Here is a 60,948-nt window from a genome sequence, read left to right on the forward strand (position 1 = left end):
AAAAAAATAAACTGCTGACCAATTCCTTAATGAACATAAATGCAAAAATTCTTTTAAAAAGTATTTGCAAAGAAAATACAATCAATCACTAAAAAGTTCATATATTATGACCATGTTGGTTTTATCCTAAGGATTCAAGAATGGCTCAACATGCATAAATCAAAAATTTTAATATACCACATAAACAGAAGTAAAAATAAAAATCACACAACTCAATAGATGTATAAAAATCCTTTGATAAAACCCAATGTCCATTCTTGATAAAAACTACTTCAAAAATTACTCTAGAAGGACCTTCCCTTAAAATGTTGAAAGCTACTCATGACAAACCCACTGCCAACATTATCCCAGGTGGGGAAAAACGGAAAGCACCCCTACTAAAATCAGGAACAAGTAAGGGCGTCCAGTCTCACCACTCCTGTTCAATACTGTGATAGTTCACTGCTGTGTCAGCTTGAGCAAGAAACACCCAACAGATTGTCTTAGCATAGTCTGGGATGTGACCGGATGGGTTTACTTAAGATAGAAGACCCACCTTGGACGTGGCACCAACCAGTGGGTTTGCAGCCTGAATAGAACAGAAAAAGGAAAGAAGGAAGGTTCATTTCAGTTTCCTTGGAGGACATCCTGTCTTCACCTTTACCTGAATGTCTGTCTCCTGGCTTCCGTCGTGGACTCTTTAACCTCCCAGTGTAGGTCCTTTAGCTTCCAGCTTAGACCTTTTGGCTTCCTGAAATGGACTCCTGCAGGAGCCCTAGACATTCAGCTTTCGACTGGTGCACTACAGTTCCTGTGCCACACTTGATTCTACAAATGGTTGTTGTAAGTCTACCTAGTAAACTCATATTTATTACAAAGATACGTTAAGTACTTTCTATGTTATTTTGTATAACTAAATTTCTTGGTATAAATCTGTATAAACTTAGATTTCCATCCTTTTAAGAGTTTTAGAGATTAACTCTCCTAAGGGATCTTCAACTTTCATATCTTGGAAAGACAGCAGTCTTATAAAAAGGTTGAAATCTAAATTATACTTTCAGTGAGAAATGTTCTTATTCTCTTTGACATTTGTTAAATGCCAAGAGTACAACTAGTGGTTGGCATATTAGATTTTTCTTTTCTAAAATTTCTAGGGTTATGTAGACCACATATTGAGTCTGTTACTTCCAACAGGCACAGGACTGAAGTATACTACCTAATTCTATGCTGAAAAGATCTGTTAGCATTTTAACTAAATCCCAGGAAAACTGCTAAAAGCAGTTAAGTAGCTTGCATTAACAACAGCTTCTTAATGCCCATACTTATCATTTTTAGACCAATTCTCTAAAAATAAACTGACATGACATTATAATAGAATTACATATTCACAAATATATCTCAAAGAATTCCTTGAAAGTAGGATTCTCATCTACGGAAAACAAGAGTGCTGTAAGGCCAAGATGTGATCACAAACAACAAGCTGGGGTGGAGAATGGAAGAAACCACTCTGCTAACAACAGGAACAAAAATGATCAAACACCTAGGAGCTGATTTAACAATAAATAAGCACAAATTTAACAGTGCTGCTGCACTTTATATGGTGCAGGTGAACAATTGGAATGCAGCCTCAGGATCTTGACTAGGAATGACCTATGACAAAATGTCACTTAGCTCTATGTTATCGGTACATTTTATATGAAACCAATAAAAATTTTTAACAAAAAAAAGATTGCACATTTCTAGGATCACATGGAAATTAAACAAGAATAAGTGGGAAGATTCTGAGGAGGAATAAGAATAGCATTCAAAGATGAGCTGTGCTGAGCAGTAAGATGCACATGAAAGCAACAGCAATTAAAACGGTGCCATCTGGCACATGAAAAGACAAATCAATAGAACAAAAATAAATCTCCTACTGTATAATTAGAGCTTAAGTGTGCATTATCTCAAGTGCATATATACACATGTGGTAAGTTAACATTTCAAATCATTGAAGAGCAACTGAATTGTTTAAGAAGTGGTATCTGAATAACAGATTAACCACCTGGAAAAGTGAATTGATCATTATTTCACACCTTAAACCAAAATAAATTCTACATGATTTGAAGTTTAAATGCAAAAAAAGAAACTAGAATCATGCTGAGAAAAACATATGAGTTTAAAAAATATTCTCACAGTTGGTAAGATATTTCTGAGTATAAAACAGAAACCAGAAGTTGTAACAAAAGACTAAAATATGCAGCTACATTAATTTAAAATAATTCTGTATGGCAAAAAGGGAAAGAAATAGGCAAATATCAAAGACAAATTTCTTAGGACTATAAAGAGTGTCCAGAAATCCATATAGGAAAATCTGAAAAATTGTTAGAGAAATAAGAAAACATATAACCAGATACTCATAAGCAAAGAGATATGAATAGTTTACAAACTCATAAAAATATATTCAATTCCAAATTTATTCTTAAGAAATGCAAACTAAAAATTTAATGAGGTAATATTAAGGAAGAAAAAAATGGATAATCAAAAGTGTTGGTGAAGCTGGGTATAGTGGAGTGTACTTGAAATTTCAGCACTCAGGAGGCTGAGGCAAGAGATTTGCCATGAGTACGAGGTCTGCCTGGTTGGCATAGGGAGTTCAAATCCAGCCTGATCTATACAAAATCCCATTACTAAGTATATGCCCAAAAAGGGAGAGAATCCATGAAATCAGCATGTGTAGGGGTTATATGTTTTCATGTGTTTATTACAGCACTATTCACAACAGATAAGAAGTGCAATTAACATTACTGTTCATCAGCTGAAACATGGAACAAGGAAGTCACACACACACACACACACACACACACACACACACACACACACGCACACACGCACACACGATAAAATACTATTTGGCCATAAAAAGAAAGGAATCCTGTCACCTGTTACATCAGGAATGAACCTGGAACATGTAATTGTATTAGTTACTTTTCTCTCATTGCTGAGACAAAACACTCAATAGCCAAAATGAAGGAAGGAAAGATTTATTTAGCTTATAGTTTGTGGAGGTAGTCCATAATCAGCTGGCTCCACGGCAGGTGGCATGGCACAGGGACAACAGTTCAAGGTGGTAGAAGATTGCAAAAGCAATGAAAACAAAAGAGGGAAGAGGAGTAAGGCTCTTTTCCTTCCTTTTATTATGTGCAAGCTATCTCCTCCCAGGCCAGGTGCATGTAAGACTCACACTATCTCTGTGCACTTCTCTCCCACAGGACGAGGATGTATACAAAATGAGGGCCTTAGCCCCCTGCATAATTGCTTAAACTTCTCAAGTTGATACAGTGTATTGTATTGTAATCCACCCCTTGTCTACATGGCAACCAGACACACTTCTTTCAACTTGTCTCCAGATGCAAAGACATACTTGCAAAGACCATTTCATAACTTGAACATTTAAAAACCTGTATCAAGTCTATCAATATGTCATAACATTCCACAAATGACCTGCCTAACTCATGTGCATCCCTTTATGTGAAAGGCAATTAGTCTGTCTCCAAAAATTGCCACAATCCTAATAGTTTCAGATGAAAAGTCCAGGTTCCAAGTCTCCTTTGAGATATAAGGTAAAGTCTTAGCTGCCGTGAAAAATTAAACACAGCACTCAATGGCAGAAGATAAACATTTTCATTCCAAAAGTTACAAATAGGACAATATAAAGGATTTGGACCAAAGCAAGTCCAAAATCCAGCAGGGCAAATGTTAAGTCCTATGGAAAATTGTGAGCACCAAAGGACTTGGATAGTTCCACTCCTAAGGCATTTCCAGTGGTAGTAGCTCCTATTGTTTTTCTCTTGGTCTGGCTTTGCTCCCTTCTTGCAAGCTTTTCTCTGATGATTCACAGTCCTGGCTTTTCCAAACTTCTGGGGTCTCCTCTGTACCTTTGGCTTCACCCTCACAGCTTCACACACTTCCCTCTCAGGGTCATACAGCCTGCTCCTCAGGCCTTCCTAAATTGAGCTGGAAGCCTTCTGAATCTCATAACTTTTGCATTCTACATGCACCTAAAACCAAGGACACATGGATGCTGCTAGAGTCTGCTGCCAGCTGGAAAGGTAACTATGCTTCCTTCTCTCTTGGTTGTAGGGGTCCAGTGCCTGTTTCCTGGGAACTCTGAAACAAATTCTGAACAGTAACTTTCTATACTGCCTCCATTCTGGAACATGGTATGGCTGTTGCTATTCTGAAATACGGTGCTCTGTGGCTTTCTCCTCAAAGCGAAGTCTTTCACTTTTGCAGTTTTGAGGCTGCAGAGGATGGAGCCTTGCTGTTTCCTGGGATTCTCTCAGGCTATACTTTATGTTCTCCTGTTCCTTCTCAACAATCAAGGTCTCAGCTTTACTGAAGCTTCCTTTCTGGCCAAACTCACAACATTCTCAATGCTAAATATTTGTTCTTAAAGGAAAGCATTGGTCTCAAGTCCCCAAGGGAGATGCTAGCATTGAGAATGACTAGAGTTGGTGTTGTAGTCAGGGGTTGTACAGAGAACATTTAGAATCAGGACATGGAGTTTATAATATTATTTTTATAATGATTCTTGTGTTATAGTATAACACAAGAAAAATGCAGGAAATCTATCCACAACACCAAGGACATGGAATATTGAGTCAAGGGCCTGAATCCCACAACAGTGTTCCATATGAGTTCAGATGAAAACCTAGAGTACATGAAAATGTCTCCCACAAGTCCAACTGGAGGTCTAGAGCCCACAAGAAGGACTCACGCCAGTCTCTTTTATGGATCCATGCTGGGAAGACCCAAAGGTCAGTGATGGAAGCCAGAAAGTCCATGCCAGTGGGATGAAGGAGCTGTGCTGATAGGATGAGGGTTCTATGCTGGAGCCGAGAAGTCACACTCATAACAAAGACCAGGGCTGTCCTGAAAGCACCACAGCCATCCTCAGCAACACAGAGGCCCCAAGCTCCTCCGATGATAAGCACAGTTGAGAACATGCCAGGAAGTCAGCATGACGAGTTCATTCTGGAGACCAAGCAAAGCATGTCTTCTCCTCTGGAGCCAGGAAGCAATGCTTGTTGTGGAGACCAAAGCTTCTCCAGGAGAAGAAACGGCTCAAACAGCAACCGGGAGGAGAACCCACAATTTCTCAATACCTCAAGGCAATAATACATTAATGCTTTCCTTCTCCTTCTCCACCTATTTACACTGGCAACTTTTCTCAGGTGGAACATCTACACTCAGTGCCTTGCTGACATAATGCAACTGGCGTTAAGTTGATCACCAGTTCTTAATCTGTAACAGTTGGAAAATGAAACACAGAAAAAATATTCAGAGCTTTGGAGTTACTGTGTCTGGAGAAGGGAATTCTGAAGCAGTTGTTCTGGACTGCAGGGTGAGGGATGCTGGCTAGAGTCATAGTGCCCAGCTGTGGTTCGCTGCTGCTAATCCTGCAGTAAAGAGGAATTAGAGCAAAAGCTCAAAGTTATGAAAAGTAAACTTGTTAAATATTCCATGCTCTCAGTCAGAGCTCACAAACTAGGTCACTGGACCATTCTCTTCTTGCAAGGAAGTTGCTTTATGATGTCTTCCTTATCTTATCTGTGTATTGTCTTCACCAAACATTCCAGAAATGGTGGTGTCACTGATAGTGGCCCTGTCTGAAGATACTGCAGGGCATGAAGAGGAGAGGCTTAAGGTCACTGTGGAGCGACAGCCCTGCAGGCTGCTCTCATGACTGGGTGAACTGGGACCTAGAACAGGGTTTCCACATGGAGCCAGTGTGGATAGGATAGGATGCACAAGGCTCAGCCTGGGAAGCTGCCCTGGCTGCCCTTCTGGGGACCGCAGAGACTCTCTGCAGAGATGTTTGAGAGGTAGACCCCATGCCACTGGGGATGAGTAGGAGCACTCTCAATGTCAGGAAAGGGAGGGAAGGGAGAGTACACCAACTTCTTTCTGATACATGGAATTGTTTAAATTTCCCTCTCCAAATACTGAAAAGGCAAAGACTTCTATTTACCTTTAAGTTCTGTGAAGTTCTCTGAAGGACTGGTTTCTTACTTCCTTGGCTCTGGGCTTCAGTTTCTCTAAACTTACTACTGCATGAATCATCTGTTTGTTTTATTCTTTATTTAGCACTTAGAGTGGAGGGTTTGTAGAGCTCCTTTTGGAGCTCTATTGGGAGGGTATTTGTAGGGAGCCTCTATTTTCCTGGGAATAGTGCATGGTTCAAGAGGTGAAAGTACCTTAGGGAAAAAACCATTTCTTTTTCTCTTAGGACACTGTTATTTCACTCTAACAAATTACACTTTGCCTAGTAACAGCACAGGTTTTGAGGTACCTTAAGATACAAATGCTTGCTGCAGTTGCAAAGGCCTATGATTTGCTCAGCTGTTAAGGAGGTTGACAGAGGAGGGTCACAAGCTCAAGGCCAGCTTGAGCAACTTAGTGAGGCTTTGTCTCAAATTAAGCAAGAGGGGTTGCAAATGAAGTTCAGTAGCAGAGTGCTTGCCTAGCATGTGGGAGGCTCTGATTCAATCCCCAGTGCTCCAAAAAGTGCATGTGAATGGAAGTGTAATAAAGAGATTAGTGGAAAGGAAAGAAAACAGGCGCCAAATTTTATCATAACAACAGAGGAGTGTGTGTGAACAGAAAGTCCTGACTTGAGTTCCTGTATAATAAATAAGCAAGCCAAAAATCAGCCCGATTTTCTTGCAGCCAAAAGAAGACAGATGAAATTTAAAGGCGACTGAGGGAGGTCACTTACTGGCTTGCATTGTGCAACCAAGGGCAAATCCCTTGCAGGGAACTGGATTTGACTCATAGTGAGAAAAAGTATGTTTCCCAAAGATAATTGAATTTATCTCTAACCTTCTGTCCTTTTTGCCTCCCACCGTCCAAAATCTTATCACAGAAGACTATTCTGACACCTCCACTCTAAACCCCACCTAGAATGTAGCCTGAGAGTTGAGTTGGCCCGAGATCACATGGTGTAGTTTCAGGGCTTGGTTTTTGTTGGTGTGTGTTTGTGTGCTTCTTTACTCAGAGTCTGCTTTGCTCTCCTCCTTGCATAGACTTCCTTATTTTCTCCTTTTTTTTTCCTCCAGAGTCAGTTCTAAGGGTGACTGGTATACAAACATCTCCCAGCAAAATGGGATAACTTCATCCTGTGATTTCCTACCAGCAACCTTAGCTTGCAACATGTCAGAGAATGAATGACATCAAAAGCTCGGAGGGGAAAATGGCGTACAGCACTCAGGACATAGAGATTCCAGACTTGGGCCCTCCACTACTTCCAGCGCTGCACCACTGGGAAAGTCGTTCCAGCTAGCTGGGACTCATATTGTGAAACTGCCAATAATCAACTCACTAAGGCCCTGGGCAGCATCCAATTTCCTTGGGCTATTAAGATCTAATTTTGTGGGGAAAGGAAAGCATTAGCTCGGGGAGACTGGGCCCCAGGAGCACCACCTCTTAGGCACAAGGGGACCTGCACTATTTTTACATCAATACGCACAGTTCTGAGAGAGTCTCAGCACTCCTATTTGTGAAAATCCTACCTCAATCACATCATAACCCATCCACATTAAGTATATTTTTTTAAATTGAATTATTATAATATTTTATTTGGTTATTTCTAGCACTTTATAATCAATTCTAAAATTTTGCTATCCATTAAGTATTATTAGGAATTCTTATACAGTTAAAAAACTGTTTTGTACAATTTTAAAAAACAGGTTTGGTACAGTTAAAAAAACTTGTTTGTTTGCATGTAACTAAATTTTAATATAAGTATTAAATTCAGCATTTAGTGAAGTCACCTATATTGTCATTTAATTATTTTTGATTTTGTAGCATTGGTGGCATATTTTAAGCCAACTATTACAGTTTTAAGTCTCTATATTAATAAGATCTTGGTGCTGTAAGCTCTGCAGCTGTCTGATGCTACGGGAGCAGTGGTCAGGAACTGAGAAAAGTCTGTCTGTTCAGGGAAATCCTCTCACATTGGAGAATCCTACCTGTCACATTAGCCTGTAGCCTTCCCTGTTTCCTATTGCTGTGGCTTCAGATCATGACAGGGGGGTGCAGAATCCAAGCAGATGTCATTTGAAATCTCTGAAAATTTTAGCCCAAACTTAAAAGCAAAATACAAAACAGATGCAATCAAACTGGGAAGGAAATTGTTATAACCTTTGAGCTGGGGCCAGCTGACAGAAGTCAAAGGAAAGATTTAGGGAGTGGTAGAAGCCAGGATAATAGGGTGTCAATGGAAAGAGTGGACCTGGAATAGTGTGGTATTAGTGGCCCAGGAGAGGAATCCTTTTGTAGATCCTTCAGTTAGTTATTGTTATATAACAGACTCTCCTAGAACTTGGTAGCTTTAAACAACGCTGACTATTTTTACATTTCATAGTTTTGTAGACCAGCATGAAGATGCAATGCTGCTAGGATGGTTTCATTTGGAAGCACATTGTCTGGAGCTCCAGCTGGGAGAATGTAAATGGCTGAGGGTTGGCACAGCAGGGCTGGCCACCACCAGGCAACTCCCTCCAATACAGCATCTCTACACGGCTAACTTGGGGTTCTTCATGGCTTGGTGGACTCAGGGTTGGCAAAATTCTCAGATAGCAGCTGTCTTCCCTTCCTGGAGAATGCAGCACCCCCCCCACACACACACACAATTCTATGGGATTGAAGCACAATCAGTTAGGAGTCAAGACCCAGCCTGGACTCTGAGAAGAGGCACAACACAAAGGTGTGGGTTCTGAGGAGCGTGGTTCATGAAAAGGACATCTTTGGAAGCTCTGTGCCTCGCCAGGTTTCTTCACTACATGTCTCTGATTAGCTAGCAACTTGAATTCCCATGGATGGTGACCCCAGTTTGCCTGAGTCAGTAAAATTTTTGACATTGCAAAGGCTTAAAATTCTGTGTAGAGAGTTAATAAAATCAACCAAGCACTCAGGAAAGATTTGGGACTAAGTGCAGGAACAAGCCATGAATTTGGTACTTGAAGTGTTAGGTTTAGAAAAGTTTGTCGTATTTGTGTATCTGAAAGATTAGCTTTGTGATTCCAGTGTAAAACTGTGTGCTTAGCCAAGCATGGGGGTGCACCATGTGAGTCCCAGCTACTTGGGAGGCTGAGGCAGGAGGAACATGAATTTAAGACCATCCTGGGAAACTTATAGCCCTTCAATAGAAAGGGTTGAAGCTGTATCTCAGTAGGAAGGTCTTAGGTTCAAGAAATAGATACATAGTACTTAATTTATTTTATGTCTTCATATTTTGTAGTTTAAAAGACAAGGGCACAATACTAAACATTGTGAACAGTATTGAAATATTTACAGAAATAGTATTCATGAGGTTTTTAAGACTAATTTATTTAAATTTAGTAAAGTGGCTAGGTAGAAAAGGTTTTACTATGAGGCTTACCTTCTAAGTGCTTTGAAAGAAATCAAGTATTTTGTATTTACAAAAGCAGCTTAAAATATTTGTTAAGTGATAAAAGGTTGACTATTTGGGATGACGGTTTGGTTCATTATGAATTATTAAATAGTAATCAAAAGCTGCCTTAAAATTCATATATTTAAAGCTGGGCATGATGACACAAGCCTATAATTCCAGGACTTGAGAAGCTGAGGCAGGAGGCTCACTGTGAGTTTGAGGCCAGCCTGGTCTACATTATGAGTTCAAGGCCACCCTGATCTATATACTGAGACCCTGTGTCAAAAAAAATTTATGTATTTAGAAATAGAATAATGAAAATAAACTCAAATCTTTATTTCAACTAATGTTGAAGATAACTAGGATTTTTAGGATTTATATTACAACAATAAAGTAATAATTAATTTAGTTCAAAGGGGTTCCAAATAGCCCTTGATGTGCCCAAGGCCAACACGTGTAGTAAACAAGGGTACATTCCTGCTTCACCTCGCTTCCTCACTCTTCTAAAACCCAGTGCTCTCTGTCACAACATCTGAGGATCATTAACTCTAGAGCAAAACCTGTTAATCTGTGGAAAGCAAACCTATCAACTTTGGGCTAAACTTGCTCTGAACGCAGACATGATATCAGAGACAAATGACCGGAAAACACACGAAAGAGACTGAATTTGTCCACATGAGGATCTCCTGCAGCTTGATGATTAGTTAGACAGGGGGGGAGAAGAGGATCCTTAAGACACATAGTGTAAAATCTGCATATAGAGTGAGTGATAAAAGTCAACAAACTTATTTACAAATTAAAAAGTCACAATAAATTGCGAATTAAAAATATTACAAATTTCACAAAATTCAGAGGAATCAACAAATTGCCTGGTAGACATCTTTAAGAGCTGTTTGTTTGTCTGCTTGTTTTGTAGCGCAGGGAATCACACCCAGGGCTTTGTGCATGCTGCGCAAGTGCTCTAGCAAAGAACTACATTTCCAGACCCCTGAATAACTATAGAAACTTGATTTCATGATACACTGCAGAGATACAGACATGCAGGTAAGCAGAATAGAAGAGAAACCAGCAGTTCAAGGCGGCAAACTGACCTTCAACAGATACTCTGAGATAAGTCAGTAAGATTCAGTTTATTCAACAAGCTGTGAGTACGGAACAAGCAGCACAAAATTAATCATTTATTTATGATACATGCAAAACTCAAAGTAAAATATAAGTAAAAACAAGATCATAAAACTTCTAGAAACCAACAATATTTCATATAGGAAATAAATATTTTTGTTTGCTTATTTGTTTTTTGTTTTTTGAGAAAGGATCTCCTTATGTAGTGCAGGCTGGCGTCGAACTCACTATGTAGCCCAGGCTGGCCTCAAACTCATGGAAATCCTCCTACCTCAGCCTCCCAAGTGCTCAGATTCCAGGCTTGCATCACTATGCCTGGCCAAATATTTTATATATAGAATATAAGTATATGCTCCATAATACAATAATACAAAACAATAAGTATATGATCCATAATACAAAACAATAATAAGTATCAATAAATATTAAAATGTTTTCTTTTCAAGAAAAATTATTGAAAAATAAGAATTAATTACAGTCTAGAAAAACACATACATGCTAATGATATATAAATCACTTTTACAAACAAAAATATAAATGTGTATAAGAAAGATGACCAATGGCAAAAATAAACATCAAATTATCCCCCAAATCATGAATCAATCATTATTAAAATGAAAATAAAAATCCCATCAAGATATCACTGTAAACTGCCATAATGATAAAAACTGGAAAAAGAACAAAAACACACAAAACAAAGTGCTAACAGTCTGTGGAAGATCCAGAACTCTCACATAATGCTCATGGGGGTACAGTAGGATAAACACCCCTGAAAATAGCCTGAATTTGCTTTTGTATTTCAACATAAATTTACCAAATAGCCTGCCCATCTCACTTCTTGGGTTTACTTAGGATCAGACATTTGGTGCCCATTACATAATAAAGAGATAAACCGTGATACGTACTCAGAGTAATACTGCTCCACAGTCAAGAGGGACAGAGCATCTGTACAAGCAGTGACATAGGTGACTCTCACAAACATTATGGTAAGTAAAAGAAGTCATGCACAGAAGATATGTAATGTATGTTTTCATTGAATGATGTTTGAAAAGAATCAACAAAACAGGGTGGTCACGTACCACCTTGGTTAGGTATCAGTGTTATCTGTTGGCAGAAGGGTATTGACTTCAGTGATGTAAGGGAATTTCTTCAGATGATGGAAATGTCTCATATATTCATTATATGCCAAGTCATATGTTTACTGAAATTACATGAGCTGTATACCAAAAGTGGTTGAATTTTACCGTACAAAAACAATATCTTTGCCTTATTAGATGATGTACTCCTGTAATCCCAACACTCAGTAGACTGAGGCAGGAAGTTCGCATGTTGGGGTGAGCCAAGAAACATAGGGAGATCTTATTTCAAAATTTTAAAAGAGGGAAACTGCAGTTGCAGTTTGGTGTTACAATGTGTCCTTAACATTTGTGAGACACTGGATTCAACTGCAACAGTGATGGGAAATATATATAATTTTCAGAAAAAGTGAAAAATTGTACCATAAAACAAAAGCAAAGTGCTATGAAATAAGAGATGATGGACAGGAAATATTTTGAGTGACATTTGCAGAACTTTTCTGCTTTTGCCAGGGAGGCTGTGGATTTTTGAGATGTGATCTTACTCTTCAGACTGACCCAGAATTCACTACACAGCCCAGGCTGACCTCGAACTCATGGCCATCCCACCTCAGTCTCCTGAGTGCTGAGATTATAGATGTGTGCCACTATGAATTGAAGACATATATCTCTGTGTTGATCTCTTCTCACTGAAAGCCAAAAACAATTTTAAAATAAATTAATAAGAAAATAAGCATAACTTTGTAAAATTGCAATGCTTAAATAATTAAAATTCATCCTTGTATGAATCTATTAACAAAAGGACATATCATGTTGACAGCTTTACATGATAATTAGAGAAGCAAAAAGAGAAATAATTTCAAAGTTAAAAGAAAAAGTAATTTCCATAAAGGATTCTTTACTCAACTAAACCATTAGGGAAGTGGAAGCATTAAAGTAAGACTTTGGGGTACATAAAATGAAACATTTTTACTGTGCACCAGATCTTTCTGAAAGAATTACTGAAGGATTCGTCCAGTAGGAGCAAAGTGTAAACAAAGAAAATGGGATTGATAATCATGATGTGGGGTAAACACTCATATGCACATACACACAGATTTTAATCATAATTTTATTTAAAAAGTGACTCATTTAAATTGAAGATATAAGATTAAACTTAAAAATTCTCACAAAGATTGAGGTCATAAGTTTAGAGAATGTGTATATGTATACCTTTTAATATTGTATTTAAAATGTTTTGAGTTTTTCTAATATTGAATTATGAGAAAGATTCTTCATTTCTCAACATTCATTATAAAGTTTGGATATTCCAAGAGAAAATAACTAAAGTGTCTTTCGTTATTTATAGTATGCAATGTTAGTGCTTTTACCTTTCCTGCCATTTTTAATGTAAAATATACATAACACAAAATTTGCCACTTCGTTATTTTTAAATATACAGTTCAGTGTTATTTAGCTATTGCAATTGCTGCATGATCATCACCAACCATGTCCAGAACTCTTTTTATCATGCAAAACAGATTCTATGTCCATTCAACAACAACTCATTTTCTCCTCGCCTTGTTCTTGGAAACCAACATTCTACTTTCTTTTTTGTTTGTTTATTTTTTGCTTTGCCTTATATTTTACTTTTATTGGTGCATGTTTACAGTATATAATGCTTACATCCCTTGTGGGAGTAGGTACGTGTACTACGTGACACATCCCAATTCCTCTTCATCCCCTTTCCCTCCCCTTCTTCCCTCTCCCTACCTATTGATCTCACTTGAGAAAGATCTCCTACCCCTTATTATCTATCATTTATTTTGATTTTTATTTATAGTTTGGATTTCTCATACAAGATAAACCATAGGATACTTTCTATCTCTAGGATTTTGACTACTCTTGAGTATCCGATAGAAATGGAGTCATAATCATACAGATTTGCCTCTGTGAGTGGTTTATTTTACTCAGCAGAATATCTCCAATTACTGTTGTAGCCTATGTCAGAAACTCCTGTTTTTAAGACTGTACAGGTATACCAACCCCAGCCCATCCATTCATGGCCACTTGGGTTCCTTCTCTATTGTATTCATTGTGAACAATGCTATTGTGGAAGAAAATGAAGATTCTACTTTTAATTCTTTTGAGTATAAACCTAGAAGTGGAATTGCAGGGTAATTTGAAAATCCTTTTTATACTTTTTTATAAAATCTGTCTTCCATTGTAGTTGCACCATTTTGTATTTCCAGCAGTGCACCAGAGATCCAGTTTCTCTACACTCCTAGAGATTCCATTACTCTTCATTTTTAAAATACTCTCCATTCTGACAGTTGGGAGTTGTATATCTTATTGCAGTGCTGATTTGTATTTCCCGAAGGATCAGTGAAATTGAACATTTTTCATGTTCTTACTAGCCATCTGTACATCTTCTCTGGGCAATATCTATTCAAGTGCTTTGACCATTTTTAAATTAGGTAGTTTTGGCATTTTTTCTCTAAGTTGTATTTTAAATATTAATTCCCCATCAGATATTTTATTCATAAATATTCTCTTAGTATGCAGATTTCCTGTTTCCTGTTAATAGTACCTTCTGATGCAAAACTGTGTTAGATTCTTATAAACTCCAACTTGTCTATTTTTTGGTTGTTGCCTGTACCTTCAGGACTCTATGCCTAAAAAGTCATCACTAGATCCAATGTTGTGAAGGTTTTGCCCCATTTTCTTCTAAAGGTTTTAAAGTCTTACATTTAGATCATATTTTTTAGTTAATTTCTTTATACAGTGTTAGATAAGGATCCATCTTCATTCTTTTGGCTATGAATACCCAAATTCCCCAGAAGAGTTTGTTGTCGTGATGTTATGGTTTGTGTTCAGATGGCCCCCAAGCTTCATGCAATGGTGGACACAGCTAAATCTAGCATTTGTGATTGGTTGGTTGTCTAGCACTGGGATTGGTGGTGCAAGTGCTGCACCCACCTATGGGTGGAGCTGGTATACAGTGCAAGGATGGGAAGGAGGTCTGCTTTCCTCTCTTCTGCCCTTTTCCACTTGTTGCTGCCATGAGTGGCTGCCCCTCAGCCATGCCACTCTGCCTTGGAGCCAGCTGAGTATAGACTGAAACCTTCAAAAACTGTAAGATAAATAAACCTTTCCTTCCTTATTTTGGGTGTCAGGTATTTTGTCTCCACAATGAGAGAAAAGTAGCCAAGACAGATGATATTATCTACTCTGACGAAAATTACTTGACCATATATTTGAGGGCTTGCTTTCACTCTAAGCCATTAGTTCTGTCTATATTTATGCCACGCCACACAATTCCAATTGCTACAGCTTTTAACAAGTTCCCAAACCAGAAAGTGTGAGACTTCCATATTTGTTTTTCTTTTCTAAGATTGTTTCAATTATTTAGAGTTTCTTGAGATTCCATATGAATTTTAGCATGGCCTTTTCTGTTTCTAAAAAAAAATGCCATTGGTATTTTTTTAGGGATTTCATTGAATTATATAGCTGTGGTAGGACTGATGTAGACTATATGAAAAATTTTATGTCTAGAAAGGAGATTGAATAATTGAAACATTTCCAACAAAGAAAACCCTGTATCTGGTGTTTTCACTTCTTAATTCTGCCAGCCTACATTCCAGTGTACACGTGTCTTCTTTGGCTGTTGCACCAAAGAACTAATGCTCAAACTTTTCAAAAAAACTTTTAAAATTCAATTTACCAGAATAATTTAGATATACATAATGATCACATTCATCATAGGGAATGTGTACCTGTATGTGATATATCTTAGCTCCTTTTTTTCTCATTCCCCTCCCCTCTCTTCAATCCCTCTTGCCTTCCTTATTTACAAAGCTTTGTTTCCATTTATCCTTTTAAATTTTTTTTCTTCTCCCTTCTGTCTCCCTAATTTCCCTTTCCATTGAACAATTACTTCCTATTTCACAATAGCTACTATACATGTTGATTCTTATTTATACTCGCACTTTCTCACATGAGAAAGACAATGCAATATTTACACAAATCAAATGAAACTCTAAATTTGTTCTATTTTTTCCAAACACTTTAATCTCCTCACGTACTGTATAATTTATGTATTTTTGGTATTGTTTTCAATTACATAGTTCTCCTTATTAGAAATATGAGCATCAAAAAGGCAAGGCGTTTGTGTGTATTGTTCACGGGCTTATTCCTCATACCCACAACAATGCTAGCAGAGTAGGCTCCCACTGTATATTTATTGAATTAATTAATGAAAGAAAAATACATGAAGCTGGGTAGTCCATTCAGTCACATAAATTCTGAATATTGGTTCATAATCCTTTGAATTAAGTTGTAAAGCATGATGGCTCCAGGCTTAGATCTAATTTTGACTAAGAATATTGTAGCTCCGGTTCAAACATTTCATTTCATCCTGTCGCTAAATCCTGGATTGCTGTGATTATTGACTGGCTGAGTGAAAGCTCTGTGACATTTTGTTCAGTTAATGGAATTGCTATCACAGACAAGTTGCATAAATTCACTAGGCCTCAGTTTCCCTATCTTTAAGATGGGGAAAATTACAGCAACTATATTCTAGTGGAAGCATGAACAGTACACAGAATAACACACATAGGATGAAATTTATTTGGCTGCCCTTTATGTTTTATGAGATTATCACTGTGAATATTTTTTGAATATTTATGTTCTCATTCACCTCCAGACCATTGCACAGGCTATTCCCACTACTTAGCGCATCTTTCTCCTCCTCATATTTTTAACTAATTGACACTTACTGTATAGATCTTCCTCTTGGGGGAAGCTCTCTACCCTATCCCCACCATCCACGTGGTGTAAGAGCCCCACTGTTTACACACAGACCCCTCATGCTGGATGCTTTTGAATAAGGTTAGATTTGTACTGAACCAATGAACTGCAGCACAATTCCAAGTATGATCAGGCAGCTTCTAAATGTACTTATTTGGCAGAAAAGTGCTCTGCAGACAATCTTAGCAGAGACTAAGAGTTGCTAGGAGGGCATTCCTTCCTTCTCACCCTTACAGCATTCATATTTCCTGTCTCTGTCTGTCTAATCCAAGGTAAAAGGAATTGCAAAATCACTCAGGCATCTATTGCCAGGCCCAGACATTGTTCTCTGACTTGGAGAAATAACACATTTCAGAAGGTTTTATAGTTGTTTGTTTGTTTGTTTGTTTTGTGCATGGGTTTACACAGGCCTTCTTGACGAAGGATACTCAGGATGACTTTCTTGCCTATGTTTAGAGCAGGAACTTACTTCCCTGAGGATTGGAGCTGTTGGAAGGTAGCAACTTTCTAGCTCGTGCCAGCATTTTGTTCTTCATGAATCTCAGAGGCACCTGACACATGGTCCGATAACGTCTTATTAGGTATGCTCATTCTTGACACGTGAGGGTGAGGCAGAGCTGTTTCCCTTTCACTGTGACAGGAGCTAGCTTTGAAGATGACCAGTGGCCTAGAGGTAGAAAAATGTTGGCAAGATAATGTGTCCCTCTGGCTACCCCTTTCCCTCCACAGCCCCTGGGCTCGATTCCCATTCCCTGTGTCACAAACACTTTGTCCTCTCTCCACTTTGAGTGCAGCTGGTGTCTTTTCCATCCAGCTTGCCTTCCAGGGCAGACACCCAAGCTGCAAGAACTCACAGTATGTACTCAGACTATCTGTTGGGCACCTGAAGAAGGACACAAAGACTCCTTAGGAGCTGAACTTTGCTGAATTTGAACGGCCCACATGCCTGAAGGGTGTAATAAAGCCTGTCTTCTCATAGCACATTTTTGAGGGTAAATTATAGTGTTGGTCACATAAATGAATTGCAATATCAAAAACAAATGTATTGTAAGAGAAAATATGCATGCCAGAAGAGAGAAGCTGCTCATCTGAGAATCAACAAAAATGCCAGATGTATTGTATCCATTATTCTAGTTCTTCCATCAGGATTTGTGAAGACAAGAAATTCTTGCATTTGGTTTAATTCAAGAAATGAGCAAAAACTACCTACCAGCAGTAGATAACATGTTGTAGGATGTTTTTTTAAGATAAAGCACAAAATAATATTAGAGAACCTTTTGTGCCCATATCTTAGGCCCTGAGCAGCTCCTTTAAAGATAACAACACGTGATGTGTTAACTATTGTTATTCTCCTATTTTGTTATGAAATTTTTTTTATCTTTTCTCCTTAAAATGAAATAAAATAAAGCACAAAAACAGCCTGGTCTGTTCTTAGGACACATACAGACCAATTACTCCAGCCATAGTCCCACCCTAATCATTTCCTTGGCAGAAACTCTGGTATTATCTCTCCCTTCAACAGTGATTTAGTGAATTTAGTTACCTATAGCTGGAATTTTTCTATCCATTAAGAGTTTCTTAAAATGCATCCTATGTCAAGATTCATAGTCATCATGATTTAAACAAACAGGATTTTCTCTAAGACAGAGTCATATTTCCTGCTTATTTCTCATTAATTGGTGATACCCAAAAGTAGGTTGACTCTGGTTTAATTTAGAAGCACAATTGGAATGATAGATTCATGCATGGTATATTTTTTGGACCATGAACTATCAGGTATAGTCTAACAGCTTCCATGTCTGATTGGCAATATATATGCCTAAACACAATACATATGCCCAAATGTGATAACAGTATATGCACACGTAACCATACAGATGTTTCTATGTCATTTCCCCAACAATTTAAATAACCTTATGGGATACTTTCACAATGCATCCTTTTGGCAGTTTCAACTGTCTAATTAAAATCTTAATACTTGGGTGATATTTCTTGTCTTTGAAGAATGTTCTTCTGAAAGACTTTCTGGAAAGGAAAAATCTCATGATGAGAAGCTGTAGTTAAGAGACATGATTAAAAATGAGATATAGCAGTTAGGAACTAGACCAAAAAAATTGTATTTTACTCCTGCCACCTGTATGTGAACCTAGTCAAATCGCTGAAACTCTCTGAAATTTGGTAACCTCAGCATCTACATTGGCAGCTTTCCATTGCGATAATGAAACATGGCACATGGGTTACTTATAAAGTAAGGAGAGATTTATTTAGCTCAAAATTGTGGGAGTTAACACCCAAGATTGGACTTCTCCATTGATTTGGCCCCTGGGGAGGACAGCTGATGGTGATGTGTCACAGTGGGAGCATGTGCAGGTGCTGATCACATTTTGAACTGAAGCAGAAGAAGAGAGAGAGATTGGAATCCCATGATCCCTTTGAGGCCATAGACCCAAAGGATCTCAGGACATAGAACCATTTCCCAAAGGGTCTATCATGTCCCGATAGCACCACCCTTTATGTTTTAGTTACTTCTCTTGTTGCTGAGACAAAATATCCAACACTCAATGTTAATGAAGGAAAGGTTTATTTAGCCCACAGTTTATAGTGATTTTAGTCCATACTGGCTGGCTCCAAGGCAAGGTGACATGGCAGAGGGACAACCATTCAAGGCAGTATGAGATACCAAAAACAAGAGAGTAAGGGGAAGGACACACCTCATTTGGTTCCTTATATTGTATATACCACAGAACAGGTGTGGCAATCATACCCTTAATCCCAGCATTGGACCATGAATCAATCACAAACTCTAGAAGCCCGCCCCCATTGCTACATGAGGTTTTGGGGGTACATCTAGATGCAAACCACAACAATTTAACATGTGTTTGGTGCACAATCAATATTCAAGTCATAGCAGCAGCAAAAATGAAGTAGTAATACTTACTGTAGAGGATATGGGGATTAATAATGTCCATGGGTACTTAGAGAATGTCCACAGAGAGTTTAATAAGACTTCCTTCAATGATGGAAATTCCTTATTCTGCTTGTCTTATATAGTAACTATTAGCCAGGCACAGCTATTGAGTATTTGCAATATGTAACTGAGAGATTTTTCAATGGAATTTATTTTAAATTTGAGTAGTCTCATGAAGCGACTTTATTAGAACACAGGTCTAGATTTTGGTAGATTTTCATTAGCTGATACTCACTGATATATAATTAACAATGGAAATTTTGGATCCTGTGACTCAAGATGGCCTGAAACAAATCAAAAATCAAAAATCAAAGAAGAGTCTTTGAAATATTCTGAGACGTTCTTAGGAGATCACATGGTATGTTTACCTACGAACATCTAAACTCGACCTTTTAGATTTTTCACTGTCTCATCTCACTAGGACCTGGCTGGTTCCTTCCATTCCCTGAGGCTTTAACTCCTCCAGAACTTCTTTCTCTTCTCTTCACCTTCCTGCTACCTCTGCTGCTATTATGTGGAATAAAGAAGCATCTTCCAGAGATTCTAAATTAAGAACAACATATTCTCTATTACTTACACCTGCAAATCACCAAAGATACTAAAAAAAAGTCCCTAGGAGAGAAAGGATTCTTTTGATGTTTGAGTTCAGGTCATCCAGAAGCTTATGGAAAGATGCCCCTGAATGTATCAGGTCTCCAGACTCGTACACACTTTATTCACCTTGTCATCAAAGACAAAACAGACTTCAAGATTATTTGTTCAGCCAACTAATACTGCCGTGAGTAATTCTGCCATACATTTCTCAATAGTAACTCTACGCCAGTGTCTAAAAATACTAATCATTTTGAGCCAGATGGCCTTGAAGATTGCACGGTCTGAGTGAATTAGACTGCAATAACTCCAACTTTATAACCTCCAGTGAGTGTCCAGCTGTGAAAAGATGGTTTAAAACATGAAAATGCCTTTGTTTATAAGTCAGAGCTTTTAATTTTATAGTCAGAGGAATTAGAATTAGTTCTAAAATATAGTCATCAAAACAGAGTAAACAAGAGATTAGTAGCATGCACAGAAATGGACTGACATACCATAACTTTTCAGCAATCCCAAATGGTGGCAGAAAATGATGGGAAATTAGCAACCAAGTATTAAAGTATAAATGTAATGAAAGTATGAGAAATAAACATAATGCTTTCAGGAAAACACATTCTTTGATGACTACAAACTGATACTAAATAGATGTGAGATTGCAGGGAAACCACAAATAATATCCTGATAACACTAGAAGGGTCTTGGAGGTATGCTAGATGATCCTTTTGTTCTGCAGAGAAGCAGATGTGTGATTCTCCCATAGTCACACAATCAGCTAGTGACAGGGAGCAGAGCTAGTGTCACCTGGCTCGCCTCCTCATGTCGTTCCCCATATGCCAGAAAGTTGGCCAATCTGTGGATAGACCATTTCCTTTTTAATAGACGATAAACCTTTGTTTCACAAAGATACTTTCTCAGTCCACATTTTCTTCACAGTGCCACAGGGGACAGCGATGGGGATGAACTGGCCAGCATGATAGCAGAAGCATTTGGAACTCCACCTACTTGGTGAGTTCTACTGGACACCTCCACCTCTACCTCCACTCCCACAGGAACTAATGAGTTCTGCTCCCCAGGGATGCAATGCTTGCTGAACAGGTGCTTGACATCATCGGGTGATGCAGAACGTGTGGTTTACTTCCCAAGGGCAGAGGTGTATAGTCACCATGACAATACATCCTAACTTCCCTGTTTAGGAGCAGGCTGCTGATCCATTCCCTGCACCGGCAAATTCCTGCTATAGATTTGCCTGAGTTCTCATGCTTTAGAGATAAGAGTACCTTCCACATAGAACAAATGCTCCTGGCCTAGGCCAGATGACTTGGGTATGTATTATAACCTAAGAGTTCATTTATTCATTCAAGGAACACCTCTTGAATATTTATTGAGTTCTATTCCAATTACTAGAATATATAAAGGCTGGATATCTTTTGTCCATCAGAAACATTTACTGAGCACTACTGGTGCTGTGGTGGCTGGTGACAGCTAGTTTGCTTGGTGCCATGTCGCACTTTGTGACCTTGTAGCACCCACAAGGGCTCAGTGTGATTTTTAATGTTTATTTGTGTATATTTTCTTCCCTTTTCCAGAATATAATTCCTACAAAGTGAGGAATGTAGACTCTTCAGCTATCTTCATGATAGCTGAATAAAACACAGCAAATCTGTCAGCATTTGCTAGGGACCAACAAAATTGATGATGATTACCACTATGAGTCACTATGAATTTAGCAAGCACTAAATGTAGTTGCCCACATGTACCGTACTGCGTTTCAGTGTACTGCAGGGTATGGACAGATACCCAACGTTGTCCCCCACCCCCCACCCCCACCCTGCCCTCAACTCTGCAATCTTTTGTGGGAAGCAGAGAAAGGAGGAAAGATAAAGATCAATGCAATCCAATATTAAAGTAATTAAATGAGAAAATCTACTCATCCTCCCAAGTCAATGGCAAAGAGAGATAAAACAACATGGCTAAAAGTCTTGGTGAGGAGGGAAGAATCTCAGGTAGGTCTTCATGATAAGCTGATAAACTGAACAGTGGTAGGTAACTTAGGTAACAGAGTAAGGCATGAGGAACCCAGAGAATGAAAAGAACTGAGTTTCACTAAAGCAGAAGATAAGTGTCAAGCAGATTGAAATTTTCTTGGTTTGCCACTTGTGCTAATTTCTGAGGTGCAACAAAACCAGATTATAACTTTTCTAGAGTGCTGCCAACAAAGGAAAAGCATAACCCTGAGATCTCAGACTTCTGGCTTCCAGGATGTATGTCCAGGATGTATGAGAGGACGTATGTCCATTGTTTTAAGCCACCAAGCTTGTAGTGGTCTATTGTGGCAGCTTTGTGACTAACACAAACAATCTTCTTACTTCTCAAAATGTCACCGGCTTTGGCTTCTTAGAGTCCTGTAAGTCCTGTGGTGCGGGACCGGGCATTATGGCGGTAGCCCATGAGAAGCAGCAGTCATGGCCTTGGCAGCTTGGTGGCAGGACCCAAAGGCTCATCCATGTGGCGTCCCAGGCAGCAGGTGACCCAGCAGCTCTCATTGGTCGGGTGCTGGGAGATGACTTATGGATGCCATGAAGGAAATACTCAGAAACAAGCACAGCTGATTCCAACTCCTTGGGATTCCATGCAGGCCATGGAATCCTCCCCTCACCAGGATTGTACAGAGCACATAGAGATGGTCATATCTGACTGCGTAGGCTCACTTCTCTTCTCTTCCTGCCAGTTGCACATGAATGATGGGCAGTGGGCTCAGGTTCAAGAACGACTTGTTGATTATATTCTGTCCACCTGGGCACCTGTGTTTTGATTTGAATAGTCAGCATGGGTCTTCCCAATCCTCAGGTCTGCACAGGATACCTGGAAGGACTTACTGAAAATCACATTCTGTAAATAAGAACCAGATACATTCACTATACGTATTGTCAGAGATATGTATATAGAGTTCATCATCATTACTCATAGATTTCACATTTGCAATTTTTTCTGCTTGCTAAAATTTATTTGTAACACCAGAATAAATACTCAGAGCACATTTGCAACCTTAGTAGATAGGCGTCAACTGACAAAACATTTGCATGGCCTGACATGCACATTCTCGGCTAAGGTTGAACAAAACGACATCCTGCATGCTTATTTCCCCTCTAATGGTGTGAACAGCAGGTTTCTTGTGGTCTGTTGAGTGACATGTTTTTTGCATTTTTGTGCTTTTTGTTGATTTCTTGTTTAACGTGGCCCAAGCATAGGTAACAAAGTATTGCCTAGTGTCCTATGTGTAACAAGGTGGAGGTATGCCTTAGAAAGAAAATAAATATGAGATGTGATCAAAATATATGGTTAATGTTTAATTTTTTAAAAAACTTATAATAAAAGACATATTGCCATTAATCCCTCCCAAAATACAACACTCTCTCAATTTGAAGTATACCTCCTTACCCCATTGCTACTTTCTGAAGTGGTTCTGGGGGCCTCTTTCTTTACACATCTTTATAGGGCATGGTGCAAAGTAGGGAATGCTGCTGCCAAGTGCCAGCCAAAGGAAAGGCAGAGTCATACAAACATTGTGGTATGTGCTCATTCACCTAATTTACCAGGCCTGGCACCCGAGGACTTCTAGCTCTTCCCCAAAGTCAAAGCAATCATAGAAGAAAAATGTTTTGTATTGATTCAGTCATAAAGGTAAACATAAGAACACAGCCTGAAACACCCATGGAATAGGACCTCTAAAATGCTTCATAAATAGCAAGAACAAAGGGATGAATGTATCTGAAGCAAAGGGGAGTATTTTGAGGTAGACTAACATGCCTTTCACTATCACCATGTTTTCAAAATTTAAGCATTCACTGTATTTTTCAATCATATCTTGTCTGCTGAGTGAGCTACATTCTGGCTTGAGAGATAGTACTGTAAGAATTGTCAGTACTGTCAATGTTAGTAAATCAATCATATATTATAAGTAAAATGTCTTTAAACAGAAATACATATCAACCAAAGTTTCATATTCATCAGATAAGGAAACTGCAGACCAGAGGCTGTAGGAATCTGTATTCCCCCTGGAGTCATGGGTCTGTATTCATTAATGCTGAGTTTACAGTGACTTTACAGATAAGAGCAATGAGAAGCAACCATATATGACTACGACAAATGTTCAGTAATGCTGGCATAAGTTGCCCCAAGAAGCTGCTCATGAAAACAGCCTTAACTCTACCCGGACACACCCTTCTACCTCCTGGCTCATTGTGAATGGTTTGTGAATGGTTTCTTGTTTAAGGTATTTTAAAATGCTTGGATCAACTCAAACTAATTAGCCAACATTTAGTAAAGTAAAACAAAATATTTCATTAAGGCTTAATTGAAGAAAACTGGTCTTGGGGAGAAATCAGGAAACAGAAATTAGGTAGGAAGAGCAAGAAAATGTGTCCTGCCTCATTGTGGGGGCTCCACTTCCTGGGTTCTGTTGGCACTGCATGTGCTGCACTGAGGGAGGTGGCTGAAACTGGATATCGATCACACATAGGGGCTGGAGAGAGGTCGGTCCAGAAAACATAGAGCACCCGAGACGAGCCATGAGAACAAGCTGCTCCAGTCCGGAGAACACCAGGCCTTTAGGCTACCATGCAGGCAGGTTGCTAAGCAGAGGCTAGGAAGTCACATGACATCCACCTGCTGAATGTAAAAATAAATGCAGGTCCGTGGTTGAGCAGTTCCTTTTCCTCCCATCAGAATATATGGTTCCACCTGACCTCAGCTTTCTCTTATCTTTATTGCTCCATGCTCAACTTCCTTCCCCTCCAGAAACTTTGAGAGCTGCACCAGAGCATGTGTATCTTGGGTTTCATAAGTTAAGAGATAAAGGATGCTTCCGTTTGCTCCAATAGAAGCTATCTGGCTATGGGTTAGAAGAACTATGTGATCAAAGGGCATCTAGGATTGGAGGACAAGTGAGGAATTGAGATGGAATGTCACAAGCAAGCACTCATGGTGACAGTAGGTACACAAACAATTTGTTGCCTGAGATCTCAGTACTGCAACTTCAGGAATTCTCATACCCGCAAACACAAGAGCCAGAAGGTGGTGCGTGGGAAAGGACTTGGTTGTGGTCAACCCTCTGTAAATCGCAGCAGTGACTGGGGACACCAAAGCCCTTGAGAAAGCAGCTGCTTCTCTCCCTGACACAGAGTGGACTCTGCAAGGAAAGATTACATAAGAGGAAATTTGCTTAGCCTATAACAAACTTTACTAGCTTAGCAGATCTGTTTGTGTAGTGAATGTCTATTTCTGATGATTTCTTTCATCAAATGACTCAGGCTTAGTGGGCTGTGAAAATCTTGCCAAAGAATTCTCAAAGAGAACGTACAGAAAAATCTTTCAACCCAGAGTTTGGAGAGATCTGATATAAATACAAGACTCAAAGATAAATATTAACTTTCTAAGAACATGAGCTGAGTTTCTCAAGGCTAGAGAGATTACACTGCTGAAGACAACTGGAAAAGTTGAAAAGTTTTCCAGGCAAATATTTCCAGAGGTGGTCTCAAGTCTAGTTATCTGTCCAAAGTGTCATCAGAGCAAACAACTTCCATTATGGAAGTTCCAAATGTCAAAAGCAGAAAGATCAAATCCTGCCATTCAGTAGAGATCAAACATGGGGCCAGCATAGGAGACAAAGTTAGCATGAGGGAAGACATAGATAACGGCAGTGTCTTCGCTTCACTCTGTACCAGAGGGGGATTCGCATGATGCTCTGCATAAATGAATGGCGCACGAGAGAGCTGGGCCATGTGTAGCCTGTGTGCCTTTGCTTCTGTGGACAGCAAAATGTCAGCATGTGAGAGAATTCCTGTGCAGAAAGAACCCAGGGCTGCAAGTTGTCCACCAAAAGTTCACAGGTTGGAAATTAATTCCTGGCCCCATGAATGGATTAATTACGATAACATGAAACCAGTTCACTATCATGAGAATGGCTTTGTTATAAAAACACACTTTCTCTGGAACACTTACCCTGCCTGGCCATGTGATGTCCTCCTCCACATTACAGAGCCACCACAAGGCCAGACATTAGTGTCATGCTTTTGGGCCTCCCACTCTCCAGAAGTGTGAGCTAAATAGATCTTTACTTCTTATAAAATATACAGTTTACGGTGTTCAGTTATAGTAACAGAAAACAGATGAAGATGTGAGATAATCACTGAGAATAAAGCAAGAGTTTCCTTTTTGGCAGAAACATCTTAGAATGGAATCAAAGTAGAATGAAAAGATTCAAGGTTTAGAATAAAAAAAAAGGGGGGTCAGACCCAGATCCAATCACTCCCTGAGAAGTTGGTCGTTTATTAATATTCTCTAAGTTCAGTTCATCTCTAAAATGGGAACAGTAAGGACTGCTCTGCTTGTCAACCTCAGTGTGGTGGTGAATGTGATCAAGAGCATAAATACGTATTCTGAGATGCACTGAGTGCTTTGCAGATGACAGGGCTGCAGACTTTGCCATGGAGGTAAAAGCAGGATGCCAGCCTTTCCTCGCCTCGGGGCCCAACAGTCTGCCTCCTTTCCCCACCTCCCCGACCTCACTTCCTCCCTGCTCTTCCCACTGTCTGTTCCAGCCACACCAGCCCCTTCCTTCTCTAGCACCTGCTCTCAGGCACACCAGGGCCTTCCTAGCCCCTCTACCCTCTGCTTGGCATGCTCTGCCACAGGGTATCAGCTGGTCTCTCTCCTTCAGCTCCGCTAGGTTTCATTTGAATGTGAAGCTCTCAATGACTCTTTCCTTTAGACACACATTTTGTAACTTCCTACCTCCTCAAGCTCTCTAACACTGTTCCCTATCTATTTTCTCCAAAACACATCCCTCTCCAGCATGTAATTCGATTTGTTTGCAGTTGCTTATGTTCTGTCCCCCACCATCAGACCATAAGCTCCTGAAAGGCAGGGAAATTTTTAAAAACCTATTTTGGTTCCAAAGCTAAGAAGAAAAATGGTAGGCAGTTGAAAAATATCAGATGCACAGACAAAAAGAAGCTGTGGGAAGACACACAGCTACTCTCCAGGATGTCTTTGCACTTCAGGGAAACAAGTTCACCCATTAAAATGTCTGGTCAGCACTTTGCTGTTTATCTGCTTGACTTATGTGCTGGTTCTTTCTGAGACTACAGGATACTTTGTTGAAATTTTAACTTATTCCCATTGGTTGTTGCTTAGGAAAAAGCAGTGGGAAATGCAAGGTCAGGTGTTCCTCATGTTTGTCTAGCTATTGGTGAGATGAGATGTATTTCCAAGATGACTGGGGGTGGAAGGAAAAGAGGTTAGGGTCCCCCCTGGGGGAGATAAGACGGGACCACTCCTCCTGTAGAACAAAACTCTCACTAAGCATTCAAAAAATACAAGTTGGTCATGCACCGATTTATCTCTTACGCTTTAGTCTTCTTTTTATAAAACACATTGACTCAGATTTAGAGAATCTGCAGATTGAGAGTTCTGCCAGCAAGAAATTATTTCCCTGGAGGGTTTATGTTCTTATTTTGAGTTATTTTCTCTTGGCCTAGAATGTGATGCTACTGTCCTCAAACAGATTGCTTCTAGGTCAGTTTCTACATAAAAGCATGGTTACCTCACAGCGATCTGTTCAAAGTCAGCTCAGACCTGTGGGAATTGGATGGTGGCTGGAAAAGAAGCTGCCTTTTTGCCATTTGATGCATTTGTTCATAGCTTATTTTTCTTCACAATGGTAGACATAGTGACATTAAGACTGGGATATGTCTGCCATTAAAAAAAACAAAACCTATTTTTAGGATTTAGAGCACTTTCTGGAAAAGTAAATATTAATGGCCAGGTTTTAGACTCTAACAGTTCCTAAGTCCAGATCTTGGTCCTTTTAAATACTAGTCATACCAGGTTCGAAAGTTTAGGCAACAGCTGTGAAGATAGTGGGATTCATTATGACGCTCATTCTGGTTGACTATTATCTACTTTTGAAGACCTGTAATGTCTCCAATGTTTTGGTTTTGTTGGTTTCATTCTTTACTGTTTTGTTCAATTTTATTATAACTGATGATATAGGCAATTCTATTTGAGATAGCAGGAGGCATTATGGTAACCATTGTTGATTACCTTGTATTATGTTTTTACATTATCTATTATGTCCATCCTTTTGATTTAACCGACCCTGTTCTGTTATGTCACATTTAGTTTTACTCTCTTCCAAAAAAAGTAATAAGAACTGTGGGAGCAATAAAACCCAAAATGTGTAATAGTCATTGTACAAAATAGAGGTAAAGAAAGTGCTCTAAACGATATAACTGCATGTATATTTAAGTATATAAGATAGACAATGATATTACTGAGTTTTGTTGGATCATTGAACAGAACTGTTTGCAGTCTCACTGTTTGAATGTCCACTTTATATGCTTTAATTTTGTAACTTGAACAAATATTTCTAAGATGACAATATGTAATCCATTAACTAGTGATTTCCTACTGTTTATTTTCTGAAATTCTGTATAACATGTACCCTTTTTCTGCTTTTTTTTCTCTTTCTCCTTAAATAAAATTTTAAAAAAAGAAAAAAAATACTAGTCATGTAACTTTGAACAACTTGCTTGAACTGTCTGAGAGTCAAATGTATCATCCCTAAAATAACATATTTCTCTAATAATACACTCATCAGTGTTTTCCATGATGATTGAATGAAAGAATGTATGTGCTTAGCTAAACAAATTATTCTTGCGGGTCATTATTATTCTTTCAAAAACCCAACAGCGAAGTTTTGTGGATCAGTACAATGTCCCTTGAGTTGTCAAAAGGAAACAAAGAAGTCAGGAAAGGGAGTAATTAGAACAGTGCAGTCACCTTCTGACACACTGACCAAAATGATAGGATCCCCGTCAGAGCTGTGGATCTGAGGATGAAGCCAGCGGGAAGCTGAGTGACACACTCTGAGGAAAGCACCCTTTGCCTCCTTTCTTCCGCCCTCCTACCACTCTTAGGCATCTTCCTATCTTCACCAAGCTTTTCCTCCCCGTGCAATGCCTATTCTTGGTTTGTGTAAAATGCCCTCTGTACTTGGATGCAAAAAACCAAGACCATGGAAAACAAAGCAACCAGCTTGCCTCCCTGGTAAACAGCCGTGAGCCTACGGGCGTGTGGCTGAGAATCAAACATCCCATCCTCCTTCCCCTGCATTAGCAAATGGGAGCCAGAGATCTGAGCATTTCTTGGGAGGTTGACCATATGCATTATAGCAAATAGCAGGGATTTCCTTCTACCATCTCATTGATGGCAAATATTGTTATCAGTTTTGCTTTGTTCTGATTAATTGTATTGCTCTATTCAATATTCTGCTTTGATAAGTTCCATAATGTTCTGTATTTGGTTTGATTTTTGCTATATCTGATTGAAAGAATAACTATTGTGAAGATAACAAGATATGCTATGGTACCTATTACTGTTATTCCAATATCCTGCGCCAATTTCACTGCACTATCTCAATTGACTTTATTCTGTCTTGTTCTGTTGGATTTCATTACCTTCAAAATAATAAAAAAAAACCCTAAAAACAAACAAGGTTATAGTGCCAGCTTGGCTCACGTACTAGCTGATCTGGACACATCCCTTTCCTCCACAGTTTAATGGTGAAGAGTGTGAACCATGATCACAGAAGCAGTCTGTCTGGATATTCATTGCTGTCTCTACCACTTGCTGGTTGGGTGATCTTAAGTGAATTACTCTGTGTCTGAGTTTATCCATTTGTAAGAGGAGATTTGCAGTAATACCTACTTCAGAAAGTTGATATGAAACTAAATGAGTTCTTAATGTGAAGTCCTTAAAACAGTGCTTGCACAAAACCTATAAAAGCTCCCTATAACTACCTGTAAAAATGAAACACTTGTGCTAGCTCGGAAGTATTTATAAGAACTAATGCCGTGGAACTCATCTAGAATTCTCCCTGTGGTGACTGATACACTGCCCTACACATACATACCTGCTCTGTGTTTCTTTCTCTATCCATCCTACCTCAGTCATCCCTGAAGTTTCACAAGTCCTCTCCTTGCCAGAAACTATGGTATTGTCCAAGTGTGCCATGCTTGGCTCAGATAATTGACATGAATGCTCTCTGCTAGGATTTTTGGTTTGGAAAATCAGGTCTTTATCTTATCACAGTTGTATTACGTTCAGGAAAGCAACATTGTGTTCCGGCACAGGAAGGAGACAAGGAACCTTGATTCAGAGCAAGATAGGCACAAACATATGCACTATCACCCTAGAGAATCAGTATGGACCGTGTGTTCTCCTGGACAAAGGGATCTTGCAGAGCATGTACCTGGCTAGCAGTTCAGGCTAAGTGCCCCAAGGCATTATGGCACAGCAGAAAGAAACCAGTTTGGAGCCAGGGGACCCTGATTTGTGCTCCAGTTCTGTGTTAGAGCATGAGATCTGAGGATCGATCCTGAGGTGTCTAATCTTTGCAGCTGCTGAGTGAGGAATACAAATCCAACTTCCTAGGTCATTTCAAGAATGAGAGAACAATGTTGCAGTGTGAAGACATCAAGGAGTGAAGGTAAACACTTTGCAAACACACACACTCTACAAATGTTAGTCATAAGCATTCTCTTTACAAATCCACACATAAAAGTCCTTCAATTCCCATGTCTTCTGCAAAAGACAAGACCTTCGTGATTATTTATCTGATGCAGTTGTTTTAATTTTTATTACTTTTGGGCTAAGCAATACACACAAGTAGTTCAAAAAGCAGAAGTTATAAGGAAGCATCACAGTGAAAGATGTTCTTATCTTTCCAAATTCCAACCCCTCCTCTTAGTACTTTCCTGTGAGCTGACAGAGCTTTTGAAAATATATGTAGGTGAAGACATTCACACATTTCAAAATATATTCTCTTCTGCCTCCCCTTTTTGAACCTCAAGTGCTATCACACTGTACCCATCACCAGTACTTTGCTTTTTCCTTAATTAACTTAGAGACATTTCCATATAGCACATAAAAATCTTCCTCATTTCTTTTTCTTTTTTTTTAAAAAAAGAAGTTCTATTGTATGAATATACCATCAAGTAACTGTCTCCTTTTAATGTAAGTTTAAGTTAGTTTTAATCTTTGCAATTTTTAAGGACTCCATATGCATGTGAATATATTTATTGTATAAATTCAGAAAAGTAGCATTTCTCAACAATAATTACACCTTTATAATTTTAAGATTATTGAAAAGCTGACCTCTCGAAGGGTCTTACTAATTTACTCTGCTCACTTTTCCATTTCTAAGACACGAGAATAATTGTCCCAGGTTTTCCTGTAGGCTTTTCTTTCAAAAATCGCCTTGATATTGGATTTATATGGAATTTATGCTAGTGTGTGGCTGAGGAATTTGTCCTCAGATGACCACAAAATTGTCACTGACTGAGTAACATTTTTCCCCACAAATGTTAAGGCACCGTCTTTGTGGTAGTCCCCAATGCATGCCTGATGTTTACTTTAATATCTTCTTTAGCATTCCAGAGGGATTGTGATACAGGAAGCAGCAGTCTCTGGGGAGGCCCTTGTTCTCTTTTTATAGAAAATTCATCATGTAATCACATAAAAATAGCTTTCAAGTCTACCAATGTGGCTGGACAAGAACTCTGTGCTTGTTTATAGACGTTCATAAAGAGAATTCTGATACGTGGAGGCAGCCTAACTTTCAGGTCCATTGATCCTAAGTGTCCCAAAAGAAAGGGCTAAAATCATTTCCATGTCCTTCTTCTTTACTTACACCTTAGCTTCTAGTCAGCTATCCAAAGTTCCAGTCACTTTAATAATAATAACTAAATTTGTTGATAACTTTTGATAGGCCTGGACCTGGCTCAGAGCTTTATTTAGCTAATTTTGTTTAATCCTCATAACACCTCCATGACAGAGTTGTTCATATAAGGGTTCTTTAATATAAACAAGAAAAACAAATCTACTCAAGTTAAGCCCAAAGGAAGTTTATTAGAAAGATGTAGTGCAATTCCCAGAACCCAAGAAACAGCTGAAGAAACAAGATTGGAAAAATGAAAAAGAGGATCTGGGGTCTCGGTAGCAGGAACTAGTTAGTATTCTGTCTCATTGGTGTTTCCCCAGTGGATGAGCTAACCCCGCTTGTTTCCACAGTTTTATATGTTACTGAGCCCCTGATTCCAAATCACAGGCAGAGTGCCTTGATATGGCAGATTACACATGGCTACAGATTGTTTATCCTCCTTTAAAAGTCAGGCTACATAGACACCTTTTGAAACTGGACTGTAACTTGCTTTCAACAACTGAATATGGTAAAGGTGACATCGTGCAATTCCAGGGTGAGGTTGCTTGTGATCTTGCAACTTCTACCTTTATGCTATTGGAAGCTAGGATCACCATGCTGTGAGGAGACCCAGCAGAGCCTCCCTGAGTGAAGAAATCCCACAAGAAGAGAAAGAAGCCCCATATTTCAACTGAAGTCCAGGCACACAACTCGCATTGCTCATCAAGCATCACCCTAACCTAATGCACAGCAATCATCTATCTCATGAGGGAACTTGGATAAGATTAACACATCACACGTCCATTCCAGAATGGTGAGAAGACACAGATCGCTGTTGAAGCCACCATATGGGGCCATGTTCTGTTCCATGTCAATGGATAACTGACAGCTAGATTTGCCTAATTTGAATGAGATCTTCTGCCAACCCCAACTCCTTGTCTAGGAAACAGCAATAAATAGTGATCATCATTCAACCAAAATGAAATACAAATTGGTAGTTCATTGAAGAAAAGATAATTGGTACACACTGACCAAAAAATACCCGGAAAACTATCACCTAATACACATTGTATTTAATAATTGCAGTATATATCATTAATTATAATCACTATGATATATAATACTCTAACCATTTGTCTTAGTCTGCTTTGTGCTACTGTAACTGAATACTTCCAACAGAGTAATTTTTTTGAGACAAGCTCTTACTCTGTAGCTCAGACTGGCATTGAACTCACTACGTAGCCTAGGCTGGCCTTGAATTTCCAGTTATCCTCCTGTCTCAGCCTCCTGAGTGTTGGAATTATAGACAAGCACTACCACACCTGGAAAAGGGATAATTTATAAAGAATAGAAGTTTGTTTGGCTCTTGGTTCTGCACACTGGCAAGTCCAATGTTGAGTCGAGTATGGTAAGCATATTTTTCCATGTAATATGGTAGAAGGCATAGCTCGAAAAGAGAACATCAGAAGAGAGGAAATCTATCCCTTAATGAGAAACCCGCTTCTTTGATGAAGTGTTTCTGCAATAAGAGCATCAGTCTACTCATGAGGGCAGAATCTTCACACACTAATCACCTTTCAGTTGCATGGAGACCGAAGTTTCTAACACAGGGACCTTGGGAGATACATGCAAACTCAAGCACTATTTTACAGAATAGGATACCTAGCCTCAGAAAGTAAAGTGGATTGTCTTGGATTCTAAATCATTACCAGGTGGGATTCTTTAATGTACATTTTTCCTTTTGATGTAGGTTAAGGTTTATAAGAAATTTCACAATGATGCCGACAGCTCCCGTGTCCATTCCCCCAACTGCTCCCAGTGTGGACATCTTCTATAAACTACCATCCGCTATCAAATCAGACAGAATGTGAACCGCATACATCCGGCTCACAAGTCCTCATTCGTAATCAAATGCCAAGTCTAGAATTATGCTTCCCTTACCCAAGTGGTGAGGAAAGGCATTTATCTATCCCAAGTGTGTTTCCTTTTGCTCCTTCATTTGCTCAGCAGGAAGAATGCAGCCGCAATGGGCATCAGCTCTGGTTTCACTACTGTACTGCTTTAAAGGGCCTGCACCCTGCTCCTGCCACCAGCTTGCCCTCAGAGCCACCATCTACTCAGTCCAGAGGCAGCCCCTCTGTGAGACCTTCCTTGAGTCTGCCATCACAGAGTACATATAGTCTTCATACTCTTGAGGCAGTCCATCCGAACACGGGTAGTAACTATTGATTTGAATTTCAGTTAGACTGTGGGGCTCTTGCGACTGGGAGCCACTTAATACTCTGATTTCCACTAAGTGCTTTGCTGACTCAAAGGGGAAGAGGTAATGTCCTCCGTGAGATTTACTGTGGGAAAGGCCTTCTTAGTCACTTGGCTGTCAGGATCCTGGGACATCGTGACTGCACATTTGCTCCTTGCATCACTATTATTGTTTGAAACACAGATCCAACCATTTTTCTCTTTTAATCAGCAAACACAAGAAAGCTAATGATTTTGCTAAAATTAGCTAGGTATGGTAGCACATGCCTGGAACCTCAGCACTCAGGAGGCTGAGACACGAGGGTCGCTGTGAATTTGTGGCTTCCCTGGGTTACATAGTGAGCTCAAGGTCAGTCTGAACTACATAGCAAGACCATGTCTCAAAAACCAAACAAATGAATAAGTAAATAAATAAAATAGGTCAACAGTTCAAATGTCTGGAAGCTTCATGGCTTTTTCCAGAGTTATACTTGAGATTTTCCACATTTTCTAAAGTTCAGTAGAAGTTAAAAAAAAGATCACCAGAAAACAAAAATAGCGCAGGATGAGAACGGGAGTCTTCATTTGAGTTCTCTTAGGTTAGTCGTTCTCAAGCCAAAGGTATTCATGTCACCTTGGGAGCTTAAAATGCTGATTCAGCCAGGCATGGTGATACATGCCAACAATCCCTGGACTTGGGAGGTTGAGACAGGGGATTGCTGTGATTTCTAGGCCTGCTGAGGCTACATAGTGAGTTCAAGGCTGGCCTGAACTACATAGTAAGACTCTGCCTCAAAAAAAAAAAAAAAAAGCAGATTCTGGCTTGGAGGGTCTGAAATGGGGGGAATTGACATTCTTCAGTTCATAACACCTGTTGGAGAAGCTCAGGGCCTCCAGTTGATATGTCATACTTTGCATAGCATGAACCAGATACCAAGTGGCAAAGGTGTTAATGAGACTGCTGAGCGGAAAGTATCAGGCAACTTGTGACATATTCACTGCGAAGTCAGTGGGTTTGCTTTTGGCTTGCCTGTGAATGGTTTTCTAATTTGATTGCCTAACAGAGAGTTTGCATCACTTATAGGTTGAGAAATGGGAAAGCTTAGCTCCTTGGCCTTTTTCCCCAAAGGCCATTCTGAACAGAGGCCTTGAGAGATCAGTTCTAACATCTAACATTTCCACAAAGCTGTGCACGTGTAAAAGCAACAATAGCTGGCCAAGCTAGTGTGTTGTTTCTTTCCATCAATATCCTGAACCCAATTTCCTACCTGAACTGAGAAACCCTTTACCCTGACATTACGCTATATGATTTTAACCTAAAGATGCTTCAGACATTGTAAACAATTCTACTCATGAGCAGAGAAGAGATCATCTAATATACATCTAAGAATTTATGGAGGACCTAGTGTTTATTCATAATTTGAAAGAAAAACAGAAGTCTGTACTGGGACCAGATGTAACTTAGTGCTGAACTGTGTAGTACACCTACAGTTTTCATGGCTTAAAGTTAATGCAGTTTTGTGAGTCGTCAAGTGATATGATAAGATAATGGAAGATAAACTGGGGTAAAAAGATAATCTGAGTTGTTTTCAAAGTTAACTCAACCTCAAGGGGTCTAATGGCACCACGATGCAGGACGTCTACTCCTTCTTGGTCTAAGTGGCCTGTCATTGGCACTCAGTGGTACTGTGGTATGTGATGGTCACCTCTTTCCCAATCCACACTTGTCTTTGCCAAAAACTGAATTGCTTCATCCCATTAGCCTGCAGGAAGCAGTGAGTAAACATAGCGGTTAGTACATACAAAATGTTTACCTCTTATCAGTGGACGGAAATAATATCATGGCTCTGAGAAGCGCCTTGGCCACCCCATGTAAGAATGATTTCCTAGTGTGAGTGATGGGTCTCCATTCTGTGATCAGATACCTCAGGAGAATGCAGGAGGAGGTATTCATGGCAGAAAAACAAAGCCAACCTCTACCTTCTAACATACAAAGAGTGGCTGGGTAATTCTTTGAATTGCTAATGTACTAATTCTTAAATTGGTGAACTGATAGCATGTGGAAAAGATGTCTTCTTCACATTAAAGATCAAATCCTATTTCTTGGGGTCCTTTTCTCCAGTTTACTGATAGCAAGGAACACGGGCCTGGAATAAACAGCACTTGATTCCTGGAGTAAACAGCACTTGCCTCCCTCTCCCCTACCTCCACTACCATCTTCAGACGCAGTTAAGTACTCCAGGCTGTGACACTACTGACATGGACAGGAGGCCACCATGGGGTCAGGAAAGAGACAGCATGGCCAGCCATGGTCCCCACCAGGAGAAAGATCAGAGAGCTCCTCTCATTATCACCTGGGAGAGATGGATTGGACCCCACTCCAACAGGTCTAGAGGGTTTGTTGTGGTTCTCCTGTGGAATGGCTAGAGACACAAGGCCCAAGAGCAGGCTTTATTATTATTTAGGTCTGTGAGGCCAACATGAGAAAACTACCTCAAAAGTTTCTTTTACGCGTGGATCCCAAGAAGAGGGTGATGGCATGGACACCAAGGTCAGTCAGGAGCAGAGGAAATGTGAGCAGGAGCCTTTGTTAAGTTTCTCACTAGAAAGATCAGGCTTACCTGAATAAATGGGCTTAGATGAGCTGATGTGAGCAACTTTAGTAGGTGCAGGGGCACAGGGCTGCCCCCGATCACCTAGTGCTTGGCTGTGTCTGATTAGGACTGGGTGCTTCTAGCACTGGGAGTATTGGAGGAGGTGGTGGGGATGTGGGTTCTGGATTCCTGTGCCTTTGAAAGGTGTGCTTAGGGCTGGTTGTTTACCATCTCTAGGAATTGGCTACTGCTGGGAGGAGCAGTGTGCTGTTAATAGAGTGTCAGGCTGTGAGACCATTAAAATGCCTGGCTGACACTGGAGTTCCAGAGTAAGCCTAAAGACAGGTCCTCTAATTTGCTCAACTACGATTGGTCCTTTGTCTCCTTTGGTTTGGTTGTTGTCTCACTCCATTTATGCTAAAAAAAAAAAAAAACATAGACTGAGCAACTTATGAATAATAGAAATGTGTTTTCTCAGTTTTGGAAGTGAGGAAGTCTATGTTCAAGGTGCTGGCATGCTCTGTTTTCCAGTGAAGCTTTTTCACTGCTCCCAGGATACTATTTTGTGGCTGCCTTCTCCTATAGGGAGAAATGCTGAGTTCTCTTATGTGTGTGTCACGTGGTAAAAAGTAGAAGGCTCTAACCCCACCTACAGGGAACTCATCACCTCTCAAAGGCATCACCTGTCTGTACTATTGCTTTGGCTATTTGATTTCAATACCTAAGTTTGGAAGCCATATTCAAACCATAGCAGGTGGTGATGATTTGGGGGTTGTAGCACTTGCACTAGCCAAACTCAATAGCTTTTGGGGCTCAGCAGTTGCAATGTTGGATGTAAACAGTGGCTTAGAGAGTTTGAGCCTCCAGATCATAAATCAATGAAAACACCAATAGGCAAACACCAACAGTCCCTAGAACAGAGTCAGGCCGCACTTGACAGTTTTTGTTTTGGTTTTATTTAGGGCAAGTTTATGCTTAAATAAGTCCCAAATCAGATGAGCAGCAGTTTGATCCATGGGACTACCTGTAGACAACGAGTTCCAGGAGTCTGTGTATCTTTTATCTTCAGTCTTCATGAGATAAAACAAGCTTTTTAAAAAATTATAAAGAGTGCTTTATTGAAAGACTTCATATATAACGAGTCTTTGTATGTGCAAGAATAGAACATACCTCCCTTTAAATACAGGAAAAGGTGACAAGAAATTTTTTAAGTGAACACACTACGCCAGTCAGCTAGTGGGTCTCGAACAGAGAGAAATTGAGGCAGAGGTGAGACAGGGAGTTTCAAGTCCTCTCCTGTCAGGAAGACTTCCTGAGGTTTGGCTGATTGTGTTACTCCTTGGATCCATTTCCCTACCAGCAACAGCTTGGCTAAAAGACAGAAAACAGCAATATTCCCCTGAGCGCTGACATTTCTGATGGTTGGCAGTACCGTTTGTACAGTGTATAAACTCCCACCGCTGTTCACCCTGTTAACCCCGAGGGGCTCCCCTGGTAGCCAAGAGGTTTGGGGCAGGGTGACCTTCTCCAGCCCCAGGGTGGCTGGCAATGGACTGAAGAAAGAGGAGGCGGGTGGAATATGTCCAAGCGCCAAGTTTGGCTCCATTATATAACAAAGCAGTCTTGGGAGCCATGCAGAGCTGCAGGGGGCTGTTTCCTGTGCCCTAAGGCATAAGGGGCTGATGGCTACAGAGGACCCCAGGCTCCTGATCTTTCCAGGGGGGACCTGGTAAATGGAATGCGGTACTTGTTGTTTTAATGTGCACGGCAAGGACTTTCTAGGACCTCTCGTCCCCAGTTCATTCTCTTTACTTCATCCAAATCTCTGCTCTCTCAGTTTTTACTTCCTCCTGGCACCTTCTTCAGACCCCTTCTCTAAAATAACACCCAGTCCAGTTCTCTAGCCTGTAACTCTTACTTGTAACTCAAATGGTGTTAGAAGACATCTTCATTATCTCTTCCCGGGGGAAAGAGACTTACTTGGACTTCATTTCTTTTTTCTTTTTTCCTCTGCTCCATATTCTGTCCAGAAGAATGCCTGGCACATATCTGATACTTAAAGAGTGCTTCTATTGGGAAAAACAAAGAGACAAATTAGGACGCCTATTTATTAATGAATCTGATAAGGTTTTAACTAATCAGAATCACCTTATCATTTGCTAAATTGTTTGTAGCTACCCATATCTGAGCAAAAGCCTACATGAAAATAATATCTATACCCAAAGGATAATTGTGGGTGCTGTTAAAATTAATTTTTATTGCAGTATAATGTTATGGTTTTATTTACTTTTTAAGTGTAGAATTGTGTTTATGTTGAAGGAACCATGATGTGAGGATCATACAGTTCATTACTTATGAAGGTATGAGATAATGCTGTCATTCTCCCTTTCGGACTAGGAAAAAACCATCTTGGGAATAATTGCTTTGGCATCCTGCCATCCAGAGATGTGAAAAATGGCCATTTCTAACAATTTATTTGATGTCTTTATAATGACTAATTCCACTGAAATTAATTAATAACCTACCAAACATTGATTGAGCTTGTAGGTATTAGAATGGAAGAAGAAAGTCTGTTATCCTAAAGTAACATACAAAGTGACAACATCTAACAGCTTTATAACCAATGTATAGCAGTAAATTTTAAAAAATGCAGACGCAGGAGCATAGGTGATGGAGCAAATGCAAGAGACAGAAGCCATTGGCGATGAGCTGCTCAGAACCTGTGTTTTGGAATAAAGCACTTGATGTCCCCTCTTAGACCAGATGCCTCCTCACCTTTCTCCTCTCTCAGGGCACTGTGCCCCTGGTGCACACTGTTTCAGCTACCTGGTGCTGGCCAAGAATAGGCACAATTCTTAGAACAACAAGGTACTTCCACATGACGCTTTCTTATCACTCACCGCTTGGACTCTCTTGCCAACTTCCCTGCTGGCTGGCCTGGCCTCCCAGTTGCTTCTGTGAGTCTCACCTGACCTTGATGCTGGTCTGGATAGCTGGGGGCTCTCTGGAATGTGCTGGTTCTGGCCTCTGCGCTCACATCCTTTTCCCTTGCTGTCCCCAGTTTCCTCCCACGGAGGGGTTGTGCATCCACCTGTTCTCCAAGTGCCATACCTGTGTCACATTATTGGCCTGAGCAGATCCAAGCTCCCTTGGTCCTGTGCCCAACCAGGCTCACGTGTTCCTGGGGAGATGGCCAAGGACTGAGAGTCCCTCCCCTCTGCGTACTCCAGATAGACCTGCAGGCTGGCAGGTGCCCCAGGGCATCCGTCTTCCCTGGAATCTTCTTGCACAACATGGATTGCCACGTCAGGGACAGTTGGGTTGGAGCTGGGATACATCCATGATTGCCACTTTTGTGCTTCCTTTTTATTCTCAAAAGTGTCTTCTGGAATAATACCACCAGCAAAGGCCTCTAATGCCACCTCGTGCCCAAATGTTACCCAGCTGATCTTTTTAAATCTGCTATGTTTAAATCTGCTGTGGTCATGAACACATGACTGAAGACAATAGAAGTGGATTCTTTCACAGCGCCGGGGCCAGAGGTACGAAGCAAAGTGCCAGCAGGACGGCTTCATTCTGAGGGCTGCATAGGATCATCTGTTCCAGGCCTCCTTCCCAGCTTCTCCTGGCTGCCTAAATTCTTGGCATTGCTTGGCTTGTGGAGACATCTCTGTAACCTCTGCTGTCTGCACTGTTTTGTTTACCCTCCTCTGTCTTTCCCTTTCTGTGTCCTCTCCTCTTCTCTCTGTCTCTCTCTTCTTCACTCTGGGTACCACGGTTTCCTTACAGAAAGCTGGGGATTGGATGTAGGGTTCACACAAATCCAATACAATCTCACCTGAATCCTTCACTACTTAAACCTGCAAAGACTCGATTTCCAAATAAACTCATAGCCTGAGGCGCCAGGTAGACATGAATTTTGGGGATTCACTACCAACCTAACCACCACACCTTATAAGCAACATTTAACAAAGCCTCTCCATTTTTCTGGTCAAACAAGTATTTTCTTTGCATATTTTAATATTTATGTGTTCCATTTCTGTTGAAAACTGCTAAGCTCCCCTTTGAGGATTATCCTGTCTTCCCAGTACTTGTCTACTTTTAGGGCATCTGAATTTGTGATCTCATCACATGTAGACATCCTACAAACAGTGCAAAATTTATTAAAATAGTAATGATATTACAATAAAATTTCTACCCTTTTAGGTAAATCCACTTATTTCATTTTTGAGCCTGGAAGAGTTGCCGAACAGCTCCCTTTTACTCTGGGGATAAAGACAAGTGGGATGGTCTACAAGGCTCTGTGTGATCTGACTGCTACCTTTCTTCTTCAGTCTCTGGAGTATCCCTGTTCATCCCAGGGACAATGTTCCTATTTTACATGATCAAATATGGGTATCCTTGCTCATGTGGACTTTACTGGCTAGTGAGGAAGAATCACTCACATTTTAAAATGATAATTAATATAAATCTTATAAATGAGAGGCCCCTGGAGCTATGAGAAGATAGAACAGGAGAGATTTAACTAACCTTATAAGTTAGATAAGGCTGAAAAATGAAAGATGAGGCATTAAACTAGATTAGGAGAACAGCGCATGCAACAGTCCTGTGGCTGCCATGATCATGATGGGAGTTGTTCGGGTATGGTTAGAATACAAACATGTTCATCTTTGTCTTGGGTGGGGGTGGTTACTGGAAGTCGAATTCATGACCTTGCACTTGTCAGGCAGGTGTTTATTCATCTTTGCCTTACTAAGGGCATTATCTTGGGTACAATTTGGAAATAATGTAAGGAATGAAAGAGTAGATATGTGCAGAACTCTGAGGAGGCAACTACAAGAATCTAAGCGAGAAATGATGGTGTTTGGTATAGGGTAGTTTAGTAGGAGTGGTGAAATAGGGCTAGATTCAAGAGAAATTTCAGGAAATAAAACCTATAGAATTTGATGTGGAATCCGGCATATATTCCTGGGCGGAGGGTTAGCTCCTAGGAAGTGTGTAAGAGATGCTATTTGGAGAGATGGGTCTCTCTAGCAGGGGGTCCTTGGGACATGTTGAACCTGATGGGTTCCTAGGATGCTCAGAAGGAAATATAGGGGTGGCAGCTAGTGTTTTGGTTTACAGCCAAGAGAGGTTCAGATTCAGGTAACCACCTGGTACAAGCCAGTGTTATTTTCTAACAGGGTCTCTAACGTAGTCATGATTAACTGTACACAAATGAATCGCTTAACACTTAGAGCTTTAAAATGAAAGATGCATAAAGCTTAGAGAAAATAAAGGGAATCACATCTCTGGAAGTGTTTTTTATTTCTGTGTATCAGTATAATAAATGATGTTTTCAAAATTCAGTTCAGCTTCCAGAACTTCATAGCAAAAGGATGACTATCTCTACTTTTAATTAGAAAACTTTGCTTTGCTTTCCAGATGGAAAGTTAACGTTTCTAAAAATGACCCCTAGTATTGTTATCAGAAAGGGTACTGAGTAAAGGGAAAAGAGACCAGCCTTTAATTCTTAGTCCAAACTTTCCCACTTGCAAGACTCCCCCACTCCTTAAACTTCCAGGATGAATTGTACTGTGTACGATGACTCCTTGAGAATCACACTTGTGTATCTGATTCCTAAATGTCTCAGCCAAAGCCCTCCTCTTGTCACTCATATAGGGGGGCCCACAGAAGAGCTGCTGACAAGCTGCACCCTAAGCATTAGATCGGCCTGAAAATGCTTCCTCATTCCCACAGTGAGAAGCTCATTCATGGGTAGCACGATCATCTGATGAGCAGTCATCTGCCCACGCTTGTCTTATTTCCTCAGTATTTCCTTTGAAGTCAAAGGTCAGTGATTTTCCCAATTCCTGCCCTCTGACAGAGGGAAAGTTGAATCACAGAAACAGCTGCTTTGGACCCTGGTGCCTGGAGACAGATCAGTCTATGAGCAGGGATGTGGGTGAACTCAGGAACCACGCTGTGTCCAAAGCCTTAAGGTCTTGTAGCCTTGGGAAGCAACTGAGGCACTGGATTTAAATTGCTGAGAGGGTATCTAACTTGAATTCAACTCCCATCAATGACCTGTTCCAAGAGGAAGTGAGCACTCAGGAGAAGAATTGAGGGCATTGATTGCGCTGTAGTTTACCGTGTGCCAGTTCTGTGACCTGAGGTGAGAGGAGTTGTGGGGGAGTTGGGTGGTTTACGTTTCAGCTCTGCTACTATCTAGCTCTATAGCTTTAGACACCCTCTCTCCGAGCCTTAGCATCTTCATTTGTAAAATCATTATTACCTAACCTGCCTCACAGGGTTTAAATGCATGAAATTACAGGGTGAGGATCAAGGTACTCAGCACAGAGCAAAGACCAGAGCATATTTCCTAGTAGACATACACTTTACCTTACTTCACAGTATTTAAAAGAAACTTGAATAAGGGGCCCATCCTAGTAAATGGTGGATACAGCCTCTTTTTTTCCGCATTCCCATAGAATAATCCTCTTACAGAACTCTTCAAAATCAGTTATGAAATAGGAGAGGGGGGCACTCTAGATAGGAAATTAAACTCTGAGTCTGAGTACAATGGAATGGTCTTTCATGGATTTTCAGCCATGCTGAGCCCCCAGAAACATGTTCTGGGCATTAGTCTTCCAGATTGCTGTACAGAACTCCCCGAGAGAGTGCCAAATCTTGGACTATATCCCCCAAGGTACAGCGGAGAACAGAGCTGATAGGTAAATGAAGTGATTTTATCAACTGTGTCAAATCTTTCAGGAAATAATCAGTTTTTTTACACTGATTTGCACATACACAAAAAAAGTGTTTTCAGACTTCCCTTTCCAGTCTCTAAGTACTGTCTTAAGTACTTGACGTGTGATCGTAATAATCGTGTAAATTCAATCTTGTCAGATACGACCTCATAAACGTGATATTTCCATAACCCGACTTCCTCTGTCATTATCATTAGAGGACAGGGGAGAGATATTCCCTCTCTCCTCCTAACCTGGATGATCTGACAGAGAGCTCCCCGCATGCTCCTTACCAATTTCATAACTGTCAGAAGAGTTCAGAGAAGATGCAGAAACCTCTTGTCTTCTATCAAGACTCCAACCCCCCGCATCACGCCAGCCTCACCCCACAGTCTTAAAGACCACCAGTGATAGTCTTGGGAGGGTGCAGGAGAGTCTGGATCACTGGGCACCCTCACACACTGTGCCTGGATGACCCACACACCCTGGTTTGGCTTAATGTCCTCTGCAGCTTATTGTCATCCATCAGCAAAATAAATTTAATCTGAAACACTTCCTGAGCTTTATCTTCACTTTTTAAAAATCTCACTGAATATTACAATTGTCTATAAGGCATAAGAAAAACTTTTTAATTAAAAAATCTACCTCCTTCCTTCCAGTAATTAAGAAGGTTAGGCATTAGTGTTTTTAAGAATTTGAACCAGGAAAAGAGTTTATTGAAGGTCATTAGGTCATGTGCAACATCTCTTCGGAGGACTGGCTGGGCCAGCTGAGCTATCAGGAGCAATATTCACACTTCACTCTAGGGGCTGCCCTGCAAAGTGAGTGTCTCTACCAAGAACCTAGGGTACCCTCCACACACTTGCCCACAGTCTCTGTCACCAGTGAAAGCTTTTTTAAAATTAGCATATAATACAACGGCCTTTTTTTTTTTACTGATGTGCAATTGTATGGGTTTTTCCACCCAAACACCGAACAATTTCATGTCCTCAAGTGAACCCCTCAAACTCCCCTTCATTGTCACTCACTTCCTCACTGTTTCCCCAGCAAACACTGGTTTCCTCTCCATCGCTGGGACTTTGTCCTCTTGGCAATGTGATGTAAATGGAACCGTACAGGGTGTAACATTTGACATTGGATTCTTTCCCTGAGCATAATGTCCTTGAGACCAATTCACGCTGTGTCATGTATCAACATTTTGTTCCTTCTCACTAAAGAGGAACAGTGTGTCTTTAGATGGAGGTACAGGTTGACTTCCCATTCATCTGCTGGAGAAAGTTTGCAGAGCTTAAGTTAGCAGTCACAGGACTGACATAGATATTCTATCTAGGTTTCAGTGAGCATGCAGCTTTTCATTTCCCATGCCTCAGAATTTTAGAGTGAAATTGCTGGACCATGTGCTGAGAAATCGCCAAACTGTTAGCCACAGTGGCCGCACCATTTCCCAGTCCCATCAGTAGTGCATGATGGACTCAGTTGTCCCACTTCCTTTTCAGACGTTGGTATTGTCAGTCTTTTTCCTTTTGGCCACATGCATAGACAGGTAGCAGTACCTTATGGTAGCTTTAATTCACATTTATCATGGGCACATTTCATATCTCCATGTGACTGTTATGAGGTTAGAATTTTGCATCACTGCAAAAACTGGAATTTGGTGCCACCACCAAATTTATGATGCACCTACACATTTGTCCTATTTCTACCTGTGGCAGCAGGTAAACTGTCCAGGCTCCGTCCAATGTGTCATCTGCACTACATCTTCCCCCTATGTTTCGTCCCCTGTCTTCTGTTCAAAGGCATTACTCATGTAGTTATTCCTTCTCTCTCTTGCTATCATTATTTTGCCCTATTAAATCACGATTATCAGCAACACATAAGTGTTCTGTAATTTAAGAAATCATTTTTCAACCATTTCTCGATTGCCTTTACAATAAGTCTATAAAAGAGTCATCTAAATTTGCTGTCTCCAAATCTTTAAACCACTATCACCACCCCACCCCAACTAACCTTTTCTTTTAAATCTACCCCAACCAGCCTTTCGCAGCCACCCATCCACACTCGTGTCAAATGCATCAACAGCCTTCATGTGCCAAATCCAAAGTTCAGAAGCTCTCAGTCCTCAGCTTCTTCATTAATGCTCAGTGGAATGAATTGCTCCCTCTCTGTTAATTTTCCTTTGACTGGACATCAAGTCTGTTCTCCCCATCTGGACTTTGGTTGCCGGTTTTCCTTTGTGTTCCTGACCTCCAGCACTGGATCAGTCTTCAGGCAGCTTCTCTTTCACTCTCTTCCCATGTGATTTTACTCTGTTCCACATCCTGAAATACCACCTCCAGACCGGGGCCTTCAACTTTGCATTACTAGGCTGGATGACTCCACTGAACTCTAGACTCACAGAAGAAACTGTCCTCTGGCATCTGCATTTGGGTGTCAAGTGGGCAACGAACACGTCGTGTGTGCGTGACTGAATTCTTGAGTAATCTTTGAGTTACCCTTTTCCCATCTACTCTTCCCCAGCTCAGAAACCCTGGCTCCATTCTTTCATTTACTAAAACTAAAAAGCTAGGGGGAAAAAACCCTGGAGGTCATGCCTCATTTTTCTTTCTTTCATACCCTGCATCCATACAATCATCAAATTATGTTGCCTCTGACTTCATATACACATCCACAAGGCAGATAATTCTCCCTGTTTCCCCCGTAACGCACCAGCGCAAATCACCAAATTGGCTCTCACTGAATTACCACAACGGCCTTTCGCATGGATTTTCTGCTTCCAACCTTCTTCCTCTCTTATCCTTTCTCTCCCTTTTTACTGAAATGCTCTTTTATATCCTGCATTGTTTTCCATAACTTATTCAACTGTTTGTTTGCATCTAACCCAACTTCACAGATCATTTTAGCTACTGACTTTACAAATTTTTTTCTGGTATTTCATACACTTTAATGTTATGCAATCTTTAGGAGAGTTATGAACTTTTGGAGGAACCTTGTTGCCTTGCCTTCTCGTGATTTTTGTGTTTTGTGTCTTCACTGTCAGAATGGTTGGGATGCATACCTCTTCTTCTACTTTGTAGGGTCTTCTAAGTGGCTTTCTCTTTCCGATGTGCCCTGGGCTGTGGATATGTTTCAGTGTGAAAGCAACCATTCAACCTGTTCACAGTGAGGTTGAATCCCCGGCATTGCATTGAGAAGAAATAATAAGAGACTCCCTCAGTGTATTCTTCCCAAAGCTCCAGAGCATACACTAAAACATTTCAATTTTAAAAAGAGGGATAAAAAGATGTTCCTGCAGATGCTCCAATTGCCCCCCATCTCAGTGTGAATATAATTTGAAGCCCCTTTCACCACTTTCCAGATGTCCATGCTCTCATCCTGACAGCTTTGCTAACTTCACGCCTAATCCCTGTCCACCTTCCCTTGCTCACTCAGATCACACAGAAGCAGTCACTGTGGCTGGCAGCTTAGAGCAGGTACAGCCATAGCTGTGCTTGGGGGATATGACTGGGAAAATAGGGACAGAGTTATGTTAGCAGGATCCTTGGCCATTCCAGGCAAGCCACCACTTTGGAACCTCTGCACTTGCTTCCCATCTGCTCAGATGTTCTTTACTCGAATAGATGTGTGGTTCCTCCAACCCTCTGTTAAGGCATCTGTTCCAATGCCATTCTATCTTGATGGTCAATCTTGGTTGTCAACCTGAATGGAGTGAGAAAGGCCTACTGAATTAGTAAGGCACACTTGTGTGTGTCTGTGAGAATTTCAAGAGAGTATAGCATCATGAGGGCTCTAACTTCATTATTAGATTAAACCATTGATTTATGAGGTCATAATTTAATGACATTACTGAGAAGTGATAGAAACTCAAGGTGGGACCTGTTTTGAAAGAGGGGATCATGTGGGTACAACCATGAGAAATATATCTTGTCAGTACCTCTCTCACTCCCTCTCCCTCCCCCACCCCGTCTGTTTCTTGTTGCCATGAAGTGAGCAACTTCCTTCCACTATGATGCTCTGCCTTCGCACCAGTCACCATGGACTGAACCCTCTGAAACCATGAGCTATAAATAGAGTTTTCTTCTTTTAAATTGTGTATGTCATGTATTTTGTCCTAGCAATGGAAAGATCACTAATACACAATCAAACTTCTCTGACCAATTTTTCATAAACAGTATCTCTCCTCTGCTACTATTTGTGTGTGAGGGGGTGGGGAGTACCAGGAATTGAACTCACAACCTCACACTTGCCAGGCAGGCACTTACGCCTCCAAGCTAAATCACCCGCTTTCCTTTGCTACTGTTTTCTGGCTTACTTTCTTTATAGGGCACTTATCATCACCCCAGATAAAATTAATTCACTTGTTTATTGTAGGTCTCTGCTTCACCTCTGGCTGGCAAGTAAGCTCCGTGAAGCAGGGATCATGAAAGATTTTACTCACTGATGCATCCAAGTGCCTAGTACAGTGCCTACTACATCAAGGGATTTCGGTATTAACTGCCTGAATGAGTGAATGACATGAGTGAGTGAATCTTTCTTCACATAACCACTTGTTGATGCTTTTTCTTTCGAAAACTTCCCTCAATTCCATTGGACCAGAATTTGTTTTAACGGTGATCCATAGAGGACCCCATATTGCCTAGTGATAACTCAGAGTCCCTGAGACTCTCTCAGGATATCCTTGCTCTAAATTTACTTATAATGACATCATTTCAAAGAGGAGTCCTAGTTAGAAAGGTGAGTGGAAACTAACTGTAAGTGGAATGTCTTGACTTCACACACACACAAGTATGCATAAACGTTCATACACACCAGCATGCACACAAACATAATCATACACTCATATGTAAACAATGCAGCCTCCTGGTAAATACTATACTTGGTCTCCAACTAAATAACATGTTCTATTTGTTCACTGAAACATTTCTTTTAGCTTTCAAAATGATTTGAGTAAAAAACAAATAAGTTCAACTCCATAGGGATTCTTACAGAAATGAGTTGGATGGTTTGGTTTTGAAAGTTAAGTCATTCATTACTGAGAAAAGACTGAACACAAAGCAGAATGAAATAGAAACAAAAGAAAATGTATTCACATAACAAAAAATTTGAGATTTTAGAACACAGTATCATAAAATCCTAATCTTATTGATTTTTTTCTGATTTTCAAAGTCCTAAAATTTTATCATAGTATTTTAGAAAATACAAAATAACAACACTTATTAACCTGGAAAACAGGTACCGTGCAGATGACAACTGTGTAACAGAACTGATTCTATCATTTTCATTTATTTCTCTCTAGACTTGTAGATTATAAATCTAGCCCCTCTGGGGACTGCATATTGCCCCATTGTTCAAGGAACCCCACAAAGGTAATCACAGCTGCATCTATAGTATTTGTGCTCGTAGAAATGAGGGCAAAAGAAAGTTACCTTAAATAGTTGCACTTTTCTGCTTACTGAGCATAAATTGTTAGTGTTTTTAAAACTTTGCCAGCCCTCTGGAAGCCTTATTTATTCTTGTATCTGTTCAACAAATATGTATGGAAGCTGTACTGTGTATAGGTTGGGTTGTATTAGTGATGATGGTGGAGAGCTGACCTCTCCCCTGATGGAGCTTTCACTTCATCAGGGAGAGACTCACAATAAAAATATATTCATTTTCCAATGCTGCATAACAAACTCCCACATACTCAGAAACTTAAAGTGGGACACATTTCTCACAGTATCTGTAGCTCAGCAGTCTGGGCAGGACTTAGCTGAGTCTTCTGAAAGGTACCAGCCCAGGTTAGGTTCTCATCTAGAGGCTTGAACGGGACCTGGTCTACTTTCAAGCTCACTCAGGTTGTGGACAGAATTCACTTCCTTGTGACTCTAATATCCATGGCAACCTCCTTCTTCAAAGCCATCATCAGAGAATCAGACTGTAGCAACGTTTGCTAGCAAGAGAGAGTCTCATATAATAGACTATAACCCACTTTGCCCAGTTCTTCATTAGAAGAGTCATGGGTCCCGCTGATATCCAAGGAGACAGGGTCAGATAAGGGAGTGAATAGCAGAGGGCAAGAATCACAGAGGGTCACGTTAGGGTCTATCTAACAGGCACAAATAGTGTAATTTATGTAATATGTTAGGTGGTGCTAAGGACTGTGGCAAAAGGTAGAGAATATCAAGTGTCAAAAGGCACTGTGGGCACGTTAGAGGATTAAATGGTCAGATGCTCAGTCTTGCATGAGGTTGGAGAGTTTTCATGGTGAATACTGGAAGAAGGAACAGCTGGGGCAAAGATCCCAGGTGTGAACTTGCCCTGTTGGTCCCCGTTGCCCGTTGGGACCAGGACAGCAGAGGCAGGCTGGTGCAGTGAGCAAAGCAGGCAGCAGTGTGTGAACAGCTGGACCCACACCCTCAGGTGGGTGGGCTAGCAGCAGGTATTTATGAAGGGCTCACTGCCTTCTAAGATCCAGGGATATAGAGAAAAGCAAAAGTCCCTACCATCAGGATGCTCGCACCCTAAAGAAGGAGGATAGACAATATGAAGAGGCAACACTTACATGGATGGTAGGTGCAGGACTCCATCCAAGGTGCTTTATGTGTGTGAACTCAATTCTCACAATTACCCTATGATACACACACCACTCTCTCCTCATTTTATAAATAAGGAAAATGAAGCCTTGCAAGGTCAATTTAATTAATGTATAAGTGTCTGATGTCATACCGCTAGACTCAGTCCTGAGACTATTCTTTTATTCACTACTAAGTACCTATGGACAGACATGGAAGCTATTTTAAGACATGAGGTGGTGTTGCAGAGGGCCATTGAAACTGCTGCTTTAATAGATGCTAGAGAAGGCACCCCTGTGAGATTGTGTCCACATTTTTAAAAGGCAGCTTCCTGGAGATCCAGTGATGTGCTGTAGTTAAAGAGTGGAAGGCCCCTGAGATATGAAAAATCTAATTTAAGGAATGGAGAGGAGACCACTGTATCTGGGGAGGAACCACGCAGGTGAGGTTGGAGAGAAATTAATTGAGATAGATTAGTGAGGGTAGTTTTTGTGGCACCTTATAGGCCTTAGATTTTATACTGGTTATAATTAGAAGTCATCAAAAGGTTTAAGCAATAGGATGCTGGGATCTGACTTATGCATAAGAAAGGGCACCCTGCGAAGGGTGAATTATTACAGGGTCAAGAGTAAAAGCAGGAAAATGAGTTTAAAGGCTGCTAAGTTAGCCCATAGTATAGCAGTAAAAACTTGGCAGGGGTTCAAACTCAGGGTACATTTTGAAGGTATATGAGAAAGATTTCCTAATGCATTGGGATGCATGGTAACAATATGCCAAAGCTAAGACAAGGAGTTGGGGTCTACATAATTAAGTGGATAGCAGTGAAGCCAAAATTATTTGGAAGCAGCTATCTTATTTTATTCTTCTTATTTGGGGACTTATTAGGATGGATATAATGCTTTTTGTGGTAGATGCTTTTGTTTGGTTTTATCATATAGATAAAATTAGGAGCCAAATCTCTGAAGAAGGAGATAACATTTTCCATACTTTAGTGAAAGATTCTTGTGCATTTTTTCTCTTGAACATTCTTCTGAAGATTAATTCATATTATTGCCTTTAGCTATAATTCATTGTAGTATTGCCATACAGTATTCTCTTATAAGTCCCACGTTTATTTATACATTGTCTTCTCAAGGCATGTTCTCAAGTGGAATAACAGCTCCCCTAAAAATGCTATCTTCTTGCCAAACGTGGTTGTGTAAGCCCATAATCCCAGCACTCAGGGATCTGAGACAGGAGGCTTGCCACGAGTTCAAGATCATCCTGGGCTATGCAAGTGAATTCAAGGCCAGCTTGTACTACACAGTGAGACCATGTCTCAAAAACCAACAACATAAAAGAAAGGCCATCTTCTTGGCTCTGGAACATGGAAATATGTTGTGTTGCAATACAATGAGGAATTAAAATTGCAGATGGGATTAAAATTGGTCATCAGCTGACCTGGGATGCGGAGATTATCTCAAATTACCGAGGTGGCACAGTGTGATTGTCATGATCCCAAAATAAGGATACAGGAAGCAGAAGAATCCGATCAGAGCAACCCAGCACAAGAAAGGGTGAGTTAGTCACAGCCAGTGTCAAAAATGGAAGCAGCCGATGAGTCAAGGAGTGCGGGTGGCTCTAAAACTTGGAAATAGCAAGAGAATGGATTTTCCTTGACAGCTTCAGATACAGCTCTGTAATACCTTGGTATAGCCCGGGAGACCCCTTTGGAAGTCCTAGTTCTGACTTCTAGAACTAGAAGACAATAAATTCTATGTTGATTTCAGCTGCCAAATTTTTGGTTATTTGTCAGAGAAACTAATTCAAGGGATATTTTGACACTTCCATTTTTAAAACCGTTCCAAGCAGTGTTGCTTTGAATATTCTTGTATGTATCACCAGTGTTAACTAAGCAAGAATTTCTCCTGGATGTGTATCAAGGATTGGGGGTGCTGGGCCCTTAGACATGGAAAAGCTGAATTGTACAGCAATTTTTTTTTTGCCAGAGTGAGTAAATCAATTAAGTGTAGCACCAGCAACGTATTCGATCTTCTCTGACACTTGGTAAAGGCTGGTGCAATAATCTTTAACTATCAAATAAGTGTAAAATTATATTTAACTTCACCAGAGACCATCTGACTTGTAAAGCCTCTGTGTGTGTGTGTGTGTGTGTGTGTGTGTGTGTGTGTGTGGTCCTGGTGATTGAATTCACAGCCTCAGGTATGCTAGGCAAGTGCTTTACTAATGAACCATGACACTACCCTAAGCCTAAAATATTGATTGCTATTGAGGAAAGTATTTTTATCATGTTTTTGGATAAAAGTCTTCCATTCCTGTGAAGTGCAGGTTCATAATTTTTACATACATTTCTGTTAGTGGTTTTCTTAAAAATTAACAGGAAATCTTTACATAGTATTAGCCTTAACTAATCATTTGCCTGTTAGAGGTGCTGCAAATGTCTTTTTCCAGTGTGCATCTTTTCACATTCTTTAGAGCAAGAAACTGCCACTTACAACTAGCTGTCTAAATTCAACTCTGGGTGGCCTTTGAACTTTGCATGGATTTCACATGTTCAAACAGTTGTAAAAGCCACACCACCGCTGCGAAGAAGGATACATCAGAGAGACCTTATGGCTTGCAAAGTTATGATATTCAGTAGCATGGTCTCTCTGTTCCTGCTTTAAGGGATCCATTGATAATATAGCTTCTTAATTTGGCTAAATTGTCATATTTTCAGGGTCTATTTTTTTAGGAAGGAAGGAACAAGAAAAAAGAGAGAACAGAAAAAGTGAAAACAAAATTTTTGTAAATAAGGAGAAGAGGGGTTGAAGGGAAGGGAGGAGTTGGGAAAAAAGAATCAAGTTATGTTATACACAGATACAAATTCTTTATGATGAATATGATCATTATGTGCATCTGAAGCATACCAATAAAATTAATTTCCAAACAAATCCCACTTTTGTTCCACGAACAGAAAACTATCACTCAACATTTTCTACTTTAAAACTGTAAAGATTTCATTTTCACACATAAGTTCTACAAACAGGGAGAGAGATAAAAACAAAAAGAGAGAGAGAAGAAAACAGATCAAAGGGCATGCTCTCATCATCGGACAATTATTTCTTTTCTTTCACTTGCATTTATTTGCCATCAATTTTTTATTCATTTTTGTTACAAATCAACTTTCCACACTGAACCTATCTTATGGCTCTCTATTCTATCAAGTCAATCTGGTCTATCTATCTTAACATATGTGTATATATATACACATATATATATATATATATATATATATATATATATACTTTAACTACTTTAGTTTCATGAACTTGATTAACTCTTTCTTTATTCAGAAATGTCTTAAAAATTCTTTGACCACATCTCTCTATTTGAGTTTTAAAATCATTTTTTAAGTGTTCTTAAAACCTCATTTGGGATGTTGGTCATAGAATATCCAATCTACAGACTGTAATTCCATCTAGAGAAAATGGATGTCTCTATGACAAAAAGTATTCCGATCCTGAAAAGTGAAAGATCGCTCCATAATGTAGATCTTCTTTGGGGGTTTATTCTGGTGATCCTTAATGTACCCCGGCCTAGCGTCTTCCCAAACTGACCCTCAGTGGTCTTCAGAGTGGGAAACCCTTCAGCTCTTCACTGAGTGTTGCCTAGGCCCTCTCATCCCAAGGATTTAAAGGCTTTCTAGTTGGCTCAGCTACCTCTCTCTTGCCAATGCCGTAAGTGCATGCTCTGTGTACGACACTGCGGGCGATGGGCAACTTTTGGAAGCAGCAATCAGCTCTTGACTTCAAAGAGCTTCTAAGCTAGCTATGGAAAAAAGACACAGGAAAAAATTGCCAGCACTTCAAAATATTGGGTACTATGAAATGTTTTAAATTAAAAACTCGCTTTTTAAAAATAGCACGCAAATGTAAGACCATTCAGCTTTAGTTGGGGAACAAGATCATCTCCATTATTTCAAAGTGCTTCCCCAGCTTCTGGTAGGCATCACTGTTGATACAGCAATCCCTCCAGGACTGATGTTTATAGCAATGACTTTAATCATCATGAAAAAGACTGCTGAACACAGTCCTTACAAAAGGTTGGGAAGATTTAGTTTAAATAGATTTCCATCCAAAACAGTGGGTGAGGGGGTTCATATTTTGGTGTGTAAAGTCACAGACCATTAGCTATTGTAATAAAAACTAGCCCTTCAGAAATAGCTAATTTGCCAAGGGTTTTGAGGATCCAAAATCTGACTCTCCGTGGCAGATGGAGAGGGAGTGCCCACAGAAGTCTTCCTGGGGATGAACTGCGGGGAGTTTCCTCTCCTCTTAGAGGTCCTTTTTACTTGTAACTTCTGGCCTAATTTCACGCAGCCATGTGTGGGTTCAAAGCACTGCTTCCCCTTTTCTCCTTAAATTATTGTTTTCATTATTAGTGCCTTTTTTATTTTAAGATGAGTGACTCAGGCAATTATTTCCTCCTACAATGTCTTACAAAATCCCTTTTAGTTGAGGAAAAAGTAACTTAGTGGGGGCAGATTGGGATTCATTTGTTGACTTGAAAAACTCTCCCTTCTCCTTTCCATTCTGCTTCTATTCTAAAACAGGAAGATTTGAGTGGGATCTATGTAAGCATTTAGGTTCCTGTTCATTTCCAACCTCAGTAACCTTCATTCATCATGAGCTAATAAACAGGGCTTCATCTAAGAATACTTTTATCAACTTTCATTAAGATGTAGATATTCTAGCATCCATGCATTATTTTGTTCTAATTATTGAAAGTTAGACTACAAAAGAGAGAGATGATTAATAAAAGGAGTGTGGAAGCTCATTGATATTATTGTATGTTTAAGAAGTCCCTTAAACACTGTGAGCCTCAGGGTCCTCATCTGTGACGTGAGGGTCAACAATATACTGTGTATTTGACTCATCTCCATGGCTTGTTTTGAGATTGGAAGGAGATAAAGCAGCATTTTGTGAGATTAATTAATTATAGAATGTACTTGAGCTGCCTATTTTCAACAAATTCAAATCACTAAGATTCCCGTGCTTTCCAGAAAACCTGGAATTCCTAACATCAAAGTTGAGAGACATGAGATGACAAGAAGAGATGAACTTTATAAGCTGGAGAAAGTTACCGGAACACAGGATGTGTACTTCGCAATAGGGTCTCATGAGAGTAAAAATCATCCCTTTTAAAATGATTTTATAAATTTGTTCTTTCTGGTCCTTCTCGGGGTGGAGAACTGAGGCCAGGGTTCTGGTCTTAATGCTGCTGCTGGCAAGCTCAAGCTCTGGAGGTGACCCTGTTTACCTCCCAGGGCCTTGCTTTTGTCCTTGGAGAGGGCCAAGGTGGCCTCTCTTCTACCATCCAGCTTATTCCTCTTGACAATCGTCTTCACAGCCCTCAGTCTCTGAGTGCCAGTGACTGTGAAGAATTTGACCATTTCAGTTCATCACATCAGACTTCCTGAGAAGGAAACGTATTCTGGGTACAGGCCATATAAGGATTTATCACTTTTAAGATTGCACAAGTGTCATATGGAAACCAATATGTTTAAACCATTCAAGAATTTGGTTGGAAGACTAGGGATACCTGAATAATTGATTATAAGTGAACTCACAAGAGGCCATTTGATAATTAAAAATGGGCACTACTAGTGAGGCATGCAGTGGACACAAGATGAGGGTGGTAACCCCTGCACAGTCACAAGAAACTTGCTAAGGTTTCCTTCTGGTTATTTTTAGAGATAAAAGCTCACTATTTTAAAGTAAAAACAAGATACGCAGTTTTTTAAATCTAAGGGCATTTATATGCTATACATTGTGGACATGTATATGAATTATATAAAAATATATCTTACAACTGTATATTATTTTATATAATTATATATCAATAAATACATATATTAATGTAAATAAAATTTCTTATATTTACATGTTGCATACATTTTTAAGTCCAAGGGTAAGCAAAGAAAGTTCTCATCCCTGTTAAAGTTCCAATCATCCCTCCCTCAGAAGCCAGCCTAGTGAAGATTGCATGACATTTTCTGGCCATACCTGATTAGGTACGCAGACACACACAGAGACACTCAGAGACATGTACCACAAGCACAGCTCTACATCTTCCCTTCTTTCTTCATAGATCCTGTAAATCAGTCTGCTTTAGCCCATATAAGCTAACCACATTGCATTTTAGGTCCATTCTAGAGTGTTCCATACATCGCACCATTAAAGGGCCATTGCTCACACTATTACAGCCTTTGCTAACTGAGAATTTTAGAGATATCTTTGCACATCCCCTTTCCACACATTTTATGGGTATATTTATAGGATATACGTATATTCCTGTACATAGGAGGATAGAATACATACATTTAGAATTTGGGAACTGTTCTTTTTTTAAGAGTGTAGTGAGAGATAATGTACCATCTCCCTATACTAATAACCCTCATAACATTTTTGATCTTTAATTTTCTGATACAGAAAAGTAGAGCCCTGTTTTTATTTATGTTTCCTAATAGTAAGGCTGATTTCAAGAGCATTCTCATATCTTTCTTTCTGCAGCTCTTGTTCATGCCTATTATTCCTTTTTCTCTTTGATAAAACTGGGGTTCATCTGGAAGAAGAGAGACACTGAAGAGACTCTAGTGCTGGCTAACTTGTGTGAACTCTATTTAAGTTTTATTCCTGGGAGTTTCTTGATGTCTACAATTTAGGTATCAACCAGAAGCAATTTTGTCCCCAAAGGTGTGATAACTTCTAGAGACATTTTAACCAGTGGAGGTGGAGGGGACATCTACTGGGTACTGGCCAGGATTGCTACTAAACAGCCTACAGTGCAAGGACAGGCCCCAAAGATGACCCAGCAGGTATCAATAGCACATCAGTCCTCTGTTAGAAGGATTGAAGACACAGCATCAAGAAACCATTTGAGGGGACATTGCCTGCACTGTGGGCTCTGCCCATGCCCTAGTGTTCTTCCAGCTGGCATTTCCTCCCTATCATCTGTTACCCAAACACGGTATGGAGCCAGCAAAACCCACAGCACCCTGAGCTGGCTCCCAACGCCACTCTTTATTAGTGGTTTACAAAATTCTTAGTTGCATTACGGCAAAGAGTAAAAACCTCAATCCTTTCCTGCAGCAAGATGCTTTGAGAAATTCAGGCCGTCAAGCTTTCTTCAAAAATAAAACTTACATTAGGATGTGAATACTCAATATCATAAGCAATAAAATCCGGGAGTGGTGAGGGTAAGCTCACAGGGCTGACTCTGAAGTGGCCACAATCAGACAGCATGCAGGCAGCTTTTCTGCTCTTGAGAAAAATGTACATTTCTTTCTAAGGAAAAACACCCTAAAAGCAGTATATCCCCACTTCCCAAAGTGGTCTCCACTCCTGAGCCTCCAGTGCAACCCTTAGCATCGGGAGACCAGCTAGGAGCAGGTACTTAAAGGACAAAGGTGAGTGACCCACAGCCAAGGAACAGTAAACACGGGACCGTTTTATCTGAAGCCACTTTATAGTAGGAGTAACTACAGTAAGCATATATGGCCGGGCTTGGAGAATGGGTTTTCTCACTGACTATTACACTGGTGGGTGATGAGCTATTCCATTACACTTTGAAAATCATGGACAAGGGTCGTGCTAAGCACATAGGAGGGGTCAGGTTCCGGCACCACAGTCTATTGTTTTAGCAAGACACTGTACTAGTGCTGCTGCTCCTAGAACCAATGTCACACAGTCCCCATCTTCTATTTGTTTTGTTCTCACAATGGCCTATCAGAGAGGGGCACATACATCTCAGTGTGAAGCCATGGAAATCTGTATGTATACATACAGTATTTGCTCATGCATAGGGCACAGTGTGACATTTCAGTACATGCATATCCTGTAACAATCAGATTGGGGTTAAGTGCATGTCTGTCACCTTAGATGTCATTTTTTAATATTTGGAACATCCTCTCAGCTAGGTAGCTGTGAGGGCTGAGGCTCCGAGAGGGGGACCCGTCAGAGGTCCTGTGTCCAGTGAGCCACAGTGCCAGCTCTGGAGCCCTTGTTCCCTGTGTGATGTCGCAGTCTGTCCTAGGCACCAGTTCATTGCCCCTCAGCTCCAGGCCCACCCCTCGTTTCTCTGCAAATCCCATATTATGTGGGATTCTCTTTCCTCTGTAGTAACACTGCTTCAATGTCTTGTTCTAGTTAATAACTTTCCATAGTAAAATTTCCATTGCAAACATCTGTGTCACAAGTCTGTGCTTCAGACATTGCACTTCCTTTTGAGCTTCTTATTGAAGACCTGGCAATGACTTGGTATCCCATAAACATGACTGAGAGTCTCAGGAAGCCAGGAGCTGATGGAAATCTACTCCAATCTTGTTTTCCTGGACTCTCCTATAGATTTAATGGGATGCAGGGAAAGAGGATCAATCATAGCATAATTTTTAAAAATATGCTAGTCAGTTTTTTATTACTGTAACAAATAACAAGATAATCAGCTTGTGAAAAAGGAAAGCTTTAGTTGGTTCACAATTGTGAATAGTTGGCCCCATTGTTTTGGCCCTGTGGCAAGTCTGTGTTTAAGGACAACAGCTCATGGTAAAACTTCACGGCCAGGGCCCAAAAAAGAGGGAGAGAAAGGGGCCAGAGACCCCAGATCTCTTTCGCAGATTTGCCCTGGTCTCCTTTGACCTTTCACTAGGCCCCAGCTTTTAAAGTGTCCACCACCTCCCAATAGCAACCAAGGGCTAAGGACCAAGCCTTTGACGTATGGGCCTTTGGGAGACACTTACCCAAATCATAGCAATAAGCAACACCTAGGAAATTTAAAAAGATGTTTTCTTGACATAAAAAAACGATTTGGTCTTTTTTTCACTTTCACTTTTATTTCAACTATATCACTGAGTAAAATAGCCATCATCCAATTCTCTGTCCCATCAGACTGATTGATTTCTATCTTTTTAAAACAATTTCCACATATTCCTCTCCCAGGAACGAGTGCTTTTAATCATGGCTCTCATGATAATGATGCCACCAATCATGCATGCAGAAGCTTCACAGGTTTAGGTTGTTCAGCCATCAGCAGAGTTCCTGGGACACCCAGAGCAAATTTCTCCATCTCTTTTCTAGAAAAGCAATGCTGGCCACTGGGTGAATTAAATAACTCTCAAGGGCAAATGACAAACACACAAACTTCAGCCTTCCAAGTTCACTGTTCTTTTTCCAGTGTCTGGCCTACCCCATATCTGTTTCCTGGACAAAGCTTCTTCCTCTACTAAGGAATTTCAAAGATCAGCAAATGAAGATGTGGGGGAGACAATGTTGGGGAGGACAGTGCTGGGCTTCAAGGCAGCACCCTACCACCACTGAGCAGAAAGCATTTTAGGCACTGGACCAATGCCATCCTCCTGCCACAAAGGACAGGCAGGAACTGAGAACAGAAAATGGTAAATATGCAAAGGGTAGTGGAAATGGAGTTGCACAATCTGACAAGGAATCATAAGGTCCCTTATCCTGCAGAAGGAAAAGTTGGAGTAAGAGGACAGCATTCTCTCTGCCTTTCCTGTGTGGGCACACGCAGGAAGTTGCCTACCATCTGAGTGTGCATGCTGGCTGCCCTGTGCCTTAAGACTTAGCTGCTAGCAAAGAACCAACCTTACACATCCCTTTATAGATGGGCAGTGGTGCAGCTTGCATTGCACCAAGGTATCTCATCTACTCTATGTGTGTCTATCTAGAGCAAATAATGCTTGTCAATTATTATTTAGCATCTTGTTTATTTTCAGAATTAAATTATGTAGCCTCCCTGTTACATCTACTCTAGACAGCAGACAGGCAGTAAGATTCAGAAGCAGCTGCTGTGTAATAAGGCCATCGCCTCAGGTGTGAATCTTTGTTCTCCCTAGAGGAGCACTGTTTGGAGAAAATGATGAGATGTCCTCTGAGCCAGCCCAGTTCTGTGGAAACATCTCTCCTCTATTCACTACTGATTCAGCTAGTTCTCTGTTCTCGAACACCTCCTCTACCCAAAATTTACTAAACTCAAATTTGTTCACTATTTCTGGTATTCTTAATGTCTAAGGATGTACTGTACTTATTTAAAAATAAACAACCCCCCTTTTTCACTTCCTAACAAACTGCGGTGGAGCTGAGTAGCAGTCAGACCAAGAGAGAAGACTCTCACTGGGGGAAAGTGCGGGCGGATATGAAAATGTCCAGAGTACCTGCGGCATCCCCAGCGGGGAACAACCTTGACTGAGTTAATACAGATATTGAGAGTGGCTAGTGTTTTTATGTCCCTAACACGGACCAAACTGTTGTAGGCATTTTATATGCACAATTCTACTTAAATTCAAAATAATCATATGAAACACATGTGGAGAATCCATGTTCTATATACCCAGCACTAAGTATCTGCTTCTGCCTGTAGGACTTTTTCAGGGTCCTATTCTCTACAAAGATTTCCTCATTTCCCTTATCCTACACCAATTATTTAAAACTAGGGAGTCTTTTTTGTTTGTTTGTTTCGACTCCTCCCCACACCTGCCCCAAGATAGCCTGGCTACTCTTTACTCTGGTGGGGTGACCCCGCTGGGACCAAACACCCAAGGAAATCAATGTAATGGAGGAGACAGCTCTGCTGGCTCAGAGGTCTCAGCCCAGGGTCACCGGGCTCCATTTGTGAGAGACATTGTGGCAAGGAGTGTGCAGGGGTGGGGTTGGGGCAAAGCTGCTTATATCAGGGTAGCCAGGAAGTGGAGGAGAGACATAGACAGAGACAGAGTCCAGGCAATCTTATAGTACTCCTGGGTTTTTAAAATTAGTTTTACTTTTTCAAACTTTTCATTTTGAAAAAAAAATTTCACATTTACACAAAAATTGCAAAATTAGTACAAAGAATTCTTTCATTCAGAGTAATCAAATGTTAATATTCCATAGAGCACAGTACAAAGATCACACTGCCATTAACAGTGGTATAGATAACGCTGCTGTAGAATCCACTAGCGTCTCACCCATGTCTCTTTCTATGTATTTTTCAAGATGGCCCCGTAGAACTCACACAGTCCTGTGACCATCTCCTCAAGCAGGCCTGCATCAGAGAAGTCCAGTTTGCAGAAAGTGCTCACCAC

General features: G+C 40.3%; 1 long non-coding RNA gene across 3 annotated transcripts; it reads right to left on the bottom strand.

Annotated features, from left to right (window-relative positions):
- Positions 1-37,498: 37,498 nt before the first annotated feature.
- Positions 37,499-40,281, bottom strand: LOC134472604 (uncharacterized). Of its 3 annotated transcripts, none has more exons than XR_010042492.1 (3): positions 39,665-40,281; positions 38,534-38,622; positions 37,499-37,924 (listed from the first exon to the last, which is right to left on the bottom strand). It is a non-coding gene; the product is annotated as an uncharacterized LOC134472604 (long non-coding RNA). The 3 variants fall into 3 exon arrangements; XR_010042491.1 differs by having other exon boundaries at positions 38,472-38,622; XR_010042490.1 differs by having other exon boundaries at positions 38,472-38,622; positions 39,454-40,281.
- Positions 40,282-60,948: the final 20,667 nt, after the last annotated feature.

This window comes from Cavia porcellus, unplaced genomic scaffold (assembly GCF_034190915.1).
Source record: "Cavia porcellus strain 051 isolate PalLab524CR breed Dunkin Hartley unplaced genomic scaffold, mCavPor4.1 scaffold_24, whole genome shotgun sequence".
NCBI classification, from domain to species: domain Eukaryota; kingdom Metazoa; phylum Chordata; class Mammalia; order Rodentia; family Caviidae; genus Cavia; species Cavia porcellus.